Genomic DNA, 72,089 nt, shown 5'->3' on the forward strand with positions numbered 1-72,089 from the left:
GGCTTGCCATAACAAATGGGTTGAATACTTATTGACTCAAGACATTTCAGCTTTTAATTTCTTATTAATTTGTAAAAATGTCTAAAAACATTCCACTTTGACGTTATGGGGTATTGTGTGTAGGCCAGTGATACAAAATCTCAATTTAATACATTTTAAATTCAGGCTATAACACAACAACATGTGGAAAAAGTCAAGGGGTGTGAATACTTTCTGAAGGCACTGTACTTACTTCTTGTTTCTGTCGTTGATGTAGTCCAGAGTTTGGTACACCAGGTTGTACAGATGCTCCACCTGAATCAAACAATAATACATTATAATAAAGTGTTTCCCTTATATTCATTTAGCAGTAGCGGGCTGCTAAATCGTTGCCGCTCCACAACAAATACGATAAAAAAATGATATATGATTTTGTTTTGAAAATAATTTGAGGGATGGAAAAACTTTTCAGTGTATACTTAAACCACTAATGCCAGATATAAAGTATGTAGAAAAGATCATGGCGCAATATATTTTTTAATAAGATCATCTTTGAGAACTAACAATCACCAAAATAAAAACTAGACATTGGGGGAGAATCTAAAACGTTAAAAATGTCATGGCATGGAGCCCCCATTGATTTTGTTATAACGTTTGAGTCACTCAGATAGCATAGGAACATGGCATAAGCCATGGCAAAATGTGTAGAATTGCAGGAAATTTGCTTTGAAACTGCAATTTCTCTCAGCCCCATGGCAAAATGTAGAAGAATTGGAGGATATTAGCTTTAAAACTGAATTTCTCTCTCAGCCAGTCAGCCCCTTGACAAGAAATGTGTAGAATTGCAGGAAACAAGTTTTAAAACTGTAAAATTCTCTCCGCCCCATTTCGAGGGCCTCTAAAAAATGTTGGTCGGAGACAGCGCCGTTGGCCACGCCCGCTAGCACGACACCCCCACTTTGCTGAAACAAATCCTAGGGGAAACACTAATAATAACACATTTGATCTGTAACATGCTTTTCAAAAACTCAAGGTGCTAACAATACCAATATCGTAGTTATACCACAGTTGAAATAAAATTAATTGTCTTGGATCACAGTTACTTTTGGACAACAAGTCAGGAATATTATATGAAACCAGCCTATGATGTTCTTCTTTTCTACCAAGCAACTTCTCACCTTCTTGCTGTAAATGCATGCTGAGCCTTGGATAAGCAGCGCTGCCTCTGCAAAGTTCAGAGTGGTTTTGCCCCCATCGAAGGAGATGCACATCTCATCCAACTGCCAGACCATAGAGACAATATGACAGTGGTAAATGCAGTGTATATCAATGTGTAAGAGGAAAAGCTTTCTGAACAGTCTACTCCAGCCTTAGTCTGTGTGATTTTCAAACCAGTTGGTGACTCCATTGATTAATTCAAGGCTGTGTGTTGACACACAACAATGTTGTTAATACAGTTCTTGAAGTCTATTTTGTTTCCATGATTTACCCCATAATGCATGCCACGGGCTCATTCCTACCTCCTCCAGATAATCTGCCAACTCCGAGGCCACATCAATGTCCCAGTTTTTCGTGAGCTCCCGGATAGGCTGCAACAAATGGGCGAATCGAGTCTCCACTGTGTCCATGGTTCCACTTAAAATGAGAGATCATCAAATCATGTCAGATTTGAATCAGTTTGATTTTTTGAAAAGCTAACACTATATTCAGTAGCTATCTACAAAATAGATTGGTTGACATTTAGCTATCTAGCTAGAGAACGTTAAAGTTCACAGATGAAAATTATATTTGGTTTATATAGTCGCTAACGTTACTAGTAGTACTGTATACACCATTACTGTAACGTTAGCTAGCTAGCCAGCTACCAAAATGTTTCAACACAGACATACATTAAATGCTATATGTGGCTATTACACTCACCAAATTATTTCCAATCACTGTAGGCGTTGATTCACAAAATACGAAGGTGACCCAAATATTTAATATTTGTTGATCAACTTTAGAGCCCTTTCAAAAGAACCGCGCGTCCACCATTTTTATTTATTTATTTTATTTTTAGCGCGAGATTTTCTTATTCGCCGACTGTTTCCTCTCTGACGTTAGCGTCAACAGAGCTAGGGCTTATCTGCTTTGCTGCCATCTACTGACAGGAGTACCACTAAAAAATAGCATGAACCCTTCTCACCGAAAGATGGAGCACTTGGATTTTATATTTACAAGCCATCATTGAATAAATGTGATGACGTTCGACGCTTGTGGCCAGTTAGGCTGCGTTTAAACAGACAGCTCAAATCTGATATAATGTCTTATCAGATCAGATATTTTGTCAATAATTTGACAAATATTTATATCAGAATGTGGCTGCCTTTGTAAACGCAGCCTTAGTTATCGTTTGGAAATCAAACGAGCACCTGTGTGTCATATCAACGCTTTTGATTTTTTATTAAAATACCAAAACATCAACTAATATCAGCAATGCAACATTTCGTTTTATGCAACATTTCTCCAGTTGGTGTATACATTTTCCACTTTTATTGCATATAGGCCTAATTCACACAATGTTAGTTGACTTTGCCTCTAGTTTATATGCTCTGTAAGCCATGCATCAAAAGCATTTAATTTGGTTTAGTTTTTAACCAGTGGTGGGGAAACAATTCTGAAAATATAGTTTAGGCCTACTTCACACTGCAAGAAGTTTTAAGCAACTAAAGTTACTTTAAAAAGGTAGGCTACACTACATTCAAACTACTTCGTGAAAAATTCTCATATTTAAACATGAAATGTCATAGACTACAAATTTCAAGAACAGATAACTCTGGAGTCAGCTGTTCACAGAATGTGTAATTTAGCCTATTACAAAACATGTTTCAAGTGAGAATTAGGCAGGTCTGATGCCGAAAAAGTAAGACAATTCTTGCTTCTTCACCCATATTTTATTTTTGCAAAAAAAAGTATTGTGTAGTTCCATTAGTTATCTACACCGCTACATGGCAAAAAAGTAGGCTAATTAACTATTGAAAAAAATACTAAGATTAGAATTTAGTTCAACTACCAACAAGTGACTGCAAAATGTAGTGAAATTACTAGTTGAAATAGGCTACTTGTAGTTCGCTAATCGCTACTCCCCAATACTGTTAACCCTTGCCTGGAAACCCGATGTTGAATTGCATTGAATTCTACGTCGGGCAGAAAATAGTGTTTGAACCCATACTTCTGTACATAGCACAGAGAGTGGATAATGCCACCCATAACCTTTTTCAACTGCTTGCTATAGGGACCACCAACATACCCCCAGGTGATAGTGATAGGCTAGACTATGATGCCCATGCATTGTCCACAGAAGCATAATATTCACTGCTCAAAAAAATTAAGGGAACACTTAAACAACACATCCTAGATCTGAATGAATGAAATAATCTTATTAAATACTTTTTTCTTTACATAGTTGAATGTGCTGACAACAAAATCACACAAAAATTATCAATGGAAATCAAAATTATCAACCCATGGAGGTCTGGATTTGGAGTCACCCTCAAAATTAAAGTGGAAAACCACACTACAGGCTGATCCAACTTTGATGTAATGTCCTTAAAACAAGTCAAAATGAGGCTCAGTAGTGTGTGTGGCCTCTACGTGCCTGTATGACCTCCCTACAACGCCTGGGCATGCTCCTGATGAGGTGGCGGATGGTCTCCTGAGGGATCTCCTCCCAGACCTGGACTAAAGCATCCGCCAACTCCTGGACAGTCTGTGGTGCAACGTGGCGTTGGTGGATGGAGCGAGACATGATGTCCCAGATGTGCTCAATTGGATTCAGGTCTGGGGAACGGGCAGGCCAGTCCATAGCATCAATGCCTTCCTCTTGCAGGAACTGCTGACACACTCCAGCCACATGAGGTCTAGCATTGTCTTGCATTAGGAGGAACCCAGGGCCAACCGCACCAGCATATGGTCTCACAAGGGGTCTGAGGATCTCATCTCGGTACCTAATGGCAGTCAGGCTACCTCTGGCGAGCACATGGAGGGCTGTGCGGCCCCCCAAAGAAATGCCACCCCACACCATGACTGACCCACCGCCAAACCGGTCATGCTGGAGGATGTTGCAGGCAGCAGAACGTTCTCCACGGCGTCTCCAGAATGTCACGTCTGTCACATGTGCTCAGTGTGAACCTGCTTTCATCTGTGAAGAGCACAGGGCGCCAGTGGCGAATTTGCCAATCTTGGTGTTCTCTGGCAAATGCCAAACGTACTGCACAGTGTTGGGCTGTAAGCACAACCCCCACCTGTGGACGTCGGGCCCTCATACCACCCTCATGGAGTCTGTTTCTGACCGTTTGAGCAGACACATGCACATTTGTGGCCTGCTGGAGGTCATTTTGCAGGGCTCTGGCAGTGCTCCTCCTGCTCCTCCTTGCACAAAGGCGGAGGTAGTGGTCCTGCTACTGGGTTGTTGCCCTCCTACGGCCTCCTCCACGTCTCCTGATGTACTGGCCTGTCTCCTGGTAGCGCCTCCATGCTCTGGACACTGCGCTGACAGACACAGCAAACCTTCTTGCCACAGCTCGCATTGATGTGCCATCCTGGATGAGCTGCACTACCTGAGCCACTTGTGTGGGTTGTAGACTCCGTCTCATGCTACCACTAGAGTGAAAGCACCGCCAGCATTCAAAAGTGACCAAAACATCAGCCAGGAAGCATAGGAACTGAGAAGTGGTCTGTGGTCACCACCTGCAGAACCACTTCTTTATTGGGGGTGTCTTGCTAATTGTCTATAATTTCCACCTGTTGTCTATTCCATTTGCACAACAGCATGTAATAATAATAATAATATGCCATTTAGCAGATGCTTTCGACTTACAGTCATGCGTGCATACATTTTTGTGTATGGGTGGTCCCGGGGATCGAACCCACTACCTTGGCGTTACAAGCGCCGTGCGCTACCAGCTGAGCTACAGAGGACCACATGTGAAATGTATTGTCAATCAGTGTTGCTTCCTAAGTGGACAGTTTGATTTCACAGAAGTGTGATTAACTTGGAGTTACATTGTGTTGTTTAAGTGTTCCCTTTATTTTTTTGAGCAGTGTATTTTCTGACACACATATAGTGATGCCCTTCAGGGCCATTATAACAGTCTATGGGTGTGTTCATCAATTCAATCTGGAGTGCCAGAGTGCGCTCTGGACGTTTGTAAATTCAAAGTGTTGTCAGATTGTCCTTTCGTAAATTCAGAGCACACACTGGACGCTCTGGCCGAGGAGTAAGGTTGATCCGAGCGTTCTGACCTCACAACCGCAGTCAAGTACCCAAGCTAACTGGCTAACTTGCTAGCTACTTCCAGACACAAATGAGAGAACAGCCTCACATTTTACTCGCCCTAGCATTTTACATTTACATCATTTAGCAGACGCTCTTATCCAGAGCGACTTACAGTTAGTGCATACATTATTCTTTTCATACTGGCCCCCCATGGGAAGCGAACCCACAACCCTGGCGTTGCAAACGCCATGCTCTACGAACTGAGCTACCTCCCTGCCGGCCATTCCCTCCCCTACCCTGGACGAATTGTGCGCCCCATTGGTCTCCCCGTTGCGGCCGGCTACAACAGAGCCTGGATTCGAACCAAGATCTCTAGTGGCACAGCTAGCACTGCGTGCCTTAGACCACTGCGCCAACCAGCAGAACTGGGCTGGTTAGGCTGTTTTCATGTTATCCAGAGCGTTGGTGACTGTGACTGTGCTGCTGGCAACAATTTAATTACGCTTTTTTTGCCAACGTTTACTGACACCAGCCATATTCAAGGGGTGTTGAGCGTTCATAAATTCATCAGTTATTCTGCGCTCTGGCACACTCAGACTAGAGTGCTCTGAAATCGAAGTAGATAGCCAGAACGAATTTACAAACGTACCCTATGTGGGTGATATTCTCCTTTCAGGCTTGACCTTGACACAATGACCTCTCTGTGGCTTCCCTATGTTTGACCCTTGCAGATGAAGTCAGCAGTAGGCCTATAGGCCAAAGTCTATCAATGATCCAGGCCTATTTCTAAGTAAGGTCATACATTTGTCAAATAGCATGCTGCTTGTTGTGTAAAGTGATTTGAGGCCCTGGACCTGCTCATCTTTCCCGCTGCGTCGGCACCCCATCCATCTCTCTCCTCTGGGGCGGCAGCGCCAGCAGACAGTGCGCGCGTTTTGAGTAGGACCCTACATCTTTAAAGACCATCATAAATCAATTTTAGGCCTACATAACAGCACGTGTGAGTCCCCAACAAAGACTCGGTATATTCAAAGCCAAACAAATAAGGTGGTTAATTAAAAAGTTAGTTAGACTAATTCAACGGGCACAATCCCATTTGAAACGGGATTTGTGTGGTTATTGTAGCCTATAGCAGCAGGCGGGTTAGGGTTTAGCAGCGCTTAGGGAACTGGACACTTCATGGTTTCCATGAAAATACAGGTTTCTTCGAAAGGATTTTCTTGGAATTTGGTAAAAATATATATTTCTCTCTCCCGCTCTCCCACTAGCTCTCTTTCTTCCATTCTCTCTCTCTCACACACAGGCAGACACGCACACGCACACACATTATGAGCACGCGACTATATTCATGCGGTGCAGCTGGCTTGGCACTACCTTAAAAATGGTTGCGCTCGACACCACGTGACGGGATTCCTGGAAAGTTCTTGGAAATCGGTCTTTTGTGTATTGGTGTGGGTTTAATGGGGATTTGGTTATTAAAAACACATACCGAAGGAAGGTGATTCAACGGCGCAGAAAAGACTGTCATTGGGATCTGTACCAAAAACAAGACAAGCTGGTTTGGTGACTTTCTGCATGGTATTTTACATCTTAACATTACCAGCAGCGAGCGAGTCTTGCCAAGTCGATTTGCCTCGGTCGCGAGACATTGTCATCGCCTGGAAAATATTCTGAGTTTGTTTGCCATCTCGCCAAATTGCCAACGGATTGATTAGCCCGCCAGAAGATAAATAATACGACATGGAAAACTCTAACTATGTGATCTGTCATCTTTCAATTTGATCGACATGGCTAAACTAGCTAGCCGTTCCCTGGAAGTGTATAGCTAATGAGCGGTTTTGTGCTTTGTTTATTAATCTTAGTCCCCTTTCTTTAGGGAGAAGTGCGTATTTGAATGATCATCGGTAGTCGTTTGGTGCTGGATCCACTCGCAAATAGGTGAGAATTCATTAATATAACTATCTGTTAATAGTATATTTACTTTGTAAACTAGCTAGTCAGCATTAGATAGCTAAAATGTAATGTTAGCTATGTGTTGTGAACATTATGCATATGGTACGTGTTTTATTGGTTTTGGAACAGGGGTTATTTAAAAACGACGGCGCAAATTTACACAACCACAATGGAGGCTTTAATGTAGCCTACACAAAATAATCAATTAAACATAGCTACAATAGACAAGCTGCAAACACCGAACAAGGCTGATGATGGTGATTTATCTGTTTTCAGTATCCCCTCCCTGCATATGAGTTTAAACTGCCATTGCAATTTCCGAGAAGTAGAGTCGATTTCGCAGAACGTTCCCAAATCTGTTTACTTATATTTGAATGCAGACATTAAAAAAATAACCTTCCCTAATCTTTCATCTCCACGCAGCAAGTGTAATACCTCGCGCATATAAGTGAACGTTTAAAAAATAAAAAAGTTTTATTTAAGATTTATCAAGCGAATGAATTAGGCTTTTCAGTATTCACCTTGTTTCGTGCTCCCTTCCTTTCCATGTTTTTTTTTTTTTAAATAGCTTGCGCAAACGTAACCCCATTCATATACATCAACCACCTTTAGCGCCTATTGAAGTATCTTCTGGCAGGGGGAGTTAGAGCCCGGACGCTCGTTCTGATAGTTAAAACGCGTCACTTGCGGTAAGATTTCGGAAACATAAGGAACGTATCTTCCATATCAGCGAGAAATTCAATTACTACCCGCCTTTATAGGGTTAGGATTCCCACACGGTTATATTTCCATGTTACAGGGGTACCAGTACCGAGTTGATGTGCAGGGGGTACGAGGTAATTTGAGGTAGATTTGTAGACTACTTAAGGGTAGGGGTAAAGTGACTAGGCAACAGGATATATATTAAGCATTAGCAGCAGTTTATGTGATGAGTCAAAATAATTAGTGCAAAGGTGGGTCAATGCAGATAGTCCGGGTAGCTATTTGGTGAACTATTTAGCAGGCTTATGGCTTAGAGGTAGAAGCTGTTCAGGGTCCTGTTGGTGCATCCTTGCGGTAGCAGAGCAAACTGTCTATGACGGGTGGCTGGAGTCATGATTAGGGTGGCTGGAGTCATGACTCGGGTGGCTGGAGTCATGACTCGGGTGGCTGGAGTCAAGCACATAACGGATATGTTACAATGTAACGTTAGCTGTTATCTAGCACGAATGTCCGTGGCTAAACTGCATTCATTTACGTGTGTGTTGTATTTATTTATTAATTTACAGGACGATACATTCATTCATAAAATTCAAGAAGAAACTTGCAGAAGAAACTGGTCTTTCGACTGTGGGGCAACTGCCTGTCTTTTGGGGAATATTTTTGCATTTGTCGGATGTCTTTTGGCCTACGGCTGGGCAATTTCGGGTGGTTCCCCAATGACCTGCCACTCACCCGAATCCACCGAGACCGTCGAAAATGAGAGAAGAACGGATACGGAGTCACGAGTTGTAGATTCCGATGAGACTCGCATCGCTCAGGCCATGAAAGACCTTAAAAATACAGGTGAGTGCATGTCCTCATTTTATAGTTTTAGATTACATCTACACACACATTTCGACATGATTACTAAATGTGGCTATTTTCAATGTTCTAGTACAGTTTTACCAGTACCCAGTACCGTTACATACATACGAGCATGACACAATGTCAATAGCATTTCTGAATTACAAATAAACGATATAGCCTAACTTTCAAAATATTTATTTGTAATAAAAACACAAAACAAGGTAATGTATCTCTATTATGGCCCTGAAAAAACGAGTAATTGTAAAGCAAACTAGTTTGAAAGTAACCTTATCTAAATGCTCGTGCCCATATCTAGCACGATATGCATGTGGCCACGATATGCATGTGGTCTGTATTCATTATGTATGGTTGAAAATGACAACTAAACAAAGCACACTTGGCATTTCATCGTTCAATGAATGCATTTCACCTCTATTTATCCTGAACAGTAACGGGTTTAGTCTCTTGAAATTCGTGCACGAGGTAGACACTTGACTTTAATAATAAATAATAATATGCCATTTAGCAGACGCTTTTATCCAAAGCGACTTACAGTCGTGCGTGCATACATTTTTTTTTGTGTATGGGTGGTCCCGGGGATCGAACCCACTACCTTGGCGTTACAAGCGCCGTGCTCTACCAGCTGAGCTACAGAGGAGCACACTTTGTTTTTAAGTCGCAGAATGTATAAGGAGGTTTTGTTATAGGCTATTGTGAGTTTGTTGGAAGACGACTTTTTATTTATTTATTTTTTTTACAATTAGATGCATTCAAATGAAAAAATGTTCAGAACATGTCTATGAATTAATAAAATGTGCCTTCATTCATAAGTTAGGCAGTGATGTTAATTGTTCTTAGAAGTCACACGAATTGTGTTCATTTACTGTTCTAATGAAATGTATGTTTCACTTCAAATGCTGTTAGAGTGAATTATAGGATTGCCATTATGTGAATGCTGTGGAGAGGGGGATCATTCTTATTTTTAGAGATGCACAAAGAGCTGGTCCAATGCTGTGATCTTAAAACGGAGGTGTTCATTTATTAGGTAGACATTTGTGGGCTATTCAAAGATCAACCATCTTTAATGTATTTTAAGAGGCATGTATTATCATTAAAGGGGTGGAAAACATGTGAACTTCATATTCATCATCTTCAGCAACACACCAACATCAACATATGTGAAAATTGCCCATTTCTATGTTTTGTAGTAAAAAAGATGGAAGGTAAATGTTTCCAATGACATCACCAATTATTAGTAAGCATTGCTTACTAATTGGTTGATGTCATTGGAAACACTTATCGTCAATCTACACTTATCGTCAATCTTTTTTACTACAAAACATAGAAATGGGCAATTTTTACATGTTGATGTTGGGGTGGTGCTGGAGATGATTAATATGAAGTTGACTTTTTTGTATTTTTTCCTTTAATTTCCAAGCAAAGCACATATTTTTTGACTAAAACATAATAATTTCAAACCTTGCTTATGATCATGTTTTTCTATTATACGTGGGAATACTTGGAAACAAATCACTTGGAGCTGATTTCCTGTTGTTTTTAGTCTTACATCCAACAACAAAAATTCAATAAACAATAATGTGTGTGTGTATATACATACATACATTACAGTACCAGTCAAAAGTTTGCACACACCTACTCATTCAAGGGTTTTTCTTTATTTTTACTGTTTTTTACATTGTAGAATAATACTGAAGACATCAAACTATGAATTAACACACATGGAATCATGTGGTAACCAAAAATGTGTTAAACAAATCAAGATATATTTGACATTCTTCAAATAGCCATCCTTTGCCTTGATGACAGCTTTTCACACTCTTGGCATTCTCTCAACCAGCTTCACCTGGAATGCTTTTCCAACGGTCTTGAAGGAGTTCCCACACTCTCCTACTTGGTCAAATAGCCCTTACACAACCTGGAGGTGTGTTGGGTCATTGTCCTGTTGAAAAACAAATGATAGTCCCACTAAGACCAAACCAGATGGGATGGCGTATCGCTGCAGAATGCTGTGCCTTCAATTCGAAATAAATCACAGACAATGTCACCAGCAAAGTACCCCCACACCATAACCCCTCCTCCTCAATGCTTTACGGTGGGAACTAAACATGCAGAGATCATCCGTTCACCCACACCGCGTCTCACAAAGACACGGAGGTTGGAACCAAAAATCTCAAATTTGGACTCCAGACCAAAGGACACATTTCCACCGGTCTAATGTCCATTGCTTGTGTTTCTTGGCCCAAGCAAGTCGCTTCTTCTTATTGGTGTCCTTTGGTAGTGGTTTCTTTGCTGCAATTCAACCATGAAGGCCTGATTCACATAGTCTCCTCTGAACAGTTGATGTTGAGATGTGTCTGTTACTTGAACTCTGTGAAGCATTTATTTGGACTGCAATTTCTGAGGCTGACTCTGGGTCTTCCTTTCCTTTGGAGTTCCTCATGAGAGCCAGTTTCATCATAGCGCTAGATGGTTTTTGCGACTGCACTTGAAGAAACTTTCAAAGTTCTTGAAATTTTCCCTATTGACTGACCTTCATGTCTTAAAGTAATGATTGACTCTCGTTTCTCTTTGCTTATTTGAGCTGTTCTTGACATAATATGGACTTGGTCTTTACCAAATAGGGCTATCTTCTGTATACCACCCCTACCTTGTCACAACACAACTGATTGGCTCAAACGCATTAAGAAGGAAAGAAATTCCAAAAATTAACTTTTAACAAGGCACACCTGTTAGTTGAAATGCATTCCAGGTGACTACCTCATGAAGCTGGTTGAGAGAATGCCAAGAGTGTGCAAAGCTGTCATCAAGGCAAAGGGTGGCTATTTGAAGAATCTCAAATATAAAATATATTTTGATTTGTTTAACACGTTTTTGGTTACTACATGATTCCATATGTGGTATTTCATAGTTTACATGTCTTCACTATTATTCTACAGTGTAAACATAAAGAAACCCTTGAATGAGTAGGTGTGTCCAAACTTTTGACTGGTAATGTGTGTGTGTGTGTGTGTGTGTGTGTGTGTACGTATATATACTACCGTTCAAAGGTTTGGGGTCACTTAGAAATTTCCTTGTTTTCGAAAGAAAATCACTTTTTTTTTGTCCATTAAAATAACATCAAATTGATCAGAAATACAGTGTAGACATTGTTAATGTTGTAAATGGCTATTGTAGCTGGAAACAGCTGATTTTTAATGGAATATCTACATAGGCGTACAGAGGTCCATTATCAGCAACCATCAGTCCTGTGTTCCAATGCCACGTTGTTTGCTAATCCAAGTTTATCATTTAAAAATGCTAATTGATCATTAGCAAACCCTTTTGCAATTATGTTAGCACAGCTGAAAATCTGCCGTTTCCAGCTACAATAGCCATTTACAACATTAACAATGTCTACACTGTATTTCTGATCAATTTTATGTTATTTTAATGGACAAAAAAATTGCTTTTCTTTAGAAAACAAGGACATTTCTAAGTGACCCCAAACTTTTGAACGGTTGTATGTACAGCTCTGGAAAAAATTAAGAGACCACTGCAAAATTATCAGTTTCTCTGGTTTTACTATTTATAGGTATGTGTTTGGGTAGAATTAACATTTTTTTAAATTCTATAAACTACTGACAACATTTCTCCCAAATTCCAAATAAAAATTATTGTCATTTCAAGCATTTATTTGCAGAAAATGCCAACTGGTCAAAATAACAAAAAAGATGCAGTGTTGTCAGACCTCGAATAATGCAAAGAAAATAAGTTCATGTTAATTTTTAAACAACACAATACTAATGTTTTAACTTAGGAAGAGTTCAGAAATCAATATTTGGTGGAATAACCCTGATTTTCAATCACAGCTTTCATGCGTTTTGGCATGCTCTCCACCAGTCTTTCACATTGATGTTGGGTGACTTTATGCCACTCTTGGCGCAAAAATTCAAGCAGCTCGGCTTTGTTTGATGGCTTGTGACCATCCATCTTGATCACATTCCAGAAGTTTTCAATGGGGTTAGGTCTGAAGATTGGGCTGGCCATGACAGGGTCTTGATCTGGTGGTCCTCCATCCACACCTTGATTGACCTGGCTGTGTGGCATGGCACATTGTCCTGCTGGAAAAACCAATCCTCAGAGTTGAGGAACCATGTCAGAGCAAAAGGAAGCAAGTTTTCTTCCAGGACAACCTTGTACGTGGCTTGATTCATGCGTCCTTCACAAAGACAAATCTGCCCGATTCCAGCCTTGCTGAAGCACCCCCAGATCATCACCGATCCTCCACCAAATGTCACAGTGGGTGCGAGACACTGTGGCTTGTAGGCCTCTCCAGGTCTCCGTCTAACCATTAGACGACCAGGTGTTGGGCAAAGCTGAAAATTGGACTCATCAGAGAAGATGACCTTACTCCAGTCCTCTACGGTCCAATCCTTATGGTATTTTGCAAACCTCAGCCTGACTCTTCTTTGCTTCTCATTGATTAAGGCCTTTTTTCTAGCTTTGCTTGACTTCAGCCCTGCCCCTAGGAGCCTGTTTCGAACCGTCCTTGCCGTGCACTTCACCCCAACTTCCGTTTGCCATTATTTTTGTAGGTCACTTGATGTCATCCTACGGTTGTTGAGTGACATTCGAATGAGTTGGCGGTCATCCCGGTCAGTAGAGAGTCATTTTCGCCCTCTGCCGGTCTGTAGCTTTGTTGTCCCCAATGTCTGCTGCTTGACCTTGTTCTTATGAACCGCCGTCTTTGAAATTTTAAGGACGGAAGAAACCTGATGCTCACTGTATCCCTCTGCCAGTAAAGCCAGAATTTAACCCTTCTTTTCCTCACTCAAAACTATCCCTTTCAACTCTTTTGGCATGGTCCATTTTTTTGATAAATATTTACTTTTGAGTTACTATTAGCACTGTTTTTGCTATCCAGCTGGTCCTATTGCAAGAGGATAGTGATGTGTGTGTGTGTGTGTGTGTGTGTGTGTGTGTACATACAGTGAGGACATTTTTTTTTTGATCCCCTGCTGATTTTGTACGTTTGCCCACTGACAAAGACATGATCCGTCTATAATTTTAATGGTAGGTTTATTTGAACAGTGAGAGACAGAATAACAACAAAAACATCCAGAAAAACGCATGTCAAAAATGTTATAAATTGATTTGCATTTTAATGAGGGAAATAAGTATTGGACCCCTCTGCAAAACATGACTTAGTACTTGGTGGCAAAACCCTTGTTAGCAATCACAGAGGTCAGACGTTTCTTGTAGATGGCCACCAGGTTTGCACACATCTCAGGAGGGATTCTGTTCCACTCCTCTCTGCAGATCTTCTCCAAGTCATTAAGGTTTCAAGGCTGACGTTTGGCAACTCGAACCTTCAGCTCCCGCCACAGATTTTCTATGGGATTAAGGTCTGGAGACTGGCTAGGCTACTCCAGGATCTTAATGTGCTTCTTCTTGAGCCACTTCTTTGTTGCCTTGGCGGTGTGTTTTGGGTCATTGTCATGCTGGAATACCCATCCACGACCCATTTTCAATGCCCTGGCTGAGGGAAGGAGGTTTTCACCCAAGATTTGACGGTACATGGCCCCGTCCATCGTCCCTTTGATGCGTGAAGTTGTCATGTCCCCTTAGCAGAAAAACACCCCCAAAGCATAATGTTTCCACCTCCATGTTTGACTGTGGGGATGGTGTTCTTGGGGTCATAGGCAGCATTCCTCCTCCTCCAAACACGGCGAGTTGAGTTGATGCCAAAGAGCTCGATTTTTGTCTCATCTGACCACAACACTTTCACCCAGTTCTCCTCTGAATCATTCAGATGTTCATTGGCAAACTTCAGACGGGCATGTATATGTGCTTTCTTGAGCAGGGGGACCTTGCGGGCGCTGCAGGATTTCAGTCCTTCACGGTGTAGTGTGTTACCAATTGTTTTCTTGGTGACTATGGTCCCAACTGCCTTGAGATCATTGACAAGATCCTCCCGTGTAGTTCTGGGCTGATTCCTCACCGTTCTCATGATCATTGCAACTCCACGAGGTGAGATCTTGCATGGAGCCCCAGGCCGAGGGAGATTGACAGTCTTTTGTGTTTCTTCCATTTGCGAATAATCGCACCAACTGTTGTCACCTTCTCACCAAGCTGCTTGGTGATGGTCTTGTAGCCCATTCCAGCCTTGTGTAGGTCTACAATCTTGTCCCTGACATCCTTGGAGAGCTCTTTGGTCTTGGCCATGGTGGAGAGTTTGGAATCTGATTGATTGATTGCTTCTGTGGACAGGTGTCTTTTATACAGGTAACAAACTGAGATTAGGAGCACTCCCTTTAAAAGTGTGCTCCTAATCTCAGCTCGTTACCTGTATAAAAGACACCTGGGAGCCAGAAATCTTTCTGATTGAGAGGGGGTCAAATACTTATTTCCCTCATTAAAATGCAAATCAATTTATAACATTTTTGACATGCGTTTTTCTGGATTTTTTTGTTGTTATTCTGTCTCTCACTGTTGAAATAAACCTACCATTACAATTATAGACTGATCATTTCTTTGGCAGTGGGCAAACGTACAAAATCAGCAGGGGATCAAATACTTGTTTCCCTCACACACACACACACAGAGGAAAAAATTAAGAGAACACTGCACATTTTCCTTAAATCAGCATCTCTGCATTTATGACAGCCATTCCATTCCAGTGTCTGTTGAATTCCAACACAGGCACACCTCATTCTACTGAATTAGGTGATCAGATGAACCAAATCTTATTTAACGAGGAAAAGTATAAAAACCACTGCTGTGGTCATCACTATCCTCTTGCAATAGGACCAGCTGGATGGCAAAAACAGTGCTAATAGTACCTCAAAAGTAATATTAATCAAAAAATAACTATTGACCATGCCAAAAGAGTTGAAAAGGAAAGTTTTGAGTGAGGAAAAGAAGGGTTCAATTCTGGCTTTACTGGCAGAGGGATACAGTGAGCGTCAGGTTGCTTCCATCCTTAAGGTTTCAAAGACGGCGGTTCATAAGAACAAGGTCAAGCAGCAGACATTGGGGACAACAAAGCTACAGACCGGCAGAGGGCGAAAATGACTCTCTACTGACCGGGATGACCGCCAACTCATTCGAATGTCACTCAACAACCGTAGGATGACATCAAGTGACCTACAAAAATAATGGCAAACGGAAGTTGGGGTGAAGTGCACGGCAAGGACGGTTCGAAACAGGCTCCTAGGGGCAGGGCTGAAGTTGTGCAAAGCTAGAAAATAGGCCTTCATCAATGAGAAGCAAAGAAGAGCCAGGCTGAGGTTTGCAAAATACCATAAGGATTGGACCGTAGAGGACTGGAGTAAGGTCATCTTCTCTGATGAGTCCAATTTTCAGCTTTGCCCAACACCTGGTCGTCTAATGATTAGACAGAGACCTGGAGAGGCCTACAAGCCACAGTGTCTCGCACCCACTGTGACATTTGGTGGAGGATCGGTGATGATCTGGGGGTGCTTCAGCAAGGCTGGAATCGGGCAGATTTGTCTTTGAAGGATGCATGAATCAAGCCACGTACAAGGTTGTCCTGGAAGAAAACTTGCTTCCTTTTGCTCTGACATTGTTCCCCAACTCTGAGGATTGGTTTTTCCAGCAGGACAATGTGCCATGCCACACAGCCAGGTCAATCAAGGTGTGGATGGAGGACCACCAGATCAAGACCCTGTCATGGCCAGCCCAATCTCCAGACCTGAACCCCATTGAAAACTTCTGGAATGTGATCAAGAGGAAGATGGATGGTCACAAGCCATCAAACAAAGCCGAGCTGCTTGAATTTTTGCACCAGGAGTGGCATAAAGTCACCAAACATCAATGTGAAAGACTGGTGGAGAGCATGCCAAGACGCATGAAAGCTGTGATTGAAAATCAGGGTTATTCCACCAAATATTGATTTCTAAACTCTTCCTAAGTTAAAACATTGTTGTTTAAAAATTAACATGAACTTATTTTCTTTGCATTATTCGAGGTCTGACAACACTACATATGTTTTGTTATTTTGACCAGTTGTCGTTTGTGTGTTTGTTTGTTTGTTTATTATAATTTTTCGCTCAGAAAAGATGGCCGACCAAATAAAACCACCTGTGGGCCACCAGTTGGGGAACCCTGCACTAAAGGGTACCAGTTTTGGCTTGTGAGTGCTACTTTCAGAACTTCTGGCTAAAAAGTATACAAAAGTACTGGAGAATCTCTAACCTCCACAAATCCAGTCAAACTTAATAGAGTTTTTGTGTTGAGGGTCTGAGGGGGTCAGTGAGAGGGGGGGGGGGGGGGGGGTGGAGGAGGTAGACAGTCACTGCTGCTGTGTAGGCTAACTGCAGAGATTCCTCTCATACATTTCACTGCAAAAGTCACTACAAAAATTGTGAGAATTTAACAACTTAACCCACTCTCTCTAAGACCAAGTGGAATTTGTTTTAAAATTCCTGTGGACAGTACAGAGGGCTTTTTTAGGGTAAAGGCTTAGATTCAGGTTTATGTTCATGTACATAGTTTCTGACTGTGTGTGCGTTCGTGCATGAGATTTGGATTTGGATTACCGTCTGTTCTCATAAAAAGGGATCTTGTTTTCTTTGAATAGCCCAGAGTTTGTTTTGTCCTGTCTCCTTGTGCTAATGCATGTGTGTGTTTCTCTCTCTCTCTCCTAACAGGCTGGTACTGGGGCAGCCTGACCGCCAACGAAGCCAAAGAGATTCTCCAGGATGCATCAGAGGGAACCTTCCTGGTGCGAGACAGCTCCCAGAGGGACTACCTGTTCACCATCTCTGCCATGACCTCCGCCGGCCCCACCAACTTGCGCATCGAGTACAAGGAGGGCAAGTTTAAACTGGACTCGGTGGTGCTGATCAAGCCCAAGCTCAAACAGTTTGACAGTGTGGTGCACCTGGTGGAACACTACGTGCAGCTGTCCAGGACTACCAGTAAAGGGGCGTCGTCAGGGGCGTCGCAGTCCCTGGCCCCACCCAACGGGACAGTTCAGCTGCTCCTGACCAAGCCTGTGTACACTGCCGTGCCCTCTCTACAGCACCTGTGCCGGATCGCCATCAACAACGCCACCAGGCAGGTGCAGGAGCTGCCTTTACCCAACAGGCTGAAGAACTACCTGACGGACTACAGCTACAATGTATAGTAGGACTACAAATCCCAGGTGTGGTGTGGGATGGGACAGACTACACTCGCTTTTATGAGTAGTGGGATAGCGATCAGTGCACCTGCCATGTAGTGGCAGTCAGACTATCACCCAGTCCGAAGTCAACCTTTAGCCCCAACCACTAGGCATGGCTTGACGGCCCTCGTACTTCTGGAAGGGTTGCTGTTGAGCAATATGGTTATAGATCCAAGTCAACTAGTCCTCAGGAAGCTAGGTGAAATTTCTCTCATACTACTACACCCTTCCAGTTCCATTAGCGCTACAGTTGTTCATCAAAAAGGGCCTAGGAGTTGGAGCTAAGGGTTGATTTCAGAATGGGCATGTCCGCTACAGAACTTGGTGTGGGTACACCTAGGTCATGTTCATAATCTCTGAAACAGGAGCAAATTTTTTCAAGCCGCGGTGGTATACCCTACCTGCAGACCAGCTCAGGTAAACAGGGTTTCAGACCCTTCTGAACGAGACCCAGGAGGGATGGCAGTTGGCACGCACCTTTTTTTGTTCTCTTTTCAAAGCTCTTTGTTGCTTTATAGACTCTGCCTCTCATGTCTGAGACATGAGCATTTGACACGGTGTCCACTTTTGTTCTGAATTATGTTTTCGTTTGTTCATATTCTATATTTTCTTTTTTTTGTTCTGTAATCATAAGAAGGGGCAGTGTTGGGGAGTAGTGAGCTACATGTAGTGCAACTAGTCATTTAACTACATTTGTCAGTAGCTTGGTGGTAGTTGAACTCAATTCTAATCTTGGTAGTGTTTTCAGTTTATTAATTATTTTGCTAACTACTGGAACTACACTACTTTATTTTTTAATGGTTAATTTGGCATGAACTTCCTTTCTTTTTCGGCATCAGACCTGCCTAATTATCACTTTAAAGTGTTTTTGTTTAATAGGCAAAATTATTATAATTTGACTCCAGAGTGATCTGTTCTTGCAATTTGTAGTCTGACATTTCAGATTTTAGATATAATTTTTCACGTAGTTATTTGGATGTAGTGAACTACTTTTTCAAAGTAACTTTAGTTAAGTAAGCTATAAGTGTAGCGTAACTTCTTCCAGTGCAAAGTAATTGGTAACTTGGTAAACTATATTTTCAGAGTAGCTTCCCCAACACTGAGAAGGAAGATTATTTTATTTTTTTCACTCAGTTCAGATTTTTTTCTGGTAAAAAAGCACAAGCAATATACAGGCTTCAAATCTGGCGTTGGTTTCTCTCACTTTGTCTCGCTCTGCCTCCTCCTGCTAAGAGGTTAAAAATAATTGATTTCAGTAAGTTCTCAGTCCTGGATGTTGCTTCCACTGCGAAACATCAATACTTCATCACTGCATTGTCCTTCAATAGAAAATGCCCTTGAGCAAGTCAATGCTCACACCTCAGAACTAGACCTTGGTTAGACAGACAGGCTGTATCTAACATCTAGCTGATACAGCTGTGATAAAAGAAGGAATTACATTTCCAAGCGCATATTGGATCAACGTGAATCTTATTTTCATCAATATTTTTGGAAGTATTTATTGACTGTGCTACTGTGTTTTCTAGAAAAAGAACGTAACAAAGTTACAAAAATAAACTCTGAAAGCATGCTTTATCATTGCCTCTATTCTGCGATTTGGGAGGCAATAATGAATGTGATGTTGGGGTGTCGTGGCGCTCCTGTGTATTGTTCGACTCAATCTACAGTACATACAGTTGAAGTCGGAAGTTTACATACACTTAGGTTGGAGTCATTAAAACTCGTTTTTCAACCACTCCACAAATGTCTTGTTAACAAACTATAGTTTTGGCAAGTCGGTTAGGACATCTACTTTGTGAATGACACAAGTAATTTTTCCAACAATTGTTTACAGACAGATGATTTCATCATGGGAAAATCAAAAGAAATCAGCCAAGACCTCAACGTTTTTTTTGTAGACCTCCACAAGTCTGGTTCATCCTTGGGAGCAATTTCCAAATGCCTGAAGGTTCCACGTTCATCTGTACAAACAATAGTACGCAAGTATAAACACCATGGGACCACGCAGCCGTCATACCGCTCAGGAAGGAGACTCGTTCTGTCTCCTAGAGATGAACGTACTTTGGTGCGAAAAGTGCAAATCAATCCTAGAACAACACCAAAGGACCTTGTGAAGATGCTGGAGGAAACAGGTACAAAAGTATCTATATCCACAGTAAAAACTAGTCCTATATCGACATAACCCGAAAGGCTGCTCCGCAAGGAAGAAGCCACTGCTCCAAAACCGCCATAAAAGAGCCAGACTACGGTTTGCAACTGCACATGGGGACAAAGATCGTACTTTTTGGAGAAATGTCCTCTGGTCTGATGAAACAAAAATAGGACTGTTTGGCCATCGTTATGTATGGAGGAAAAAGGGGGTAATTGCAAGCCGAAGAACACCATCCCAACCGTGAATCACGGGGGTGGCAGCATCATGCAGTGGGGGTGCTTTGCTGCAGGAGGGACTGGTGCACTTCACAAAATAGATGGCATCATGAGGAAGGAAAATTATGTGGATATATTGAAGCAACATCTCAAGACATCAGTCAGGAAGTTAAAGCTTGGTCGCAAATGGGTCTTCCAAATGGACAATGACCCCAAGCATACTTCCAAAGTTGTGGCAAAATGGCTTAAGGACAACAAAGTCAAGGTATTGGAGTGGCCATCACAAAGCCCTGACCTCAATCCTAAAGAAAATGTGTGGGCAGAACTGAAAAAGCATGTGCGAGCAAGGAGGCCTACAAACCAGCTCTGTCAGGAGGAATGGGCCAAAATTCACCCAACTTATTGTGGGAAGCTTGTGGAAGGCTATCCGAAACGTTTGACCCAAGTTAAACAATTTAAAGGCAATGCTACCAAATACAAATTGAGTGTATGTAAACTTCTGACCCACTGGGAATGTGGTGAAAGAAATAAAAGCTGAAATAAATCATTCTCTCTACTATTATTCTGATATTTCACATTCTTAAAATAAAGTGGTGATCCTAACTGACCTAAGACAGGAATTTTTTACTAGGAATAAATGTCAGGAATTGTGAAAAACTGAGTTTAAATGTATTTGGCTAAGGTGTATGTAAACTTCCGACTTCAACTGTACAGTTCAGTGTGAACAATTCTCGCAGAATATTCCAGAATTGACTCTTGATACATGATCATGACATTTACCGTTTTTCATATGGTGCTTAAAAACAAGTGTCTAATGTTTTCTCTCTGAGAGGAAACCATAAAAATAAAACAAAAGAAAGGAACGTGTCTTCGATTCCAATCTCTGTGTGAAGGTTATTTTCAGTTAACATTTAGCTGTAGGCTCTGGGGCAAGAGGTTGGGTCGATGTGGAGGGGGAACAGGGATGAGGCATCAGTCAATATTGTTTTTGTTTGAAATTAAACATAATAGAACCCACCCACCGGCCACTAAAACAATCGATTCCTGTTACTGAGACCTGGCTTTGCACGCAACAACGCCGACACACATAGCGCTGGTCTCTGTGGGTTAGTTGGCTGCATTCCTGCGGCTTCTACGGCAGGATGGAATGTTTAGACTATAGGGGCTGATAGAAATGTAACGGAGAGAGCGGATAGAATTTTATGCAAGACAGAGAATCATCAATCTCATGTCTGTTCTGCAGAATATATGTCTGTAAATGTAATGTTGAGTTGTCCTGAATAATATGCCCCTTGTAGCAGTAGATCCAAAACGCTATTCAAAGGTGCAGATTGGAGTAGACTGAATTGAGGCAATTTCCTATGACTAAAAAAATGGAGTGCTTCAGTAGGCTATATGTTCAATTTCCACCTGCAGCATTGTTCAGCTTTATGTAGTGCATGTTGGATCCATCCTTGCTCACAGTGCAGTGGTTTACCCACTGAGAGAACACACTGTGTGTGGGACACAGCGGCTGCAGCCTGCTTAGCTCTGGGCCCTCGTGGCCTAGCTAGCGCTGGTTTGATGAGATCAGGTTGGGGATTAGATCGTATTCTGCATGTGGAGTAGAACGTGAATATAAGCCCCGTGCCCATGCTTACACTTTCTATAGGGACTGTTCGTTCTGTAGCGGTTGCATGATGGAAAGGCTGGTAGTGTAGGGATGTTGGCTGCTGTACCTGCAGGTTCTCACCTTCCCCAGTCCCAACTGCCATTAATCTCAGTTAGCAAGGAGAAAGGTTTAAATTTAGCAGGCTGGAAAACCTGCCTGTTTGGTAACATCACCTGAGCGCCCAATATGGACAGACTTTGTGTGCAGACAATGTAGCAGAAAGCATTTCTCTGAGAATCGTCTGGGACCAAGAACAAACCTTGATATGGGCCAAGTAGTGCTATTGGAGAGGCAGCCTTGGAATATGTCCATAGGTGTTGCATTCATAACTGATTGCTAACCAATTACATCTTGATCATGTGTGTGCCTTCCTGCCTTGTCTCTTCATGTTATATACCTCAAGTCACCTGCAAAGCTCCTCTACTGTCAACTAATTTTATAATACATCACTTAGAGGCATAACACTTGCTTAATTTCATGACAGAAAGTTTGATACGTTTGCCCCTAGGGCAACAGGTTATAAAACAGGTCTGTTTTACAGAAATGGTCAATTTCACTCCACATTGCTTCCTCCTTTCATAATCCAAGACAACTGCAGACTTCAACAAAGCCTTGTTGTAATGGCTGAAGACGAAGAGGTACTGTATCAATCAGGACTCAAAGGTAAGACAGTTGATGACCGGTTGAATAGGAAGAAGACATGGAAGAAGGATCAAGGCTGTCAATTGTCATATCGACCATGGGTTAGGGTCAGTGTTTCCCCTGCTAAGCTGTATGGAAGCTATCTGACACTCCCTGAAGGGAGAGTAAGTAGACCTTCTAGAGCTGACGGCTTAGTGTCGTTGGCTGCAAAGCTCTCACCGGGTCACTAGGGCATTTTATTTCACTGTAAACCTGTTAGTGTCTTACACAGGCTTTCTGTTATCAATCACTGGTCCAACCTGTTCTGGTATCCGTTATTATTACTGAGATATTTGAAAGGCAAATACAGCATCCTTGTTCTTATCATTCATATCCAAGTCTTACATGCAAATATGAAGCCTGGTAACAGCCTCAAAAGAGCAGTTGGGACATGAGTTTGAGCACTGATCTCATATCTGGACATTGTTCAGTAATGCAGATCTGGGTGCAGCTAGACACATTTTAAAGTTGTATATTAATTGTGCAGTTCATCTCTCTTATTGTAGTATTATAAACACCTTTACGCACCACAGATGCAGAGATGTTCCTTCGTCTCTGTTTGCCTTCTTATGTAATTATGTTGTCTTGGCTCTGCAGCCGTATAGGTTTTGGACTGGACACTGTTCTGAGAGTTCAAATGCTTTGCACTGACACTGCACATTGCCACACGGATGGGATATGAGGTTCAGATGCAACTGTAACTGAAAATGGCAGGTAAGATTAAGATGACAATGATGACATGTAGGCATGCCTGTCAACAACATGGGTTTAACTAATTAACTGGTGTCACATGGGATCCCATCAGGGATTTATACTCAAGGCTTCGGCTCCCTCACCTTATACCTCTAAAGCACAACTTACAGTGTTTTTAGTTTAATAAGAATGAAAACTGGTTTGTTTTATTGTTGACACAGAAATCAGTCTAAAGCTGTTTATTTACAAAGGCAGCCCAATTCTGATCTTTTGCCCAATAATTGGTATTTGACCAATCAGATCAGATCTTTTGCCTATAATTGGGCAAAATATTAGAATTGGGCTGCCTGTTTAAAGGCAGCCATAAAAGTAAAAAATAATTGTTGAGTTACATCTATTTCGTATCAAATAGATCCAGCAGCAATTTTGTTTTCAAAAGTAGAAGAAACATTTTGACATTTAATTCAAATGAATGTAAAAAAATAAACAATGCATCTCTACGGTGCATTGTTTACAAGACAAACATGAGACAGGTTAATTATGCCACAGACAGAATATTTTTTCAAAGAGCCATCAGAGAGGAAAGACTACTTAGCTCAAGTTTTTAGTCAGACATTACATAGCTGTGCCCCTGATGAGGAAGTTAACGGGCTGGCAATTGCATTGGGGAACATTCCTCAGTGGCTGTTTTCCGAAACCAAGTGTAGATGTGAATATGATTGAGGGCAGCAGAGAAGGGGGTGAATATGTGAGACGGTGTGTGGAGAGCTATATAGATAATCAGTATTATGCGTTTTTAGGGATATATACAGATGGTTCAAAGGATCCATTCAGTGGTAGGGTGGGGGCTGGGGTGTATATCCCAGATTTTAATGTTAGAGTATGTAAGCGGTTAACTGATTATGTATCAGTGTATGCGGTCGAGTTGATGGCCATGATTATAGGTTTGAGATGGGTGGATGAGATGAAACCACAGTGATCTGCTCTGCTCTGATTCGGCTGCAGTGTTGAGTAGTGTGAAGACGGGCAGGTCAGATAGGGGAGACTTGTTTGTGGAGATGATGGTGCTGTTAATGGGATTGGAGAGGATTGGAGTGGTGGTAAGCTTTTGCTGGGTTCCCGCCCATGTGGGTGTGGAGGGTAATGAGAAGGCTGATGTGGTGGCTAAGGAGAGCGGGGGTAGATATTCAGGTCCCACTGGGCCGCAGGGAAGTCAAGTCCTTGATCCGGGCAAAAGGGCTTGATTTTTGGCAAAGGGAGTGGGATGATAGTAGTAATGGGAGGCAATTGTATCTTGTGTATCAGTCAGTAAAGGAAGATGTGGGGAGTATGGTATGTAGGAGAGAGGAAGTTGTGTGGAGTAGACTACGGTTTGGGCACATAGGTTTGAATGCCATGTTGTGGATGATAGGGAGACATGGAACAGGCCTGTGTGATGAATGTTTAGTGGAGGAAACGGTGGAGCATGTGTTGATATTTTGTGAATTGTATGATAGGGAGAGATTATGTGAAATGGTTAGAGAGGCTGGACGGGGCTGGGGTTTGGGTGGTGTAGTGGGGGGAGGAAAGTGGTGTCTAGGGCTCTATTTCACTTTCTTAGAGGAACAGGACTAATGAAGATCATTTTATGTAGGCCGTGACTGGCGTCACACTCCAGTACAGTAGGTGGCAGTGTATGCGCCTTAAAGGTTGGGTGTGATCCGCCAACCCAATCGCAAAGAAGAGGAAGTAAGCAGCTGAGCATGCAGGAAAGTTATTGTCTAAATGTGTTAAAACAAGAGGAATGACAGTTGACATTATATTAATAATGTAATAAGGTTAGTTTTGTTCACGTTGAGACAACAAAAACAAGAAATTGTTTGCGTATATGCTGCAGTTAACGTTAGCAGCAAACCAACGTCACATGAAGGCGAGCTAGCTGGCTAGCAAACGTAAGTTAGCTAATGTTAGCCAATAAATGTTGCCTATGGCGGGTTAGTTTGACGAAATACATGTTTGTAGACCTTAGGTACGACTAATTAGTTATTTCAGGACAACTATGGACCCGAGGCACAAATAAATACTCAGGAAACACCGGCTGGACCTGTCCAATCAAATTATAATTGATGACACCATAGTTCAATTCCTGTACCAGGAGAACATTTTAACAGAGAGCCAGGTGGACGAGATTCAGTCTCAAATAAGCAACAAGAAGAAGACGTTGAGACTGCTGGATATCCTTCCCAACCGTTTGGTACATTTCTGAATTCCCTGGAGGAAGAGTTTATTTGGGTGAGAGACAAACTACTCCAGGATTTGGCGCAACACAATGTACCTGGGCAAAGTCCAACAGGTGAGTCAGATGCCAAGTGTTTGACGTCATACTAACGTTATAGGCTAGATTTTCAATGGCCCTTCCTTTGTACAGTAAAAAGACCATAGAAATAGAATAGGTAGCTAGAACCAACCAAGATAGTTCAAACCAGTGCTGGGCTTGCACTGATAGGTGCTGGTACTTATCTTTGAGTGCAGGTACTGTTTATATTTAGGTGTAGGAACTCTGCAATACTTTTATGCTAATATTCTATAAGAGGTGCAGGAACTCAAGCAGTAGGACATTTGAGGTGCCAGAACTCAGTTCCAGTGAGCTCCTGCCCAAGTCAAGCACTGGTTCTAACCATATAAATATAATTACTCTTAAGAATAAACAATATTAGTAATTTATTACATTTGTAAAGCACTTTTTATTATACAAGAATAATCTAAAAGTGTATCAAATAAAAGGTCAATTAGAAAAAAAAAGTAAAATAAATAAACTTGATAATATAAAGAACAGAAATTTTAAAATTATATAACCATATCGTGAAAGCAACAATGAGATAGGAGGAAGGGTAGGCCAGCTGATGGAGATTAGTCTTAAAGGCCTGCTTTAAATGCCCCAACATGTTGACCAGCCCTGAGATTGTCAGGAAGGGAGTTTCAAAGGCCCTTAAGGTGGAAAAGGCCCTTAATTCCCATAATTCTATGGTTCTAACATTTGTTTGCGGTTGTTGTATGCCTATTGCCCTGCAATATATCTGCACAATAACTGCAATATGTCTGCATAGTACTAAAAAAAATGAAGCTTTCCTTTGCACAAACATTCCATAACAATAGCATTCTGGTTTGGTGTCAACATGGCATCCATCCAAAATTCTAACTCTTAAAAACGTAGAAATCCATTGTATTCTGAGAAACTATTGAAAATAGCTTTGAAATTGAATGTCGCTCCAAATCACATTTTATTCGTCACATGCTTCGTAAACAACAGGTGTAGACTAACTAGGGCTGTGACAGATGATGCAATCTCTATTGCACTCCACACTGCCCTTTCCCACCTGGACAAAAGGAACACCTATGTGAGAAGGCTATTCACTGACTACAGCTCAGCGTTCAACACCATAGTGCCCTCAAAGCTCATCACTAAGCTAAGGTCCCTGGGACTAAACACCTCCCTCTGCAACTTTGATCCTGGACTTCCTGACGGGCCGCACCCAGGTGGTAAGGGTAGGTAACAACACATCTGCCATGCTGATCCTCAACATGGGGGCCCCTCAGGGGTGCGTGCTCAGTCCCCTCCTGTACTCCCTGTTCACCCATGACTGCATGGCCAGGCAAGACTCCAACACCATCATTAAGTTTGCAGATGACACAACAGTGGTAGGCCTGATCACCGACAACGATGAGACAGCCTATAGGGAGGTGGTCAGAGACCTGGCCGTGTGGTGCCAGGATAACAACCTCTCCCTCAACGTGATCAAGACAAAGGAGATTATTGTGGACTGCAGGAAAAAGAAGAGGACTGAGCACGCCCCCATTCTCATCGACGGAGCTGTAGTGGAGCAGGTTGAGAGCTTCAAGTTCCTTGGTGTCCACATCACCAACGAACAATCATGGTCCAAACACACCAAGACAGTCGTGAAGAGGGCATGACAAAGCCTATTCCCCCTCAGGAGACTGAATAGATTTGGCATGGGTCCTCAGATCCTCAAAAAGTTCTACAGCTGCACCATCGAGAGCATCCTGACTGGTTGCATCACTGCCTGGTATGGCAACTGCTTGGCCTCCGACCGCAAGGCACTACAGAGGGTAGTGCGTACGGCCCAGTACATCACTGGGGCCAAGCTTCCTGCCATCCAGGACCTCTATACCAGGCAGTGTCAGAGGAAGGCCCTAAAAATTGTCAAAGACTCCAGCCACCCTAGTCATAGACTGTTCTCTCTGCTACCGCACGGTAAGCGGTACCGGAGCGCCAAGTCTAGGTCCAAAAGGCTTCTTAACAGCTTCTACCCTCAAGCCATAAGACTCCTGAACAGGGTAATCAAATGGCTACCCTGACTATTTCCAGAGACAGTAAAAGGCCACTCTAAAATGTGCAGTTTTGTCACACAACACAATACCACAGATGTCTCAAGTTTTGAGAGCGTGTGTAATTGGCATGCTGACTGCAGGAATCTCCACCAGAGCTGTTGCCAGATAATTGAAAGTCCATTTTTCTACCATAAGCTTCCTCCAACGTCGTTTTAGAGAATTTGGCAGTACGTCCAACCGGCCTCACAACCGCAGACCACGTGTAACCACGCCAGCCCAGGACCTCCACATCAGTCTTCTTCACCTGCTGGATCGTCTGAGACCAGCCATCCAGACAGCTGATGAAACTGAGGACTATTTCCGTCTGTAATAAAGCCCTTTTGTGGGGAAAAACTCATTCTGATTGGCTAGGCCTGGCTCCCAAGTGGGTGGGCCTATGCCCTCCCAAGCCCACCCATGGCTGTGCCCCTGCCCAGTCATATGAAATCCATAGATTAGGGCCTAATGAATTTATTTCAATTGACTGATTTCCTTATTAATATATATATTTTTTTATTTCACCTTTATTTAACCAGGTAAGCCAGTTGAGAACAAGTTCTCATTTACAACTGCGACCTGGCCAAGATAAATCAAAGCAGTGCGATTAAAAACAACAACACAGAGTTACATATGGGGTAAACAAAACATGAAGTCAAAAATATAACAGAAAATATATATACAGTGTGTGCGAATGTAGTAAATTATGGAGGTAAGGCAATAAATAGGCCATAGTGCAAAATAGTTACAATTTCGTATTAACACTGGAATGATAGATGTGCAAATAGAGATACTGGGGTGCAAAATAAAGAACAATTTTGTGATGAGGTAGTTGGATGGGCTAATTACAGATGGACTGTGTACAGGTGCAGTGATCGGTAAGCTGATCTGACAACTGACGCCTAAAGTTAGTGAGGGAGAAAAGAGTCTCCAGCTTCAGAGATTTTTGCAGTTCGTTCCAGTCATTGGCAGCAGATAACTGGAAGGAATGGCGTCCAAAGGAGGTGTTGGCTTTGGGGATGACCAGTGAGATATACCTGCTGGAGCGCAGACTACGGGTGGGTGTTGCTATGGTGACCAGTGAGCTAAGATAAGACGGGGATTTGCCTAGCATTGATTTATAGATGACCTGGAGCCAGTGGGTTTGTCGACGAATATGTAGTGAGGGCCAGCCAACAAGAGCGTACAGGTCACAATGGTGGGTAGTATATGGGGCTTTGGTGACAAAACGGATGGCACTGTGATAGACTACATCCAATTTGCTGAGTAGAGTGTTGGAAGCTATTTTGTAAATGACATCGCCGAAGTCAAGGATCGGTAGGATAGTCAGTTTTACGAGGGCATGTTTGGCAGCATGAGTGAAGGAGGCTTTGTTGCGAAATAGGAAGCCGATTCTAGATCTAACTTTTGATTGGAGATGCTTAATGTGAGTCTGGAAGGAGAGTTTACAGTCTAACCAGACACCTAGGTATTTGTAGTTGTCCACATACTCTAGGTCAGACCCGCCGAGAGTAGTGATTCTAGTCGGGTGGGCGGGTGCAAGCAGCTTTCGGTTGAAGAGCATGCATTTAGATTTACTAGTGTTTAAGAGCAGTTGGAGGCTACGAAAGGAGTGTTGTATGGCGTTGAAGCTCGTTTGGAGGTTTGTTAACAGTGTCCAATGAAGGGCCAGATGTATACAAAATGGTGTCGTCCGCATAGAGGTGGATCCGAGCGTCACCAGCAGCAAGAGCAGCAACATGATATACACAGAGAATAGAGTCGGCCCGAGAATTGAACCCTGTGGCACCCCCATAGAGACTGCCAGAGGTCCAGACAACAGGCCCTCCGATTTGACACATTGAACTCTATCTGAGAAGTAGTTGGTGAACCAGGCGAGGCAGTCATTTGAGAAACCAAGGCTATTTAGTCTGCCAATAAGAATGCGGTGGTTGACAGAGTCGAAAGCCTTGGCAAGGTTGATGAAGACTGCTGCGCAGTACTGTCTTTTATCGATTGTGGTTATAATATCGTTTAGGACCTTGAGCGTGGCTGAGGTGCACCCATGACCAGCTCGGAAACCGGATTGCATAGCGGAGAAGGTACGGTGGGATTCGAAATGGTCGTGATCTGTTTGTTAACTTGGCTTTCAAATACTTTCGAAAGGCAGGGCAGGATGGATATAGGTCTGTAACAGTTTGGATCTAGTGTCACCCCCTTTGAAGAGGGGGATGACCGCGGCAGCTTTCCAATCTCTGGGGATCTCAGACGTTACGAAAGAGAGGTTGAACAGGCTAGTAAAAGGGGTTGCGACAATTTCGGCGGCAAATTTTTTAGAAAGAAAGGGTCCAGATTGTCTAGCCCAGCTGATTTGCAGGGGTCCAGATTTTTCAGCTCTTTCAGAACATCAGCTGTCTGAATTTGTGTAAAGGAGAAGCGGGGGGCATGGGCAAGTTGCAGCGGAGGGTGCCGAGCTGGTGGCCGGGGTAGTGGTAGCCAGGTGGAAAGCATGGCCAGCCGTAGCAAAATGCTTGTTGAAATTCTCGATTATTGTAGATTTATCGGTCGTGACAGTGTTTCCTAGTCTCAATGCAGTGGGCAGTTGGGAGGAGGTGCTCTTATTCTCCATGGACTTTACAGTGTCCCAAAACTTTTTGGAGTTAGTGCAACAGGATGCAAATTTCTGTTTGAAAAAGCTAGCCTTTGCTTTCCTAACTGATTGTGTATATTGGTTCCTGACTTCCCTGAAAAGTTGCATATTGCGGGGGCTGTTCGATGCTAATGCAGTATGCCACAGGATGTTTTTGTGCTGGTCAAGGGCAGTCAAGTCTGAGGAGAACCAGGGGCTATATCTGTTCTTAGTTCTGAATTTATTGAATGGGGCATGCTTATTTAAGATATGAACTGTAACTCGGTAAAATCGTTGAAATTGTTGCATGAGATAGCTGTGTCTTTGTACAATAATGGCGCCGACAGAGAGGGCTGCCTCACTTCTAGTCCTTAGGGAACTTCGCAGTATTTTGTTTTTTTATGTATTATTTCTTACATTGTTAGCTCAGAAACCCTTAAGTGTTATTACATACAGCCGGGAAGAACTATTGGATATCAGAGCGGCGTCAACTTACCAACACTACGACCAGGAATACGATTTTCCTGAAAGCGAATCCTTTGTCCACACCACCCAGGGCATTGGAACTGATTCCAGATGCCGACCCAAAACAACGCCGCCAGAGGAGAGGCAGCCGGAGCTGTCTTCTAGTCAGACTTAGGAGGCACGCACACCGCCCATCGCTTCGGAGTATATTACTCGCTAATGTCCAGTCCCTAGATAACAAAGTGGACGAGATCAGGGCAAGGGTTGCTTTCCAGAGAAACATCAGGGATTGTAACGTACTCTGTTTCACGGAAACATGGCTCTCTCGGGATATACTGTCCCCGTCCACACAGCCATCTGGGTTCTCAGTACATCGCGCCGACAGGAATAAACATCTCTCCGGGAAGAAGAAGGGTGGGGGGTTTACATGGTGTAATTGTAAAAACATACAGGAACTCAAGTCATTTTGTTCACCTGACCTAGAATTCCTCACAGTCAAATGCCGACAAGTATTATCTCTCAAGAGAATTGTCTTTGGTTATTGTTACAGCCATGTATATCCCACCTCAAGCCGATACCACGACGGCCCTCAAGGAACTTCACTGGACTTTAGGCAAACAGGAAACCATATATCCTGAGGCTGCATTTATTGTAGCTGGGGATTTTAACAAAGCACATTTGAGAAAAAGGCCCTCCCCGACCTCCTTTCGGCAAATCTGACCACGACTCCATTTTGCTCCTCCCTTCCTATAGGCAGAAACTCAAACAGGAAGCACCCGTGCTAAGGATATTCAACGCTGGTCTGACCAATCGGAATCCACGCTTCAAGATTGTTTTGATCACGCGGACTGGGATATGTTCCGGGTAGCCTCTGAGAATTATATAGACGTATACGCTGATTCAGTGAGTGGGTTTATAAGGAAGTGTATAGGAGATGTTGTACCCACTGTGACTATTAAAACCTACCTTAACCAGAAACCGTGAATAGATGGCAGCATTCGCGAAAAACTTAAAGCACGAACCACCACATTTAACCATGGCAAGGTGACAGGGAATATGGCAGAATACAAACAGAGTGGTCGTTCCCTCCGCAAGGCAATCAAACAGGCAAAACGTCAATATCGAGACAAAGTGGAGTCGCAATTCAACGGCTCAGACACGAGAAGTATGTGGCAAGGTTTACAGACAATCACGGACTACAATAGGAAAACCAGTCACGTTGTGGTCACCGACGTCTTGCTTCCAGACAAGCTAAACAAGTTATTTGCCCGCTTTGAGGATAACACAGTGCCACTGACGCGGCAAGCTACCAAGAACTGTGGGCTCTCCTTCTCCGTGGCCGACGTGAGTATGACATTTAAACGTATTAACCCTCGCAAGGTTGCCGGCCCAGATGGCATTCCTAGCGGCGTCCTCAGACCATGCGCAGACCAGCTGGCTGGTGTGTTTACGGACATATTCAAACTCTCCCTATCCCAGTCTGCTGTCCCCACATGCTTCAAGATGGCCACCATTGTTCCTGTACCCAAGAATGCAAAGGTAACTGAACTAAATGACTATCGCCCCGTAGCACTCACTTCTGTCATCATGAAGTGCTTTGAGAGACTAGTCAAGGATCATATCACCTCCACCTTACCTGTCACCCTAGACCCACTTCAATTAGCTTACCGCCCCAATAGGTCCACAGACGATGCAATCGCCATCACACTGCACACTGCCCTATCCCATCTGGACAAGAGGAGTACCTATGTAATAATGCTGTTCATTGACTATAGCTCAGCATTCAACACCATAGTACCCTCCAAGCTCATCATTAAGCTTGAGGCCCTGTATCTCAACCCCTCCCTGTGCAATTGGGTCCTGGACTTCCTGACGGGCCGTCCCCAGTGGTGAAGGTAGGAAACAACATTTCCACATCACTGATCCTCAACACTGGGGCCCCACAAGGGTGTGTGTGCTCAGCCCCCTCCTGTACTCCCTGTTCACCCATGACTGTGTAGCCATGCACGCCTCCAACTCAATCATCAAGTCTGCAGACGACACAACAGTAGTAGGTTTGATTACCAACAATGATGAGACAGCCTACAGGGAGGAGGTGAGGGCTCTCGGAGTGTGGTGTCAGGCAAATAACCTCTCACTCAACATCAACAAAACAAAGGAGATGATTGTGGACTTCAGGAAACAGCAGAGGGAGTACCTCCTATCCACATCGACGGGACAGCAGTGGAGAAGGTGGAAAGTTAAGTTCCTCGGCTTACATATCCCTGACAAACTGAAATGGTCCACCCACACTGACAGTGTGGTGAAGAAGGCGCAACAGCGTCTCTTCAACCTCAGGAGGCTGAAGAAATTTGGCCTGTCACCTATAACCCTCACAAACTTTTACAGATGCACAATTGAGAGCACCCTGTCGGGCTGTATCACCGCCTGGTACGGCAATTGCACCGCCCACAACTTCAGGGCTCTCCAGAGGGTGGTGCGGTCTGCACAATGCATCACCGTGGGCAAACTACCTGCCCTCTAGGACACCTACAGCACCCGATGTCACAGGAAGACCAAAAAGATAATCAAGGACAACTACCACCCGAGCCACTGCCTGTTCACCCCGCTATCATCCAGAAGGCGAGGTCAGTACAGGTGCATCAAAGCTGGAACTGAGAGACTGAAAAAAAAAATATTTGAAATTGTCGCGTTTATTTTTGTTCAGAATAGTCAGTTAAATAGTTAATCAAATAGCTACCTGGACTATGTGCATTGACCCCTTTTGCACAAACTTTGACTCATACAGTGGGGAAAAAAAGTATTTAGTCAGCCACCAATTGTGCAAGTTCTCCCACTTAAAAAGATGAGAGGCCTGTAATTTTCATCATAGGTACACGTCAACTATGACAGACAAAATGAGAAAAAAAAAAAAAGAAAATCACATTGTAGGATTTTTTATGAATTTATTTGCAAATTATGGTGGAAAATAAGTATTTGGTCAATAACAAAAGTTTCTCAATACTTTGTTATATACCCTTTGTTGGCAATGACACAGGTCAAACGTTTTCTGTAAGTCTTCACAAGGTTTTCACACACTGTTGCTGGTATTTTGGCCCATTCCTCCATGCAGATCTCCTCTAGAGCAGTGATGTTTTGGGGCTGTCGCTGGGCAACACGGACTTTCAACTCCCTCCAAAGATTTTCTATGGGGTTGAGATCTGGAGACTGGCTAGGCCACTCCAGGACCTTGAAATGCTTCTTACGAAGCCACTCCTTTGTTGCCCGGGCAGTGTGTTTGGGATCATTGTCATGCTGAAAGACCCAGCCACGTTTCATCTTCAATGCCCTTGCTGATGGAAGGAGGTTTTCACTCAAAATCTCACAATACATGGCCCCATTCATTCTTTCCTTTAAACGGATCAGTCGTCCTGGTCCCTTTGCAGAAAAACAGCCCCAAAGCATGATGTTTCCACCCCCATGCTTCACAGTAGGTATGGTGTTCTTTGGATGCAACTCAGCATTCTTTGTCCTCCAAACACGACGAGTTGAGTTTTTACCAAAAAGTTATATTTTGGTTTCATCTGACCATATGACATTCTCCCAATCCTCTTCTGGATCATCCAAATGCACTCTAGCAAACTTCAGACGGGCCTGGACATGTACTGGCTTAAGCAGGGGGACACGTCTGGCACTGCAGGATTTGAGTCCCTGGCGGCGTAGTGTGTTACTGATGGTAGGCTTTGTTACTTTGGTCCCAGCTCTCTGCAGGTCATTCACTAGGTCCCCCCGTGTGGTTCTGGGATTTTTGCTCACCGTTCTTGTGATCATTTTGACCCCACGGGGTGAGATCTTACGTGGAGCCCCAGATCGAGGGAGATTATCAGTGGTCTTGTATGTCTTCCATTTCCTAATAATTGCTCCCACAGTTGATTTCTTCAAAACAAGCTGCTTACCTATTGCAGATTCAGTCTTCCCAGCCTGGTGCAGGTCTACAATTTTGTTTCTGGTGTCCTTTGACAGCTCTTTGGTCTTGGCCATAGTGGAGTTTGGAGTGTGACTGTTTGAGGTTGTGGACAGGTGTCTTTTATACTGATAACAAGTTCAAACAGGTGCCATTAATACAGGTAACAAGTGGAGGACAGAGGAGCCTCTTAAAGAAGAAGTTACAGGTCTGTGAGAGCCAGAAATCTTGCTTGTTTGTAGGTGATCAAATACTTATTTTCCACCATAATTTGCAAATAAATTCATTAAAAATTGAATTGTCTGTCATAGTTGACGTGTACCTATGATGAAAATTACAGGCCTCATCTTTTTAAGTGGGAGAACTTGCACAATTGGTGGCTGACTAAATACTTTTTTCCCCCACTGTACTTATTTTCCACCATAATTTGCAAATAAATTCATTAAAAATCCTACAATGTGATTTTCTGGAATTTATTTTCTCAATTTGTCTGTCATAGTTGACATGTACCTATGATGAAAATTACAGGCCTCATCTTTTTAAGTGGGAGAACTTGCACAATTGGTGGCTGACTAAATACTTATTTGATACACTGCCGATTTTGCAGGTTTTCCTACTTACAAAGCATGTAGAGGTCTGTAATTTGTATCATAGGTACACTTCAACTGTGAGAGACGGAATCTAAAACAAAAATCCAGAAAATCACATTGTATGATTTTTAAGTAATTCATTTGCATTTTATTGCATGACATAAGTATTTGATCACCTACCAACCAGTAAGAATTCCGTCTCTCACAGACCTGTTAGTTTTTCTTTAAGAAGCCCTCCTGTTCTCCACTCATTACCTGTATTAACTGCACCTGTTTGAACTCGTTACCTGTATAAAAGACACCTGTCCACACACTCAATCAAACAGACTCCAACCTCTCCACAATGGCCAAGGCCAGAGAGCTGTGTAAAGACATCAGGGATAAAATTGTAGACCTGCACAAGGCTGGGATGGGCTACAGGACAATGGGCAAGCAGCTTGGTGAGAAGGCAACAACTGTTGGCGCAATTATTAGAAAATGGAAGAAGTTCAAGATGACGGTCAATCACCCTCGGTCTGGGGCTCCATGCAAGATCTCACCTCGTGGGGCATCAATGATCATGAGGAAGGTGAGGGATCAGCCCAGAACTACACGGCAGGACCTGGTCAATGACCTGAAGAGAGCTGGGACCACAGTCTCAAAGAAAACCATTAGTAACACACTACGCCGTCATGGATTAAAATCCTGCAGCGCACGCAAGGTCCCCCTGCTCAAGCCAGCGCATGTCCAGGCCCGTCTGAAGTTTGCCAATGACCATCTGTATGATCCAGAGGAGGAATGGGAGAAGGTCATGTGGTCTGATGAGATAAATAGAGCTTTTTGGTCTAAACTCCACTCGCCGTGTTTGGAGGAAGAAGAAGGATGAGTACAACCACAAGAACACCATCCCAACCGTGAAGCATGGAGGTGGAAACATCATTCTTTGGGGATGCTTTTCTGCAAAGGGGACAGGACGACTGCACCGTATTGAGGGGAGGATGGATGGGGCCATGTATCGCGAGATCTTGGCCAACAACCTCCTTCCCTCAGTAAGAGCATTGAAGATGGGTCGTGGCTGGGTCTTCCAGCATGACAACGACCCGAAACACACAGCCAGGGCAACTAAGGAGTGGCTCCGTAAGAAGCATCTCAAGGTCCTGGAGTGGCCTAGCCAGTCTCCAGACCTGAACCCAATAGAAAATCTTTGGAGGGAGCTGAAAGTCCGTATTGCCCAGCGACAGCCCCGAAACCTGAAGGATCTGGAGAAGGTCTGTATGGAGGAGTGGGCCAAAATCCCTGCTGCAGTGTGTGCAAACCTGGTCAAGACCTACAGGAAACGTATGATCTCTGTAATTGCAAACAAAGGTTTCTGTACCAAATATTAAGTTCTGCTTTTCTGATGTATCAAATACTTACAGGGGCGGCAGGTAGCTTAGTGGTTAAGAGCGTTGTGCCAGTAACCGAAAGGTCGCTGGTTCTAATCCCAGAGCCGACTAGGTGAAAAATCTGTCGGTGCCCTTGAGCAAGGCACTTAACCCTAATTGCTCCTGTAAGTCGCTCTGGATAAGAGCGTCTGCTAAATGACCAATTATTATTATTATTACTTATGTCATGCAATAAAATGCAAATTAATTACTTAAAAATCATACAATGTGATTTTCTGGATTTTTGTTTTAGATTCCGTCTCTCACAGTTGAAGTGTACCTATGATAAAAAATTACAGACCTCTACATGCTTTGTAAGTAGGAAAACCTGCAAAATCGGCAGTGTATCAAATACTTGTTCTCCCCATTGTATATAATGTATTCTATACTATCTATTACATCTTAGCCTATGCCGCTCTGACAATGACATTACTCATCCATACAGTGGGGAAAAAAAGTATTTAGTCAGCCACCAATTGTACAAGTTCTCCCACTTAAAAAGATGAGAGAGGCCTGTAATTTTCATCATAGGTACACGTCAACTATGACAGACTAACTGAGGAAAAAAAATCCAGAAAATCACATTGTAGGATTTTTTATGAATTTATTTGCAAATTATGGTGGAAAATAAGTATTTGGTCACCTACAAACAAGCAAGATTTCTGGCTCTCACAGACCTGTAACTTCTTCTTTAAGAGGTTCCTCTGTCCTCCACTCGTTACCTGTATTAATGGCACCTGTTTGAACTTGTTATCAGTATAAAAGACACCTGTCCACAACCTCAAACAGTCACACTCCAAACTCCACTATGGCCAAGACCAAAGAGCTGTCAAAGGACACCAGAAACAAAATTGTAGATCTGCACCAAGCTGGGAAGACTGAATCTGCAATAGGTAAGCAGCTTGGTTTGAAGAAATCAACTGTGGGAGCAATTATTAGGAAATGGAAGACATACAAGACCACTGATAATCTCCCTCGATCTGGGGCTCCATGCAAGATCTCACCCCGTGGGGTCAAAATGATCACAAGAACGGTGAGCAAAAATCCCAGAACCACACGGGGGGACCTAGTGAATGACCTGCAGAGAGCTGGGACCAAAGTAACAAAGCCTACCATCAGTAACACACTACGCCGCCAGGGACTCAAATCCTGCAGTGCGAGACGTGTCCCTCTGCTTAAGCCAGTACATGTCCAGGCCCGTCTGAAGTTTGCTAGAGTGCATTTGGATGATCCAGAAGAGGATTGGGAGAATGTCATATGGTCAGATGAAACCAAAATATAACTTTTTGGTAAAAACTAAACTCGTCGTGTTTGGAGGACAAAGAATGCTGAGTTGCATCCAAAGAACACCATACCTACTGTGAAGCATGGGGGTGGAAACATCATGCTTTGGGGCTGTTTTTCTGCAAAGGGACCAGGACGACTGATCCGTGTAAGGAAAGAATGAATGGGGCCATGTATCGTGAGATTTTGAGTGAAAACCTCCTTCCATCAGCAAGGGCATTGAAGATGAAACGTGGCTGGGTCTTTCAGCATGACAATGATCCCAAACACACCGCCCGGGCAACGAAGGAGTGGCTTCTTAAGAAGCATTTCAAGGTCCTGGAGTGGCCTAGCCAGTCTCCAGATCTCAACCCCATAGAAAATCTTTGGAGGGAGTTGAAAGTCTGTGTTGCCCAGCGACAGCCCCAAAACATCAGCTCTAGAGGAGATCTGCATGGAGGAATGGGCCAAAATACCAGCAACAGTGTGTGAAAACCTTGTGAAGACTTACAGAAAACGTTTGACCTGTGTCATTGCCAACAAAGGGTATATAACAAAGTATTGAGAAACTTTTGTTATTGACCAAATACTTATTTTCCACCATAATTTGCAAATAAATTCATTAAAAATCCTACAATGTGATTTTCTGGATTATTTTTTCTCATTTTGTCTGTCATAGTTGACGTGTACCTATGATGAAAATTACAGGCCTCTCTCATCTTTTTAAGTGGGAGAACTTGCACAATTGGTGGCTGACTAAATACTTTTTTTCCCCACTGTATATTTATATATTCTTATTCCATCCTTTACTTAGATTTGTGTATTAGATATTTGTTGTGGAGCTGTTAGATATAGACTTGCTAGATATTACTGCACTGTCGGAACTAGAAGCACAAGCATTTCGCTACACTCGCAATAACATCTCCTAACCATGTGTATGTGACCAATACATTTGATTTGATGTTTTATATTTTTGTTCAGTATAGTAATAAAGTGACAGATAATAAACAGAAGTAGCAAATGTGATGAGTCAAAGTTAGTGCAAAAGGGGTCAATGCAGATTTAACTAACTATTTAGCAGTCTTCTTTCTTGTGGGTAGAAGCTTTCAGGGTCCTGTTGGTTCCAGACTTGATGCATCGGTACTGCTTGCCATGAGGTAGCAGAGAGAAGTCTGTGATTTGGGTGGCTGGAGTCTTTGACAATTTTTAGGGCCTTCTGACACTGCCTGGTATAGAGGTCCTGGATGGCAGGGAGCTCGGCCCCAGTGATGTACTTGGGCCATACGCACTACCCTGTAGTAACTTGCGGGAGGATGCCAAGCAGTTGCCGTACCAAGCGGTGATGCAGCCAGTCAAGATGCTCTCAATGGTGCAGCTGTAGACCTTTTTGAGGATCTGAGGGTCCATGGCAAATCTTTTCAGCCTCCTTTTAGATTTGATGACTTTATTAGTCACATGCACATGGTCGCAGATGTTATTGCAGGGTACAAAAAGGGTGAAATTCTTAAACTCCAAGCTCCAACAGTGCAGGTCAAAAAGAGAAGTGAATGAAACAATAATAATGCTTGGTAGTCCACTATCAGCTCCTTTGTCTTGCTGATGTTGAGGGACCTCCTCCCTATAGGCTGTCTCATCATCATCGGTGATCAGGCCTACCACCTTTTGTGTCGTCGACAAACTTAATGATGGTGTTGGAGTCGTGCACGGCCACGTAGTTGTGGGTGAACAGGGAGTACAGGAGGGGACTAAGCACGCACCCCTGTGGGGCCACCCGTGTTGAGGGTCAGTGTGGCGGATGTATTGTTGCCTACCCTCACCACCTGGGGGCGGCCTGTCAGGAAGTCCAGGATCTAGTTGCAGAGGAAGGTATCCAGTCCCAGGGTCCTTAGCATAGTGATGAGCTTGGAGGGTACTATGGTGTTGAACGCTGAGCTGTAGTCAATTAACAAATCAAATCAAATCAGCATTCTCACATAGGTGTTCCACTTGTCCAAGTGGGAAAGTGCAGTCTGGAGTGCAATAGAGATTGCGTCATTTGTGGATCTGTTGGGGCGGTATGCAAATTGGAGTGGGTCCAGTTTGTCTGGGATGATGGTGTTGATGTGAGCCATGACCACTCTTTCAAAGCATTTCATGGCTCCAGATGTGAGTGCTATGGTGCGATATTCATTTAGACAGGTTACCTTGGCATTCTTGGGCACAGGAACTATGGTGGTCTGCTTGAAACGTAGGTATTAGACTGGGTCAGGGATAGGTTGAAAATGTAAGTGAAGACATTTGCTTGCTGGTCAGTGCATGCTATGAGTATGCGTCCTAGTAATTTGTCTGGCCCTGCCGCCTTGTGAATGTTAACCCGTTTAAAGGTCTTACTCACATCGGCTACGGAGAGTGTGATCACACAGTCATCCGGAACGGCTGGTGCTCTCATGCATGGTTCAGTGTTGCTTGCCTCGAAGTGAGCATAGAAGGCATTTAGCTCGTCTGGTAGGCTCGCGTCACTGGGCAGCTCGCGGCTGGGTTTCCTTTTGTGATCCATGATAGTTTGCAAGCCCTGCCACATCCGACGAGCGTCAGAGCCCCTGTAGTAGGATTCAATCTTAGTCCGGTATTGATGCTTTGCCTGTTTGATGGTTCGTCGGAGGGCGTAACGGAATTTCTTATAAACGTCTGGATTTGTGTCCTCCTCCTTGAAAGCGGCAGCTCTAGCCTTTAGCTCAGTGCGGATGTTGCCTGTAATCCATGGCTTCTGGTTCGATATGTACATACCGTCATGTGTGGACGCCGTTGTCGATGCACTTATTAATAAAGCCGGTGTCTGTTGTGGTAAACTCCTCAATGCCATCTGATGAATCCCGGAACATATTCCAGTCTATGCTAGCGAAACAGTCCTGTAGCTTAGCATCTGCTTCTTTGGACCACTTCCGTATTGAGCACATCACTGGTACTTCCTGTTTTTGCTTGTAAGCAGGAATCAGGAGGATCGAACTATTGTCAAATTTGCCAAATGGAGGGCGAGGGAGAGCTTTGTATGCGTTTCTGTGTGTGGAGTAAAGGTGATCTAGAGTTTTTTTCGCCTCTAGTTGCACAGGTGGTCCTCTGTAGCTCAGCTGGTAGAGCACGGCGCTTGTAACGCCAAGGTAGTGGGTTCGATCCCCGGGACCACCCATACACAAAAATGTATGCACGCATGACTGTAAGTCGCTTTGGATAAAAGCGTCTGCGAAATGGCATATTATGCTGGTAGAAATTAAGGTTAAATGGATTTCAGTTTTCCAGCATTCAAATCACCGGCCACTAGGTGTGCCGCCTCTGGATGAGCATTTTCTTGTTTTCTTATGGCCCTATACAGCTCGTTGAGTGCAGTCTTAGTGTCAGTATCGGTTTGTGGTGGTAAATTAACAGCTATGAAAAATATAAACTCTCTTGGTAAATAGTATGGTCTACAGCTTATTATGAGGTATTCCAACTCAGGCGAGCAGAACCTCGAGACTTCCACTAATTGAAATTCTGCGTGACACCACATTTCTTCTATTATAAACGCGAATCGACAGCACAGGCACAATCAATGGCAACACATTAAAATGAAGGTTATAGAGTGGACTACTCTGTTCTAAAGCCATCCTAGATTTTCCACATGGCAACAGCATCACAACCTTAAATGGTTGGCTCCAGAAATACGGCACAAACATTATCTTTGGCACTTGATCAAGACGTGAAAACGTCTCATTCTGGTGGATGTTTACTCTAGCTCTGTTTTGTCAAATTGACCCTCATGTTTTTCTCTCGCATGCTACTTTTTTGTAAATAAAAGGTCAGTAAACTCACTATAAACCATCCTGGATGTCACTGGCGTGCGTGTCCTTATCTGAAGGCCACTAATACGACCAAAACGCCATGCTTTCATTCAGTGTGTGTGTGTGTGTGTGTGTGTGTGTGTGTGTGTGTGTGTGTGTGTATGTGTGTATATATATATATATATATATTTATTTTTTTAGGCCTAGTTGGCATCACCAACTATTCATGAATTTATTTTTTAAAATGTATAATTCCCAAATTCTATTTCATGGAATTAAACTACGTGATCTCCAGTAACAGTTAGCTCTTGCCAAGAATAACGTTAGTATTACGTATAGTATAACGTAAGTCAAATGTGTTGTAATGCCTGCAGACTAGTGACCCCCTCAGTAATGATGATCAGAGGACTGAGAGCCACTACTACTTTTGTATAGGGCTGGGCGACATATCGAATTAATGTTTTAGCGCGATGTTCCAAATGTATCACAAGAATCTAGGTTTTTATTTTTTTGTTTGTTTTTGAGTGTTCTATGTCTTTTTGGGCTCGTCTCCTTGGCTCCTTCTGTGCTGTGTACACTGTGCACCTTCCCACTCTCACACAAACACCAAGCCCCTGCCACTCACAACAAATACGAAAGATAACTTCTTCCTCTCTCACAACATGCAGTTTAAACTCGCTATTTGCATTTGAGATCTGGTCCAACAGAATCTGTCATTGACACCGAAACGCTTAGAGACATTATTTTACTGTAATAGATGAGAACTTAACCTTTCTAACGATACCCTTTTTATGTCTCAACTACCAAAATGTAGAACAGAGCAGACCCTAATAAAACAAGAATATCAATAAACATGTTGTGGAAAATGTATGCATGCTCAGTTTCTGCCACGCGTGGCATTGCGGTACCATGTACAGCTAGGAACTTTTTAGCCACAGACTTTTATGTGCCAGCTGTCTAGTGTAATGTGTTTTTATAAATGTACAATGAGCATAAAAATACACATTTTATATAAGGAATTGGCAATTTGTACTCATTCTGAGAAATAAGCATATTCTTATCCAGGTATGCCACTAGATTTCAATATCTAAACAATGTGAACAGGTGATGTTGTTCAAACAGTTGGAGACAGACAGGAGGGTGTATTCATAACAGTTCAACTGTTCTTCTACTTTGTTAGCAAGCAAATAGAACCAAGTTGGCTAGACTTGAAATATAAAGCACGTGTGCTTGAGAGAGTGTGTTAATTTTCTATAGTGCCTGCTACAAGAAGTTGGTCATTATTAGTGGATGTTCTGGTTCAATTTGTTAGAAAAATTGCATTTTCATAAACAGACTTGAAAGCCAGAATAAAATAGAAAAAGCAGGTTGAACTATTTTTATAAAATAATTAAATTATAAGTGGTTCTTATGGTTGTGGAAGGCTTATATTTAGCCTAGGTATAATTTTACAATCCCTGAATTCATTAGACTATTCCTGACTGTTTCAAATACAGTGTATTGATCTTTAATTGTGCAACAAAGCATATTTAGAGATAACGTTAAAATAATAGAGATATACAGTATATCGTGAATCGCACATAATTAAAAAGAGAAATTATTTTTAGGCCATATCGCCCAGCCCTACTTTTGTATACATTTTGACAAAACAAATTGTTATTTGTAGCTTTGTCTTTGGCAGATACTAAACATTTAGACATTTCAACATATGATGATTTAGAGCATATACAGTAAAACTGGTAGCCTTAATATTTATTTTGAATGTACAGTATACTTGCAGAACAGGGGAGATGGCGAGGAAAACGTCTGTTTTTGGGGCTGTCTAGGGCGTGAGTGTGTTGAGTGTCTAACAGGCCTGGTTTCCCTGAAAGCTGTTTTCATTCTCAGCACTAGCACCGAGGTCAGGCACACATACACCGCATCCTCCTTTCTAGGAAAAATATTTAATCAGCCATTTGTTGTCTGTTCTTCTCTCTCTTTCTCTCTCTCGCACTCCTGTGCTGACCTGCTCCCGCTGTACGGATTGTAATAAATAGAGATGTGGTGGGGGAAAAAAACAAGCTGCTCTCAGATTTCCTAGAAGCAGCAGCGCAGAGAACTGAGTGCAAGGAGAGCGTTTCAGGAGGACGAGAGCCTTCACCTTCTAAAGGCTTTTATTCTAGCTGATTGAAGACCGTGGGGAGAGTCTGGTGTTCTGAAAAGGATAATTTAGGCTGAAAAGGATTTCATGTATTCTTTTATACAGGCCTGTCTCGCTGAATCATTTGGCCTAATTCACATACATGTATGGATGTGCTCTGTGCTTTTATCACCCGCTTCCCCCACTCCTGTTATGATGGCAACAGATGACATTGCTGGGTTGCCTTGGAAACCATGATGGTATTATCCGTTTTTCAATAACCCTTACCTCGTCCATGCTTCACTCGCTGCCCAGTACACACACAAACACACACAGGGGTGTCTTAAATACGTTTTATTGCCACCAGTGAATTTGTTTGGAACATATGCTGTCACTCCCTGTTCCCTCCTGCTCCTCCGCTGATGCATAGTGATATCAAAACATGCATCCCTCCTCAGTCAGCTCTCAGGTTACCATGGGTTCTGGTCTCTACCAGTAAGGGATCCCTGTCAGCACCTGATTGGATAGATGCTGGTACAATATGTCCTTTCACCATAACTTAACATATCGTTCGAGCTTTACCTCTTCCTGCACTGCCTGCTAAGAGCCAATGCTGTGTAGGCTATCTCTTACACAGAACAGAATGTAACAGGAGAATTAGACTAGCTGTCTGCCAGGGTTTCCTTTAGGAAAATTTGGCGCCGGACAACGTGACCAGCAAGATTTTAATTTACCGGACATTTGAGAAATTTAACAGACATCTGAAATTTACCAGACATCCATATCTATTGGGTGCGTAATGCATCAGGGCGTCCAGCCAAGGTGCTCAAAATAAACATTTAGTTTATTGTAATTCATCTTAACAGAATATAAATTAGCCTGTAAAGTAGAACAATGTTCTTATACCAACATGACAGGTTTTATTGAAAAGCAAAACATTGCCTTTTGCATCTTCATCCCTGCTATAAATCATAAATAAATATCATTAAAAAAAAGAAAAACGTTTAGCCTAGAAGAACAAGTCACCTACACAGTAATAAAACACAACTTCAAAATATTATATTTGCATAATATAACTTGCGAAAGACCTGTCCTGATGGCTATTTTCATTAACATTTTAATGAATAAATACCAAAACACTGCTGTTTTCAAATTCAATCTAGGCCTCATTTAATTTAGCCTAGGCATGAACATTTTAATTAGGCCTAATAAATAACAGAGCATGGCTGTCTATGAACACCAGGGCCGGCCGGTCAAGGGATCTTTTGTAAAATTAACGTCAGATTTGACTTTTTGTAGCAGGTTGGGAGAATTAGGTTGAGGTTAGGAAAAAGGTTAGGGTTAGCTAAAATGCCAAAAAATCTCTTCTAGCCATAACTGGGCCGGCCCGCCCCGCTCTCCATTTCCGCTGCGTTTCAGAACCACAGCAGTAGAAAGAGGACACTTTAGGTGGCCACAAAATGAAGAAATTATAAAACCGATGTTGGACTATCAAATTTGATCTGTAAATAAACTAAATTCGTTCAGGCTGGTTCATTGAGAGAAACCTTATTTTACAATGCTCCTGTGAAATTAGGCCCGCGCCATGTGTTTATGAAAGCACTTGTTTCCAAGGCTCAAATTATATCTCTTTTTACAGTGCTACTGGATGATGTAAATTTTTTTATGTTTATTGTAATTTGAACTGTTGTGACTCGTGTCATGTGTGATATACACTGAGTATACAAAACATGCTATTTCCATGACATAGACTGACCAGGTGAATCCAGGTGAAAGCTATGATCCTTTATTGATGTCACTTGTTAAATCCACTTCAATCAGTGTTGAAGCGGAGACGGGTTAAAGAAGGGTTTTAAAGTCTCGAGACAATTGAGACATGGATTGTGTGTGTGCCTTTCAGAGGGTGAATGGGCAAGACAAAATATTTGTGCTTTTGAACGAGGTATGGTACGCTGCTGTTTTTCACGCTCAACAGTTTCCCGTGTGTATCAAGAATGGTCCACCACCCAAAGGACATCCAGCCAACTTGACACAACTGTGGGAAGCATTGGAGTCAACATGGGCCAGCATCCCTGTGGAACACTTTTGACACCTTGTAGAGTCTGAATTGAGGCTGTTCTGAGGGGGGTGCGCGCAACTCAATATTAGGAAGGTGTTCCTAATGTTTGGTATACTCTGTGTACGTGGCTTATTGATAACAACTCTGTTTCCTAATATAGGAAGTTGGCTGCCTAGTGATTGTAACTCTCCAATGTGAATAGTTTGCAACGATGTTTCATTTCCAAGTGCTACTGAATAAGCTCAACTGAAATGCACCAATTGCGCATGATAGACGTCATTACTGTAGTCTTATCAATCCATTCCAAATCTTTATACTATAGATGACAGGGGAGGCATATGATGATCTTGCCTAGGGCGGCAGCAGAACTGCTAGGATTGGGCCTGACTAACACAATCTGCCTCGAATTTACTTGCATTTGTGCCGAACCTTGGCCTGCTCAAAGTGAGCCGCTGCTGTTGGGAAGTCAAAACTGTCCAACTCCTTGGAGCAGCTTGCGGTGTGCATCAGGCTCGTTACTTTGTCCTCAAGAAGGCGTCGTCTTTACTCTGTTTTGGAGAAAGAATCTCCTCTTGGCGGGCATACTGGAAACAGGGATAGTCAACACAATCTTCGCCAATTTTGTCCAGTCAGGGTACACTTAGCTGAAGTCCCTTATGAGGACCTTGCGTCTTTTGTGTGACTAAAAATAGAAGCACACACACTCGACACTCATTTCCAAGAAGCTTCGTGATTTATTAGCCTATGAAGTATATTTGCCTTTGAAGTTGGAGTACATGGACTGGTATTTCCATCAATTAATAAAAAGCATTATTTTTTGCAATGGATTTTTCTTCTTGTCCCGGACAATTTGGCCGCCTACCCTATCATGTACAGGAGGCTATGGCTGAATAGGAGCAGATTTGAAGATGTTTGACTGAAATGTACTCTTTCATGAACACCACGGCTGTGTCTGATGCTCCCTGTTGCCATGGTGATCAGATATTACCATCAGGAACATTATCTAATCTAGATGGTCCCTTTTACCTCCTGTGCGGTAAAAACACGTTATTATCATACACTGATTATCAAGACGACAACCTACACTGTGGTACAACCCTGGCCAGCACACAGATTGTAGTGTGTTCGTAGAAGGACCTTATCTATTTGGCATGTTTAGGGCATTGTTAAGTGAGAGTAAAAAATTTGTTCTTGCTAAATCATTGTAGCTTGTTCTTAGAATGACCTTATCTAGGCTATTTGGCACGTTTAGCCAGGGCATGATAAAGTGAGAGTTTAACTGTACTCTTCGTTGTAGCTTGTTCTTAGAAGGACCTTATCTATTTGTCTCATGGAGGGTATAGTGTGAGTTAAAGCTGTAAACTTGGAAGGCATTGTATAGTGAGAGTTAACACTGAGGCCATAGTCTAAGGCTTCCTTGACTGGGAGTAGAGAGGTGCGGCTGTGGCCTGATAAAGAGCAGTAAATTCATGCTGGGACAGGCCGACAGGGAGAGTGCCGTGTGCTGCTGCCTTGTTTTTCCTTGGCCGTGCGTTGCCAAGGGTGGCCCCCCTCTCCTTTAGTGCCTGCCGTCTGCTTTCCAGGAATCTTGGCAGGAGGAGTGGCTTCCTGTTAGAACGGTGAACCATTGAAGTCAGAGGCCGGCTGCTCCGCTCAGAGCTAGCCAGACGACTAATCACACGGCCAGGACTAGGGCTTAGGCGGTCATGACATTTTTGTCAGCGGGTTATTGTCCTGCAAAAGCCTGCCGGTCTCAAGGTAATTGACCGTTAAATAACAAACAGGTTTACATCTCCAGGCCACACATACAAGCTGCTGATATGCGCCTTTGGAACATCTACATAAAAAAAAGTATAATAAATCAATTTAATATACACCATCACAATAAATCCATTATTTTAGTCAGGTCTAAAGAAACATTATGATATGAAGAAAATGTATTTCAGTTGAAGAGAATGAGTTGGCCTATGTTATCTGTTATGCTCCATGCCGTAGGCTGTAGGCTTGTTAATTTAGCAGACAAGATATGCTTGAAAGTCCCAGCCGTTTTATTTCATCTGATTTTATAGTAAGAATATATAAGATATTTTTCCCATTACAGAGCGAGTGCACATATTAAGTGGCAATGTTGAGCGTAAAAGTGATGATTTGAAACAGATCCTAAATGCTAGATTCACAGTTATTTGGCAACTTTAGTTGTGAATGATACAAACATTAGAATGCTTAGAAATTAACATACAGGGCCATCGGAAAGTATTCAGACCCCTTGATTTTGTTACCTTATAGACTTTTTTAAATTTGATTAAATAAATACTAATCCTCAGCAATCTACACACATACCCCATAATGAAAAAGCGAAAACAGGTTTTTAGACATTTTTGCAAATTTTATTGAAAATAAAAAAAACTGAAATACCTTATTTACATAAGTATTCAGACCCTTTGCTTTGAGACTCGAAATTGAGCTCTGGTGCATCCTGTTTCCATTGATCATCCTTGAGATGTTTCTACAACTTGATTGAAGTCCACCTGTGGTAAATTCAATTGATTGGGCATTATTTGGAAAGGCACACAACTGTCTATAAAAGGTCCCACAGTTGACAGTGCATGTCACAGCAAAAACCAAGCTATGAGGTCGAAGGAATTGTCCGTAGAGCTCTGAGACAGGATTGTGTCAAGGCACAGATCTGGGGAAGTGTACCAAAACATGTATGCAGCATTGAAGGTCCCCAAGAACACAGTGGCCTCCATCATTCTTAAATGGAAGAAGTTTGGAACCACCAAGACTCTTCCTAGATCTGGCCACCCGGCCAAACTGAGCAATCGGGGGAGAAGGGCTTTGGTCAGGGAGGTGACCGAGAACCCGATGGTCACTAATAGAGCTCCAGAGTTCCTCTGTGGAGATGGGAGAACCTTCCAGAAGGACAACCATCTCTGCAGCACTCCACCAATCAGGCCTTTATGGTAGAGTGGCCAAATGGAAGCCATTCGTCAGTAAAAGGCACATGACAGCCCGCTTGGAGTTTGCCAAAAGGCACCTAAAGTCTCTCAGACCATGAGAAACAAGATTCTCTGCTCTGATGAAACCAAGATTGAACTCTTTGGCTTGAATGCCAAGAGTCACGTCTGGAGGAAACCTGGCACCATCCCTACGGTGAAGCATGGATGTTTTTCAGCAGCAGGGAGACGAGGCAGGATCGAGGCAAATATGAACGTAGCAATGTACAGAGATCCTTGATGACAACCTGCTCCAGAGCGCTCAGGACCTCAGACAGGAGCGAAGGTTCACCTTACAACAGGACAACGATCCTAAGCATACAGCCAAGACAACGCAGGAGTGGCTTTGGGCCAAGTCTCAATGTCCATCTCTAGAGACCTGAAAATAGCTGTGCGGCAACGCTCCCCATCCAACCCGACAGAGCTTAAGAGGATCTGCAGAGAAGAATGGGAGAAACTCCCCAAATACAGGTGTGCCAAGCTTGTAGCCTCGTACCCAAGAAGACCCGAAGCTGTAATCGCTGCCAAAGGTGCTTCAACAAAGTACTGAGTAAATGGTCTGAATACTTATGTAAATGTGATATTTCAGTTTTTTATTTGTAATACATTTGCAATCATTTCTAAAAACCTTTTTTTGGTTTGTCATTGTGGGTAGATTTGGGGGGGGGTTTAATCAATTTTAGAATAAGGCTGTAACGTAACAAAATGTGGAAAACGTTAAGGGGTCTGAATACTTTCCGAATGGGCTGCATGGTGCGACTATAGGCTAAATTAGCAAAAAAAAAGCTTGCGCTCTGTTCCTTGCCTCAGGCTGCACAGCTGTTCTCTCATCAAGTGATCATATTTTCACCCATCAGACTATTCTCCAATTTAATCTTGTCAAATTAGTTTCGATTTAGAATGGTCCATTATTAAATGGGCAGGAACAGGAACCAGGGCAGGGGAAAAAATTTAAAACTGTATGCACTCAAATAGTGAATGGAGGCCGCGTGCTTTCTCGGGGGGGTCCGTTTTGTAGGCTACTTCGGTTTTATAGCAGAGCAGCTTAATATTAGCAGCTGAGAAATAAATATAAGAACACTTATTTTACTCCAACCTTGTTCCTGCAGCTACCCAGTGGTTAATTCTGGAAACCAAGTGAAATCTGTTCGGGAACATCAATAGTAACATGTTTTCGCAACTAAACATATTTCACTAAACTGCGTGCTCAAGAACGGAATAAAGGAGAGAGAGAGAGAGAGGAGGAGATGGAAATGCATGGTGATGAGATATTCTGTATAGATTAAGGTAATGTCACTCAATTAATTATGAAAATTTTAAAAAGTCCATATTACTAGGCTATTCAAAATCAAACAGCCCTAGCCAGGACCAGCTTAAATGTTTTACTTAAAAAATCATTAATTATTGTGGAGATTGGCTACATTTAAATGCAGTTGTTACAATCAATACAGTACATTGTGCTGAATTGTTTAATAAGCTGCCTGTACAGCCAGAACTGGTTTAAAAAGCCAACTGTGCACAACTGGCAACACACAGCTGCACTAGCTTCCATAAAGTCATTTTAGCTACTCAAGTTAAAATGATTTTAAAAGGCAGCACCAAACATTTGTGTCCTGAAAAGGCAGCAGAGTCTGAGGACAGGGGAAACTTTCCTGGTAACAGCCCTCGGAGCTAGAGGAGGGGATAATCATGGTTATTTTAGGCATCCACACAGGGTTTATACACACACACACACACACAACGTGACAAACACACACAACATTACTCACACACAATGTTACTCACACACACACTCACTTTGTCTCTGTCAGTCTGTCTACATTTTTACATTTTAGTCATTTAGCAGACGCTCTTATCCAGAGCGACTTACAGGAGCAATTAGGGTTAAGTGCCTTGCTCAAGGGCACATCGACAGATTTTTCACCTAGTCTGCTCGGGGATTAGAACCAGCGACCTTTCGATTACTGGCACAACGCTCTTAACCACTAAGCTACCTGCCGCCCCGTAACCATGAACAAGGTAGTTTGGCGAGAGTCGTGTACCTTTTTGGATTGTTTTCTTTGCCTACTCAGGGTTTGGTTTCAGGCTTTTGGTCATCATTCATCCCTTTGTTATTACATTGCTGTGTAAGCGCTAATAACTATGAGATAAAAATGTAATTCAACAAAAACAAATTGAACTATTTGAACTTAGATTAATGGATCTGAATTAGTTGGTTATTAAAATATGGAAACAGCAAGGTGATGTTGGTTTCTTCTTTAAGTTTTGACTATTTGGAATAAACTAGGCATCTCCACACACCCCTTACCTACCGGTACTACTGTCCAATGGCCTCACACACTTTGAAATACTCTGTTTTATTTCAGCTACATGTCAGCATACCCTGTCCTCCTCCTCATCAGTGTGTGTGTGAGAAGGTAAGGTGGGACCGCCTGCTTTTCTCATAAAGAGGCAATTCCTAGAAAAGTATTCAGTTTCATCAGTTCTTTTTTCTCCACAGCTCCTTATTTGGTTACAATCTCGCTATCACTCTCTCTTTCTCTTGACCTACTCTCTCTTTCTCTGGACCTACTCTCTCTTTCTCTCGACCTACTCTCTCTCTCCAGTGAAGGCCTATTTCTCAAAAGCTCTCAGCATCTTAAGTTAGCCTTTCAGCAAATTGGTTTTCGGGGAAAAACGATTTGTTTAGCTGTAACGGCCTTCTCTCTCACACAGCCCTGTCAGTCTCTCTCCCCATATTCCCTCCCTCTGAGTTTCTGTGTGTGTGTCCCCTTTGTTAGCGAACCGTTGAAGGCCTGGCTTGGTTGGGCCGAACCTTTCTTGGCATGCGTTTTGGAACATGATGTACTTCAGAGGCCTCCTGTCTCCGCTGTACGGGAGAAAAAAAACAAGTCAGTGGTGTGTCACATTTTTGAAGCCTAGTTTATTTATGACACCGTGTTAAGGGTGTTTCTGGGCGTCGTTACCCAGGTTTGAGTTGCGTAGCCTAGTGCCTCAGCGTGTCAGCCGCTAGCTATCCCATGATGCCTCTTGTTCAATAGTAAGAAATGTTGACCAGTGAGAGATCTTTGAAAAAGAAAGTAGCCGCACACACTATCAGGTGCAATACATTCATTAATTAATTACTGATGTTTCGACAGCAATCTCCCAACGGGAGCGTTAGAACGCCTACTCTCATTAACTTTGAATCAGTGACCGGCAGTGTAATGTTTGGCAGTTCTCGGTCAGCCACTCTTTTGGGAACTCGACACATGACCTCCCGTGAACTTTTGGACCCGGAACCCCCTCCCCTAGCTTATAGGAGTTAGCAGACACTCGCAATTATTTCCCCCCTCACGTCTCCCAGTATTAGCTCAAACTCTGTCGTTTTTCTCAGTGTGTTGGATTCCCAATGCGGATGATGGCATGGATGATAGCGTGGATGGATGATCATGGATGAAATCCTAATTGTCCCTCTGAGCTGCTTGCCCATATAATTTCAGTAGGGGGATGGGGTCAGTTTGTTGTGTGTTGCCCTCATCGCGCCTCAGTGAGTGCTCAACTGTCCATTAATCGGATGACAGCCATTAGCTCACCAGGCGTGTCATGGGCCAGGTCCTGTGCGTGTGTGTGTGTGTGTGTGTTGGGGAAATTTTTAGATTTAATAAAATACAATTAACACTGCTTATCATTTATGTTTTCCTTTTGTGTAATACGCGTGATTTCCAGTGTTTTATTTAGGACACTCATTTGTGGACTGGTTGATGGTCACTAGACTTGATTCTGATCAGACCCTACACCTCTGTTATGTTCAGATAAAAAAAACACTGCTCTCCATTTCAATATCTCTCACTATATCGCTCAGTTTTTTTCTAGGCCTATCTCACGCTCTTGTTCTCTCTCTCCTAAATGGAGGTCATTATCAGACAAGCAGATTTCAAAGACATACAGGCCTACACACTAACATACTCCTAAAAACACGCCTTTTCTCAGTCACTCAGACCCTGAAAGTAAACAAACATAATGGCATTGCGACATTGGAAAACAAAGTAACTGGTAGTATTTTTTTTCTTCTTTCTTATCCAATAAATGGACATGGAATTACATAACATCTAGTCTTATTTTCACAACATATTGTTGTAACATTACATCACAATGAATCAGGGACATGTTTTTCTTAAATGGAAATTGATAAACTGTCTCTCTCTCCCTCTACCCATCTCTCCCTCCACCTCGCTCTTCCTCCCATCTCTTTTCTCTGTGTTTCCCTCTTTCCATGCATATCCACCACCTATCCCTCCTTCCCTTCCAAAGATGAGTGGAACATACCAGAGGTGATGGTCCGGGCAGTCCCGTCCGACAGACAGTTGTCCCGGCTGGCATCCCGTCTCGGTTCGGAGTGGGAGTCGGTTCTCCTCGACCTGTGCCTCTCGACAGGGGCGCTGTACTGTTGCCATGCCGACCACCCTCTGAGCTTGCATGGGAAAGTGCTAGCGGGGCTGATCCAGTGGCGGCAGAGCCAGGGGAGGAGCGCTACAGTCCACAGGCTGCTCCAAAGCCTACAGGCCGCTGATGTCCACCCCTCTACCCTGGATGAGGTGTTCCAGTGAGAGGAGACTATGGCTCATGGATGAAATCCTAATTGGATGACCGCCATTAGCTCAGCCAGACTAGGATTTCCGTTAGGAAAATGTGGCGCCGGGCATTTGACCGGCAACATTTTTAATTTACTAGACATTTGATAAATCTGCCGGACCCATATGCATTGGGTGCGTAACCTGATTAGGGTGTCCACCCACGGTGCTCAGAATGACAGAAGTCGCGTTTAGATTATGGTAATTCATATTAACAGAACATGCAAGTCGAGGATGCAACAATGAAGATAGAATAATCGTCCACATTTACTTTTCCTCAGCCAACAAGACGAGTAACTAACAGCAAAATCACTAGCCTGTCCATCTACTATCCCCCATAGTAGAAAAGTTTACCTATTCTATTGGTCAGCTTGTCGAGAAATTGTCTACTCCAAACAGACTATGGGATAGTTGTGAGAAGATAGAGCCCAAATTCATACAACCAGTAGGCCTAGGCTACATTAAAGAAAAACTTTAAAAAGCAATGTCTGATGCAACAGAACAGAACGTTTAGCTTAAAATGTTGATAAACTATTATTTCTTCACATTATAAGCACAGCAATGTGCACAAGCCAGTAGGCTACTCACGAATGTGCGTTCCATAATGCAATTAGCGGGAAAACACAGTTGTCAAAAGGGCACCACACTTGAGCGGTTTCATGCGACAGAGATGAAAATGTCCATTCGAAATGTAAAAAGAGAGATCTAATAGGCTACTTTGAAGAAAGGTAAGACATGCCTCATAATGTATGTTAAAACAAAATGCATAGCCTATTGCCTCCACAGTGTGTGACGCGCAGCAGCAGCTCTCGCACTGTGACAGATTTTCCGCTCAAAGGTTCTGTATCTGTATGCTGTACGGGTGTGATATATAAGAGGCATAACAAATATACTGTAGCCTACACATTTGCCAATTTCATTCCACTAAATTATGCAAAATAACCTATAGAACGATAAATATAACCAGTCAAATGTATTTCCATCCACTGGTATTTCCATCAATGAATAGGCTAAAAAGAATTATTTCGCAATGGGATTTTTTCTTCTCCCGTACAATTGGCCAGGGCCAATTTTATTTATCAGCTTTTCTATTTTTTTATAGGCCAAAAGCCGGCTATTACCGGCTAACGGAAACCCTGAGCCAGATGTGTCATTGGCCTGGCGCTGTTTGTGTGTGTTGTAATAGGGACATTTTAAGATGAATTAAGTTAAAATTCAGTTAGGCGTAATTAACAGAATGATTAGCATGTTTTATATGTTTTCCCTTTTCTGTAATACACATGATTTCCAGTGTTTTATTTGGGAAACTCTTTTGTGTACTGGTTGATGATCACTAGACTTGATACTGAATGTTATGGATTGTTCTCATATCTGTTGATCGTGATTGACGCCAGACTGGAGGTACAAGGACAGAGGACACTGATTTGTTATTGTAAGATTAGAAAAAGCAGGCCTAGACACAAACACACACTCCTAAAAACACGCCTTTTCTCAGTGACTCAGACCCTGAAAAGTAAACAAACACGATGGCATTGCGACATTCACTCTGTGGAAAACAATAAATGGACATGGAATTACATAACATCTAGTCTTATTTTCACAACATATTGTTGTAACATTACATCACAATGAATCGGGGACATTTATGACCAGCAACAATAGTTCAGCAGCGCTGCACTCAGTTTTTATCAAACTGAAATGCCTCAACAAGGTCAAGGCTGCATGCCCAACAAGCACTCTCCAGGATTTTTCTACCTTTTTTAAAGTGGCGCTGGAATTAGGAGTTTTTTTCTTTATTTTCACTATTTTCTACATTGTAGAATAGTAGTGAATACATCAAAACTATGAAATAACACATATGTAATCATGTAGTTACCAAAAAAGTGTTAAACAAATCAAAATATATTTTATATTTGAGATTCTTCAAAGTAGCCACCCTTTGCCTTGATGACAGCTTTGCACACTCTTGGCATTCACTCAACCAGCTTCATAAGGTAGTCACCTGGAATGCATTTCAATTAACAGGTGTGCCTTGTTAAGTTTATTTGTGGAATTTCTTTCCTTAATGCGTTTGAGATAATCAGTTGTGTTGTGACAAGGTAGGGGTGCTAAACAGAAGATAGCCCTATTTGGTAAAAGACCAAGTCCATATTATGGCAAGAACAGCTCAAATAAGCAAAGAGAAATGACAGTCCATCATTACTTTAAGACATGTAGGTCAGTCAATCCGGAAAATTTCAAAAACTTTGAAAGTTTCTTCAAGTGCAGTCACAAAAACCATCAAGTGCTATGATGAAACTGGCTCTCATGAGGACCGCCACAGGAAAGGAAGAACCAGAGTTACCTCTGCTGCAGGGGATAAGTTCATTAGAGTTACCAGCCTCTGAAATTGCAGCCCAAATAAATGCTTCAGAGTTCAAGTAACAGACACATCTCAACATTCACTGTTCAGAGGAGACTTTGTGAATCAGGCCTTCATGGTCTAATTGCTGCAAAGAAACCACTACTAAAGGACACCAATAATAAGAAGAGACTTGCTTGGGCCAAGAAACATGAGCAATGGACATTAGACCAGTGGACATCTGTACTTTGGGTCCAAATTTGAGATTTTTGGTTCCAACCGCCGTGTCTTTGTGAGGTGCAGAGTAGGTGAACGGATGATCTCCGCATGTGTGGTTCCCACCGTGAAGCATGGAGGAGGAGGTGTGGGGGTGCTTTGCCGGTGACACTGTCTGTGATTTATTTAGAATTCAAGGCACACTTAACCAGCATGGCTACCACAGCATTCTGCAGCGATACGCCATCCCATCTGGTTTGTAAGGGCTATTTGACCAAGTAAGGGCTATTTGACCAAGAAGGAGAGTGATGGAGTGCTGTATCAGATGACCTGGCCTCCACAATCACCTGACCTCAACCCAACTGAGATGGTTTGGGATGAGTTGGACCGCAGAGTGAAGGAAAAGCAGCCAACAAGTGCTTAGCATATGTGGGAGCTCCTTCAAGACTGTTGGAAAAGCATTCCTCATGAAGCTGGTTGAGAGCATGCCAAGAGTGTGCAAAGCTGTCATCAACGCAAAAGGTGGCTACTTTGAAGAATCTAAAATATATTTTTATTTGTTTAACACCTTTTTGGTTACTACATGATTGCCTTGTTTTTATTTAGTGCTTTATTGGTCTTGATGTCATGTTGACATGTAGGGACATTTCTTAAAATGTAGGGCCATTTCTCAAGATGTTTCATTTGCAAATGTTTACAGTTGAAAAACAAAAACCATACTCTGTTCATGATAGCAAGGTTAGTGCCAAACATAAATTCTGTAACTACTGTAAGTAAAGAATGTAAGAACATTGTGAGTTCTGTCTGCGCCTCGGCCAATGCTAGTAGAATTCATATTAGACTAATTTATAATAGGCTAAGGGTCATTCTTAGCACAGCCATATGCACAAAATGAGTTTCTTCGTTACATTTTATGTATTTTTTGTGAATGAAAAGCCTGTGTTTCTGGGAAAGTGTTGAAGTACAACTCAAGTGCCGTCTTGGACTAGTGGACTCTCATACGTACACTAACACACCTCGCTGCAGGGTTTTTTACACATCTGTTTTAGTGGAATGACTGGGCTGGCCCAGAAACAGAGCCAGGGAAACTAGGCTAGCACAGGTAGGGTGCAGTGACTGCAGCTAGACAGCAGTCAAATCAATCAAACTTTATGTACTCTGAGGAAAGACTACCTACCGCTGCCTTCATATTTATTAGGCACCAGACGGAAGACAACAGACTGAAAGTGGGAGGGACTACCTCCCTGAACATGTCAAATAATAAACACTTGTTTTTTGGTGTGCCCTAATGACTACGACCCAGTTGTGGCAGTCCTTGTCTTGAGATATCTACATCCAACACCCATCTTTTTCCACCCTCCCTTTCTCTTTCACACTCCCCTATCTGCTGGTCTGGTTGGTGAGTGGTGGCTATGGAGGCGAAGGTCAGAGACCCCTCTCAGCCTCTGTCCCCTGAGAGGATCACAGGCCATGAACCACGTGCCCAGAGCGTAAATTCCTCTCCTGGTTGGTTGGTTGAGTCAAAGCCACAGTGACCTCTGACCTATGCAAGGGCATTCCAGGCCAGGGACATGCCCGGATGCTCTTAGGAACGCTGCACTCTGTGACATCATCACTCCAGCCGAGCATTTTGCCTCTTACTTTTTTGTCAGTGCAGAGGGAACAGGAGGAGGGATGTTGGGTAACTCTCTGTGGGGGAGTTGTTAGATGCGAGTGTTGAATAATGGAAGTCGTTTTGGTTGCTATTGTCACAATGCCGCACGAGCAGGTTACTACAATTTAGTCTTTAGTGCCTTTCTGAAGGGTGTTGTGGCCCATATGTGAAAGGTACTGTAAATAAATGTGATTTAAAGGTTCAAGTCTTGTATTGAATGCCTTTTGTATCCCTGAGGGTAGGGTGGGAGGGCTGAAGAAATCTTACTGTCCTCAATCCACCTTTTACGAGAGAGGAGGGGAGGAGATCTGATTGAAAGAGTAACTGAATTATACAACTTTAGATTTGCGTGTCTGAAAATTACAGTGGGGAAAAAAACGATTTAGTCAGCCACCAATTGTGCAAGTTCTCCCACTTAAAAAGATGAGAGAGGCCTGTAATTTTCATCATAGGTACATGTCAACTATGACAGACAAAATGAGAAAAAAAAATCCAGCAAATCACATTGTAGGATTTTTTATGAATTTATTTGCAAATTATGGTGGAAAATAAGTATTTGGTCAATAACAAAAGTTTCTCAATACTTTGTTATATACCCCTTGTTGGCAATGACACAGGTCAAACGTTTTCTGTAAGTCTTCACAAGGTTTTCACACACTGTTGCTGGTATTTTGGCCCATTCCTCCATGCAGATCTCCTCTAGAGCAGTGATGTTTTGGGGCTGTCGCTGGGCAACACAGACTTTCAACTCCCTCCAAAGATTTTCTATGGGGTTGAGATCTGGAGACTGGCTAGGCCACTCCAGGACCTTGAAATGCTTCTTACGAAGCCACTCCTTCGTTGCCCGGGAGGTGTGTTTGGGATCATTGTCATGCTAAAAGACCCAGCCACGTTTCATCTTCAATGCCCTTGCTGATGGAAGGAGGTTTTCACTCAAAATCTCACGATACATGGCCCCATTCATTCTTTCCTTTACACGGATCAGTCGTCCTGGTCCCTTTGCAGAAAAACAGCCCCAAAGCATGAAGTTTCCACCCCCATGCTTCACAGTAGGTATGGTGTTCTTTGGATGCAACTCAGCATTCTTTGTCCTCCAAACACGATGAGTTGAGTTTTTACCAAAAAGTTCTATTTTGGTTTCATCTGACCATATGACATTCTCCCAATCCTCTTCTGGATCATCCAAATGCACTCTAGCAAACTTCAGACGGGCCTGGACATGTACTGGCTTAAGCAGGGGGACACGTCTGGCAATGCAGGATTTGAGTCCCTGGCGGAGTAGTGTGTTACTGATGGTAGGCTTTGTTACTTTGGTCCCAGCTCTCTGCAGGTCATTCACTAGGTCCCCCCGTGTGGTTCTGGGATTTTTGCTCACCGTTCTTGTGATCATTTTGACCCCACGGGGTGAGATCTTGCGTGGAGCCCCAGATCGAGGGAGATTATCAGTGGTCTTGTATGTCTTCCATTTCCTAATAATTGCTCCCACAGTTGATTTCTTCAAACCAAGCTGCTTACCTATTGCAGATTCAGTCTTCCCAGTCTGGTGCAGGTCTACAATTTTGTTTCTGGTGTCCTTTGACAGCTCTTTGGTCTTGACCATAGTGGAGTTTGGAGTGTGACTGTTTGAGGTTGTGGACAGGTGTCTTTTATACTGATAACAAGTTCAAACTGGTGCCATTAATACAGGTAACGAGTGGAGGACAGAGGAGCCTCTTAAAGAAGAAGTTACAGGTCTGTGAGAGCCAGAAATCTTGCTCGTTTGTAGGTGACCAAATACTTATTTTCCACCATAATTTGCAAATAAATTCATTAAAAATCCTACAATGTGATTTTCTGGATTTTTTTTCCTCAATTTGTCTGTCATAGTTAACGTGTACCTATGATGAAAATGACAGGCCTCTCATCTTTTTAAGTGGGAGAACTTGCACAATTGGTGGCTGACTAAATACTTTTTTTCCCCACTGTAACTGTGAAATGTGAATTTTGCGTGCTAAGGGAGAGTTTGAAATTTACTGGTGGGGGGGGGGGGGGGGCATTTCCAACTCGAGGAGTCCTCCCCAAAATTCAACCCCATCCGCAATGTTAAAAATATTTTCACATGATCCGCCCCTTGTACTGTAAAAAAAAAAAGTGTGCACCCTCCCCCCTCATAAAATGTACTCTAAAAAAAAAAAAAAATACCACCATGAATTTCAACTGTAGCAACCCTGAGTTTATATATGTGGATATCGACTTTACCACATCAGCATGGTTTTGTGAGACAGTCGATGCCACGCAGGGCTAACGGGACAGAAGATTGAGGGTTCGCCGATCACCACGGACGAGCTCACTCTCCCTGCCTGTATCATTACATTACGATCAGAGCCGACTGCAGACAACGATCAGCTAGGGGGAAATCAGATTTTCAACATTTGTATGCTATATTTAAGCAATAAGGCACGAGGGGTGTGGTATATGACCAATATACCACGGCTAAGGGCTGTTCTTAAGTACGGTGCAACGCAGAGTGCCTGGATACAGCCCTTAGCCGTGGTATATTGGCCATATACGACAAACCCCTGAGGTGCCTTATTGCTGTTATAAACTGCTTACCAACGTAATTACAACAGTAAAAAGTAATGTTTTGTCATACCTGTGGTATACAGTCTCATATACCACATATTTCAGCCAATCAGCATTCAGGGCTCGAACCACCCAGTTTATAATTATATAATGAATACAACACATTTTCCACCAACAGGTTTCTGTGCCAATACACCACACATGACCAATAAGCAACGCATAACTGCATACTGTTTACCGACTGAGTGCTCATCATGGTTTGTGTTTTCAACACCACAATCAAGTAGAGTATGTCAATCTCGACAAACAGAAAATGCATTCCTCCTACTCAGAATTGAAGGCTTGGTTTGACAGTCTCTGAATGTCATTAAACTTTCTGGTGTTTTGTAACAGATTAATCGAATTGTCGTTTCGCAGTTCGGATGCTGGAATTATATTTGAGTGGAGAGGATGAACGTGAGCAGGTAGTCTACAGGGGACTTTTGAAGTAGCCTAATCAGATTAAAACATTTTGACTAGTTGTGTTTATGCCACACAAAAGGTAATACATTTTCAAAGTTAAATGACAAATATTTTGGCTATATTGAACGTTAGGTTCTAGATCGAGGAATAGCCGCTCTGATTGGAAAGGAAGCAGAACGCGTGTTAAGCTTTCCTGAATAGCTGGGCCTGCTGGGAGCAGAGGGCCACCCACATAGGCCTATTCTAGGACGACTTGGGAGAATGATGATCGGCAACAGACAGCACATCAGTATCAGAAGCAAAAATACGACTGTGCCTTTCTATAGTCTTTTGAGAGTAGACCCACAACTGATCCAAATGGAATGAAACATTCAAATAACAGCACTTTTGCACCATAATTCAAATCAATGAAATCACATTTTATTTGTCACATGCTTTGTAAACAACAGGTGTTGACTAAAACTGAAATGCTTACTTCCTGGCCCTTCCCAACAATGCAGAGAAAGAAAATAGAGAAATAATAGAAAAGTAATACCCGTAATAAATGGAGAATTTCAATTTTGGACAATTTCTTATAAATTGGGTTGAAATAATGTATACAAACCCTAGGTGTAAAATAGTAAATAATGGCTATTTCTCAAAAAGTGAAACAAGGTTGAAACAAGGTTGTCCACTATCGGCATATCTATTTATTATTGCCATCAAGATGTTAGCTATTAAAATCAGATCCAACAATAATATCAAGGGATTAGAAATCCAGGGCTTAAAAACAAAGGTGTCATTGTACGCTGATGATTCATGTTTTCTTTTAAATCCACTACTAGAATCCCTCCACAGCCTCATAGAGGATCTAGATACATTTTCTAAACTCTCTGGATTACAACCAAATTATGATAAATGTTCTATATTACGTATTGGATCACTAAAAAATACAATTTTTACATTACCATGTAGTTTACCAATAAAATGCTCTGATGGTGATGTGGATATACTCGCAATACATATTCCAAATGAAATAAATGATCTCACTCAAAAAATAAATAATAGAAAGTTAGCAAAAATAGATAAGATCTTGCTACCATGGAAAGGTAATACCTGTCCATTTGTGGAAAAATCACCCTGATTTAACTCTTTAGTATTATCCCAGTTTACCTATTTGCTTATGGTCTTGCCTACGCCTAGCAAACAGTTTTTTTAATTATAAGGGAAAAAATATTCCATTTTATTTGGAACGGCAAGCCAGACAAAATTAAACGGGCCAATTTATATAATGAATATGAATTAGAAGGACAGAAATTATTAAATATTAAAGCATTAGACCTATCACTAAAAGCTTCAGTCATACAAAAATTATACTTAAATCCGAACTGGTTCTCTACCAAACTAGTAAGATTGCCTCACCCAATGTTCAAGAAGGGACTTTTTCCCTTTATTCAGATTAAAACCCCTCACTTTCAGGTATTTGAAAAGGAAATCATCTCCCAAATATCACTATTTCTAAAACAAGCCATAGAAAGTTGGTTGCAATTTCAATTTAATCCTCCAGAAATGACAGAACAAATATTGCAACAAATATTGTGGTTAAACTCAAATATACTAATTGATAAAAAAAACGTTATTTTTTGAGAAAATGTTTAAAAAAGGTATAATCTTCGTAAATGATATTATCGATAGGAATCGTGGAGTTATGTCGCACATGCAGCTAACAAAAACATATGGAAATGTCTGCTCTACCCAAAATTACAACCAAATAATTGCAGCATTACCGCAAAAAATGGAAGAGGAAAGTGGAAGGAGGAAAAAGTAAGGAACTTGTCTGTCGGCCTTGCATTAAAGAACATAATTTGTTAAAGAAAATTGTGATAAATAAAAATTTTTACCAGTTTCATTTAAGGTCCAAAAGATTGACAGCCGTCCCATATAGATTGCAAAATATTTGGAAAGAGATTTCTGAAGTACCGATTCCATGGCATAGTGTTTATGAACTGATACGCAAAACGACGCAAAACGACGCCGGATTCAAATCTTATAATTTTTCAATTTAAATTATTATATAAAATTCTTGCTACCAATAGAATGTTATTTGAATGGGGGATGCAATCTTCCCAACTCTGCAGATTTGGCTGTGAAGAGACAGAATCATTAGGTCATTTGTTTTGGTACTGTCCATTTGTAGCTTGTTTCTGGACACAGGTCCAGGAATGGCTAAAGGATTGCAATATTTGCATGGAGCTGACCCTGCAGATAGCACTACTGGGTGATCTGAAAAGTCATAGTCAATCGATCAATAATATAATAATACTTTTAGCAAAGATGTTTATTTTCAATTCACAAACAATAGAAACTATGAGAATAGAAAGGTTCAGAATGTTTGTAAAACATCACAGTACAGTTGAAAAATATATGGCAAATAGAAATCCAATATGGATGGTGTTAAGAGATAGATGGGAGGTGTTGAATGAAGCTGAAGGATGGGACTAATAACAACAACTAATAACAACAAGATAACTAGTGTAAGACGTGAAAATGATCGAAGGAAGTTCAGGAGTAAAAACAAACAACATATAATTATTGACTGTGTCCATAAAATGTATAAGCATGAAGTAGAGGCCTAAGCATTGTTGTTCACTCGTTTACTCCAATTAGGGAGGGGATGGTGGGGTTGGAAAGTAATAAAGGGAAATATATATATATTTTTTTAAAGGATATGTATGTATACTTTTTCACACAGGGCCATGTGGGTTTGGATTTTGTTTTCCCTTAATAATAACAACCTTCATTTCAAAACTGCATTTTGTGTTTACTTGTGTTATCTTTGACTAATTTACATTTGTTTGATGATCTGAAACATTTAAGTGTGACAAACATTCAAACAAATAACAAATCAGGAAGGGGGCAAACAGTTTTTCACACCACTGTGTGTATGTGTGTGTATGTACAGTGGGGGGAAAAAAATATTTAGTCAGCCACCAATTGTGCAAGTTCTCCCACTTAAAAAGTTGAGAGAGGCCTGTAATTTTCATCATAGGTACATGTCAACTATGACAGACAAATTGAGGGGAAAAAATCCAGAAAATCACATTGTAGGATTTTTAATGAATTTATTTGCAAATTATGGTGGAAAATAAGTATTTGGTCACCTACAAACAAGCAAGATTTCTGGCTCTCACAGACCTGTAACTTCTTCTTTAAGAGGCTCCTCTGTCCTCCACTCGTTACCTGTATTAATGGCACCTGTTTGAACTTGTTATCGGTATAAAAGACACCTGTCCACAACCTCAAACAGTCACACTCCAAACTCCACTATGGCCAAGACCAAAGAGCTGTCAAAGGACACCAGAAACAAAAGTGTAGACCTGCACCAGGCTGGGAAGACTGAATCTGCAATAGGTAAGCAGCTTGTTTTGAAGAAATCAACTGTGGGAGCAATTATTAGGAAATGGAAGACATACAAGACCACTGATAATCTCCCTCGATCTGGGGCTCCACGTAAGATCTCACCCCGTGGGGTCAAAATGATCACAAGAACGGTGAGCAAAAATCCCAGAACCACACGGGGGGACCTAGTGAATGACCTGCAGAGAGCTGGGACCAAAGTAACAAAGCCTACCATCAGTAACACACTACGCCGCCAGGGACTCAAATCCTGCAGTGCCAGACGTGTCCCCCTGCTTAAGCCAGTACATGTCCAGGCCCGTCTGAAGTTTGCTAGAGTGCATTTGGATGATCCAGAAGAGGATTGGGAGAATGTCATATGGTCAGATGAAACCAAAATAGAACTTTTTGGTAAAAACTCAACTCGTCGTGTTTGGAGGACAAAGAATGCTGAGTTGCATCCAAAGAACACCATACCTACTGTGAAGCATGGGGGTGGAAACATCATGCTTTGGGGCTGTTTTTCTGCAAAGGGACCAGGACGACTGATCCGTGTAAAGGAAAGAATGAATGGGGCCATGTATTGTGAGATTTTTAGTGAAAACCTCCTTCCATCAGCAAGGGCATTGAAGATGAAACGTGGCTGGGTCTTTCAGCATGACAATGATCCCAAACACACCGCCCGGGCAACGAAGGAGTGGCTTCGTAAGAAGCATTTCAAGGTCCTGGAGTGGCCTAGCCAGTCTCCAGATCTCAACCCCATAGAAAATCTTTGGAGGGAGTTGAAAGTCTGTGTTGCCCAGCGACAGCCCCAAAACATCACTGCTCTAGAGGAGATCTGCATGGAGGAATGGGCCAAAATACCAGCAACAGTGTGTGAAAACCTTGTGAAGACTTACAGAAAACGTTTGACCTGTGTCATTGCCAACAAAGGGTATATAACAAAGTATTGAGAAACTTTTGTTATTGACCAAATACTTATTTTCCACCATAATTTGCAAATAAATTCATAAAAAATCCTACAATGTGATTTTCTTTTTTTTTTTCTTCTCATTTAGTCTGTCATAGTTGACGTGTACCTATGATGAAAATTACAGGCCTCTCTCATCTTTTTAAGTGGGAGAACTTGCACAATTGGTGGCTGACTAAATACTTTTTTTCCCCACTGTATGAGTCAAAGTTTGTGCAAAAGGGGTCAATGCACATAGTCCAGGTAGCTATTTGATTAACTATTTAACTGACTATACTGAACAAAAATAAACGCGACAATTTCAAAGATTTTGCTGAGTTACAGTTCATATAAGGAAATCAGTCAATTTAAATAAATAAATAAATTCCTAATCTATGGATTTCCCATGACTGGGCAGTGGCGCAGCCATGGGTGGGCCTGGGAGGGCATAGGCTCACCCACATGGGAGCCAGGCCCAGCCAATCAGAACGGGTTTTTCCCCTCAAAAGGGCTTTATTACAGACATAAATACTCCTCAGCTCCCCCTCCTGACGGTCCCGCAGGTGAAGAAGCCAGATGTGGAGGTCCTGGGCTGGCGTGGTTACACGTGGTCGGCGGTTGTGAGGCCAGTTGGACGTACTGCCAAATTCTCTAAAACGACGTTGGAGGCAGCTTATGGTAGAGAAATGAACATTACATTATCTGGTAACAGCTTTGGTGGACATTCCTGCAGTCAGCAGGCCAATTGCACGCTCCCTCAACACTTGAGACATCTGTGGCATTGTGTTGTGTGACAAAACTGCACAATTTAGAAATGCCTTTTATTGTCCCCAGCACAATAAAACACCTGTGCAATGATCGTGCTGTTTAATCAGCTTCTTGATATGCCACACCTGTCAGGTTGATGGATTATCTTGACAAAGGATAAAATGCTCACTAACAGTGATGTAAACAAATGTATTCACAACATTTGAGAGAAATAAACTTTTTGTGCGTATGGAAAATGTATTGGATCGTTTATTTCAGCTCGTGAAACATGGGACCAGCACTTTACATGTTGCGTTTATATTTTTGTTCAGTATATTTAGCAATCTTGGGGGTAAAAGCTGTTTAGGCCAGAGTCCTGTTGGTTCCAGACTTGGTGCATCGCTACCGCTTGCCATGTGGTAGCAGAGAGAACCATATGACAAATATAATTTTCAATGCACTTTATAGCCTAGAGTAGAATTGTGGTGTTGTAGGGTAGTCTAGGTAGGATGATTTTATGGTCCCTAAACAAGATCAATAGGGGAGCTTTTTGAGCTGCGTGTCTTCACTGTTCTTTTATGCGCAATGATGCACCTGGCCTACGCTGCCTATCAGCAATTCCTCTATCGTGTGTATTTATATAGAAAATTGGTTCAGATTTGAATGATTTTACAGAGCCTTCAGAAAGTATTCAGACCCCTTGACTTTGTCCACACTTTGTTACGTTACAGCCTTATTCAAAAATTGATTAAATAAAATAAAATCCTCAGCAATCTACACACAATACCCAATAATATATTTTTTTTGCAAATGTATAAAACAATAAAAAACAGAAATACCTTATTTGCATAAGTATTCAGACCCTTTGCTATGAGACTAAAAATTGAGCTCAGGTGCATCCTGTTTCCACAACTTGATTGGAGTTCACCTGTGGTAAATTTGGATTTGGAAAGGCACACAAATAAATCAAATCAAATTTTATTTGTCACATACACATGTTTAGCAGATGTTATTGTGGGTGTAGCGAAATGCTTGTGTTTCTAACTCCAACAGTGCTAACAATTCACAATAACACACAAAACCTAAAAATAAAAAAATGGAATTAAGGAATATATAAATATTAGAAATATTAGGATGAGCAATGTCCTAGTGGCATAGACTAAAATACAGTAGAATATAATACAGTATATACATATGAGATGAGTAAAGCAAAAATAATTCAACATTATCAGAGTGACTAGTGTTCCATTATTAAAGTGGCCACACCTGTCTATATAAGGTCCCACAGTTGACAGTGCATGTTAGAGCAAAAACAAAGCCATGAGGTCAAAGGAATTGTCCGTAGAGCTCCGAGACAGGATTGTGTCGAGGCACAGATCTGGGGAAGGGTACCAAAACATTTCTGCAGCATTGACGGTCCCCAAGAACACAGTGGCCTCCATCATTCTTACAGTGGCGGGTCATTTTGACCCGAGGACAACGTGAGGGTTTAAATGGAAGAAGTTTGGAACCACCAAGACTCTTCCTAGAGCTGGCTGCCCGGCCAAACTGAGCAATCGGGGGAGAAGGGTCTTGGTCAGGGAGGTGACCAAGAACATGATGGTCAATCTGATAGAGCTCTAAAGTTCCTCTGTGGAGATGGGAGAACCTTCCAGAAGGACAACCATCTCTGCAGCACTCCACCAATCAGGCATTTATGGTAGAGTGGCTAAACGGAAGCCACTCGTCAGTAAAAGACACGACAGCCCGCTTGGAGTTTGCCAAAATGCAAACCATGACAAACAAGATTCTCTAGACTGATGAAACGAAGATTGAACTCTTTGGCCTGAATGCCAAGTGTCACGTCTGGAGGAAACCTGGCACCATCCCTAAGGTGAAGCATGGTGGTGGCAGCATCATGCTGTGGGGATGTTTTTCAGTGGCTGGGACTGGGAGACTAGTCAGGATCGAGGCAAAGATGAACGGAGCAAAGTACAGGGAAATCATTGATGATAACCTGCTCCAGAGCGCTCAGAACCTCAGACTGGGGCGAAGGTTCACCTTCCAACTGGACAACAACCCTAAGCACAAGTCTCTGAATGTCCTTGAGTGTCCCAGCCAGAGCCCGGACTTGAACCCGATCGAACATCTCTGGAGAGACTTGAAAATAGCTGTGCAGCAACGCTCCCCATCCAACCTGACAGAGCTTGAGAGGATCTGCAGAGAAGAATGGGAGAAACTCCCCAAATACAGGTGTGCCAAGCTTGTAGCGTCATACCCAAGAAGACTCGAGGCTGCAAAGCTGCCAAAGGTGCTTCAACAAAGTTCTTAGTAAAGGGTCTGAATACTTATGAAAATGTGATATTTCAGTTTTTTTTTTTTTTTATAAATTAGCAAACGTTTCTAAAAAGCTGTTTTTGCTTTGTCATTATGGGGTATTGTGTGTAGATTGAAGAGGGAAAAAAAGCAATTTAATCAATTTTAGAATAAGGCTGTAACGTAACAAAATGTGGAAAAAGTAAAGGGGTCTGAATACTTTCCGAAGGCACTATATGTGTGGTGTTATTGCTAGTTAACTTATTGCAGATCTGGACCAACGATCCACCTACCACTATTGTCACTATGGTTAGAGGGCAGGATAGACAGTTGACTGGTCGACCATATTGACCTGTCATATAGTAAGCGCGGAAAAGCGTAGTGCATAAGGGAAGTATCAAAACACCTTGATAGGGGAGGCAGATGAGGAAATGTTTCTATATGGAAGACATTAATAATAAAACCTGAAAAATTGTGTATCAGGGAAAAGGTGCACTACCCTCCCAAAAGCAAAAAAATAGTTTGACAACCGTCCCCTATTTTGGACCAGCCCCCCACCCCAGTACATTTGAAACTGTCCCTAATCTCAAGTTAGAACTTGGGCCTTGATGTGTTTATTGACAGGGATTTCGTGTGAGTTCATGTGAGGACACAAGCTTCAACGGGTATCAAAGGTCCTTTCACAGAGAAGAAAATGATGTGGGCACACACACACACACACGCACCCACACACACTGAAACACATCCACGTACTCTGGATCAGTTGTGTCAGCTATCCACACACAGAGGCCACACTTACGAAGCTGAGGAGAGAAACCTTAGTTCTCCCACCCTGTAATCAGAGAGAAAACAACAGGGAGCTCTAGAATAACAGGAAATAAGACCCGAACCAAGAGGGAGAGGAAAAGTGAGAGTATCTGTGTGTGTGTAACCAGAACCGGCTCAAAAACAAACAAGATAACTTAACCGGCTCAAATTGTAGAGCATGGAAAATGTCCAGAGTGAAGTTTCGACACAACTTTTTGCAACTCACATGGACGCCAACGTTGCTCTTCTCAAAGCACTTGTTCACACTTCTGTTTGCTTTACACTGCAAGGTGCAATTCAGCAACTGGACAAATAACAAATACAGTACCTCATGAGGAGATGCTTTGTAAGCTCCATTCATACACAATACACACACAGCTATGTGCGTGTGTCTCTCCGTTCTGGGTAAAGCGTGTATGTGTGTCAGTTCTGGGTGAGACTGGCTGATCGGAGTGTTGGTTTGGTGTGTGGTTTTAAGGGTGTGCCTCACCCCACAACCCATTCCTTTACTACTGAATACCTAGCTCTAGTCACCCCACCATGGGGACGTGTGTTTGTGTGAGCCCAGCATTCTTTCCTGGACCATATCTTCCATCTCTGAAGAACTCATCCACTGTATATCAGTCTACGACTGTGGCTCCCGCTGGTATGCACTCTGTACTAAATCACCGTCTAAATCATAGTCGTCCACTGACACCGTATTATTTTCTATACATTAGACGTGTTGGAGATTATCTTCATGATTTATGCACCTCCCCACCCCTACTCCACACACAAGTCTAGAGTTCAATTATCTTTTCATCGTATATGGTGTATACAATTCACGATGGTTTATCAGCAGTCATACAATAACCAAACACACATAGAGGGGACTGGGTTTGTTTGAGCGGATATTCATTCTAATCTGTTCAAAGCTGGAGGCTATATTTAAAACCTCCCAACCCAGGAAGTACAAGGAAAAAGAGGGAGAGGACAAAGAAGAGGGGGAGGGGTGCAGGAGTTAGTAGAAATGTTACGCAACACCTCTTCAGATCTCATGTGTTTAACGAGGAGTAAGCACACTCAGTTTGTACAATACCTCGGGCCATATGACCGAGCATATGCCCAAAAACGGAGATGAATATTTGCTTTGTTGTGTCTGTTTTACATAAACAAATAATGCAGTCATTTCAGTCATGTTGCCTCGTGGATTTACAAAGGCACAAAATGGACGGGGAGAAACTCGTTTTCAGCGCGGACTCTAGATCTCGAAGAGAAGCAGCAGATTAGATGTAAATGAATTCTTGTTTTGTCTTCAAAGCTTGTTTTCTGGTACCACGCCACCGCGACCCCAGTTTCCCAGAAGAGCATCTGCCTTCCCAGTAAAACTCTGTGTGTGCATCAATGCTACAGTGTCTCTTAAATACTCACTCCCTCACATATACATACATACTGTACATACACACACACACACTTTCTCTTTCACACAGATACACACACGCATTTGCACCCACTTGACCTCCAACACACACACTCGCATTCACATAAAACGCTCATAAAAAGAGAACAGTACAGAGCGAAACACACCTGCACTACCTCTCATACATGCAGACATACACACATCGCTGTCTTGTTGATTAACCCAGGCCAGGAGAGGGTGTCTCCTTACGGTGCTGAAGGAGGCCAGCGATCACGGGAGGAATTTCAGTTGGATTACCTAGCGACCGCTTCCCAGAATGCCCCAGTCAGCGCCTGGAAACGGCTTTCCCAGAAGCCTGATTAGAGGAAAGTGGCAAAGTGCCAGCCAGCCAGAATCCATCCACAGGCCGCGCTTCAGCTAGGACATACACACACTAATTAAATCACACACTCTGACAGACACACATATTAAATCATACATGATTCCATGTATTTTCAACCACCCACACACACACACAAATGCACTCATACATTTGCGTCATTTACATATACACACATCACAATCACACACACACCCTAACTTCCCAGAGATAGACAGACAGTCAGTGACAATCCTCTGTCCAATCCTGTCTCTCTCTGTGCCCTGTGATTCCCTGACCCCGAGGGAAAAGGGAAAAGAGAGAGGGGGATGAATAGAGGGAGGAAGAGAACCCTACACCATGACACTAAACACTAATAAGAGTATTTATTATAAAGAATCCCTATCCCCCGGGTAAGAGTATTAGTAGTCTAGTGTGTACACAAAAACACAGTCAAGCGCATTAGCCAGGTATGTTTACATGTGATGTGCGTTAGTTGCGATGGTGATGCCAAATGCATATTGTAACTGAACCTAAAGCATAATCACATGTACTGTTGCCATATAATGATTCCCGGTAGACACACTGCACCTACTTTTTTCACAGGCATGGATGACCAAATGTGATATCTTGTGCATGATGCCTCTGATGATGCCATACCCATATCAAGTAGTGTATTTAAATGTACCTAGGCTAATTCCCTGTAGATGAGTGGCTAGCCTGAACTAGGTTAGATGGACCCGGGCCATGTTGAGGTACCTGATACCATAAGGCTTTCCCTCTGAGTATGTGGCAGTGGATTTCACTGAGATGGGACACAGAGATTACCCTCCTTTTTACCCTGCCCTCTCTTTCTCCTCCCTTTTAGAGATATACAATATATGAATGCTGGATGTGAGTTTGGCCAGTCATGAATCAGTTCATACTGTGTTCTATTTCCTGTCGCCCTGTCTCTCCCTTCCCTCATGTTCTCTCTCTCTTCCTAATCACTTTCATATCCTCTGTCTCCTTCCCACTCTCCCTCCACTTCATGTGTCTTGGTTTTGGCATTCATCAACCCCATTGTTCTTCCAAACCTTTCCCTTCTTTCTCTCTCTCTTTCCTTCTGTTCTTTGTGTACAAGGCAGACTCAAGCATGCCTTCTTCCCACTCCTTTCTTTCTCTCCCTGTTCAGAGGATCGCGGGCTCTGAAGGATCTAAACCTATGAGGTGAGATTTATTGAGATTTAAATTGGACGTCAGTAAAAACCTGTTTGTTGGCTTCCAGACAAGCTCTCGCTTTAATTGGTGCGTCTGTCGGCTCCTGGCCTGATTCCCTGACCCCGAGGGAAAAGGGAAAAGAGAGAGGGGGATGAATAGAGGGAGGAAGAGAACAGTGGCTGTGTGTTAG

At 42.5% G+C, this 72,089-nt stretch overlaps 2 protein-coding genes and 1 pseudogene across 4 annotated transcripts in view; 2 read left to right on the forward strand and 1 right to left on the reverse strand.

Moving 5' to 3' along the window:
- The window catches only part of LOC311129176 (condensin-2 complex subunit H2-like), an 8,052-nt gene extending 6,023 nt beyond the window's left edge, over nt 1–2,029 (reverse strand). Inside the window, exons 1-4 of the mRNA XM_084161489.1 lie at nt 1,900–2,029; nt 1,500–1,614; nt 1,158–1,259; nt 233–294 (exon numbers count right to left, since the gene is read on the reverse strand). Of these exons, the coding sequence (XP_084017615.1) occupies nt 233–294; nt 1,158–1,259; nt 1,500–1,607 (272 nt within the window). The 5' untranslated portion in view covers nt 1,608–1,614; nt 1,900–2,029. The remainder of the gene's footprint in view (nt 1–232; nt 295–1,157; nt 1,260–1,499; nt 1,615–1,899) is intronic.
- Nucleotides 2,030–6,575: 4,546 nt separating this feature from the next.
- On the forward strand, nt 6,576–21,165 carry LOC311130085 (suppressor of cytokine signaling 2-like). 2 transcript variants are annotated; one of them, XM_084162742.1, is made up of 4 exons: nt 6,576–6,814; nt 7,113–7,174; nt 8,458–8,734; nt 17,410–21,165. In XM_084162742.1, exons 3-4 carry the CDS (start codon nt 8,608–8,610, stop codon nt 17,886–17,888), a joined length of 606 nt encoding a protein of 201 aa, XP_084018868.1. In that variant the 5' UTR covers nt 6,576–6,814; nt 7,113–7,174; nt 8,458–8,607; the 3' UTR covers nt 17,889–21,165. The 2 variants fall into 2 exon arrangements, with proteins under 2 accessions (XP_084018868.1, XP_084018869.1); XM_084162743.1 differs by lacking the exons at nt 6,576–6,814; nt 7,113–7,174 and adding an exon at nt 7,813–7,878.
- A 4,189-nt stretch (nt 21,166–25,354) lies between these two features.
- Nucleotides 25,355–54,889, forward strand: LOC311130009 (death domain-containing protein CRADD-like; annotated as a pseudogene). The gene is made up of 2 exons (XR_014615314.1): nt 25,355–25,648; nt 53,215–54,889. The product of XR_014615314.1 is annotated as a death domain-containing protein CRADD-like (transcript).
- Nucleotides 54,890–72,089: the final 17,200 nt, after the last annotated feature.

This window comes from Coregonus lavaretus, assembly GCF_964263955.1.
Source record: "Coregonus lavaretus genome assembly, chromosome: 5".
In the NCBI taxonomy this organism is placed as follows: domain Eukaryota; kingdom Metazoa; phylum Chordata; class Actinopteri; order Salmoniformes; family Salmonidae; genus Coregonus; species Coregonus lavaretus.

Bases quoted from the DNA above. Each gene is read 5' to 3' on its own strand.
- LOC311130085 (XM_084162742.1), top strand. From the start codon at position 8,608: ATGACCTGCCACTCACCCGAATCCACCGAGACCGTCGAAAATGAGAGA. The intron at 8,735-17,409 runs GTGAGTGCATGT...CTCTCCTAACAG, and splicing joins GAAAGACCTTAAAAATACAG to GCTGGTACTGGGGCAGCCTG.